The sequence below is a fragment of the Saccopteryx bilineata genome, chromosome 1 (assembly GCF_036850765.1).
Source record: "Saccopteryx bilineata isolate mSacBil1 chromosome 1, mSacBil1_pri_phased_curated, whole genome shotgun sequence".
NCBI classification, from domain to species: domain Eukaryota; kingdom Metazoa; phylum Chordata; class Mammalia; order Chiroptera; family Emballonuridae; genus Saccopteryx; species Saccopteryx bilineata.
Window position 1 is genome coordinate 275,782,663 of NC_089490.1, and position 71,584 is coordinate 275,854,246.

Genomic DNA, 71,584 nt, shown 5'->3' on the forward strand with positions numbered 1-71,584 from the left:
AGTGGAATGAAGACGGGGATGGCTGCTGGGTTTTGGCTGTTTCTTGCAGGTGGAGCCAAAACGAGGTGTTCGTTATGGAGACGGGAGCCCGGTAAGACTGCAAGGATTTTGGCCTGACTCACCAGAAACAGATTTCTAGAATAACGACTAACTTTTGTGTGATTTTCCATTGTTTATTTAATGCACATATTCTAATCCTCGTCATAATTTCCACGTGTACAATACACAAGTACTGAAAAATATACGAACCCAAATATTAATTTTTTACATTAACACCATTTGCCAAAAAGACTTAGTATGCAACGCACGATCTTCCATGTTAGCACAATTTTTGAAGTGTTAAGCTCTTAGTAATTTGTACTCATCCATGGGATAGACGAGGAAGAGCGCATTTAAAATATAACGCCGTTAAAGACTTTGCTCAAGTTATGTTTAAAAGCAATGGTGCCCCTGCGCTGCGGGAGCAAGACAAACAGCTTCAGGGTCCTGGCTCGGTTCCTAAAAGTTGCCTGCCAGGAAGTGCATTCATTGGGCTCAGACCAGGAGGGGCAGGGGTCCCTCTGGGGTGGTGTCCTGTCATGCCCTCTGGGCTTACATGGCACGTGCAGGTTTATACAACACCCTGGCGTTTGCTTTGGATTTCACAGAACGTGTGGTTAGCCTTACATTCCAAACAATACCATTGTCAAACCGGCTCACAGCATCATCTGGACACCGAGAACTCAAACAGCAGACAGCTGGACGATTCTCTAATGAAGTCCAGACAACACTGTGCCAGCTTGAATAATCAAAGGCAGGAGGCCCCAACCCAAGTACACGGCCTCTTTCCCTGATGGGCAGTACTGCCAAGTTTGCCTCCGGAAACCGCACCAGTGAGCTGACTTGGAAGTCTGAACTTCGTTTTCTGCACACAAAATCATTAAAAAAAGGAAACAGAAAGGGTAAGGTGACCCGCAGAAATTACTGCCAGGCCACCCCCGGGTCCTGCTCTGGCGCAGCGCCGCCTGGGTCACAGGGTGTGGAGACGTCTCCTCTGGACAGACGCCGGCGAGCACGTGGGAAGGCGCGGACATGAGTGGCTGTAACGCAACCAGCTGCACACAAGGAGCACTGTGAGGCATTTTTGTCTTTTCATCCGAGCAGCGGGAGCTGCGCTGCGAAGCTGGCCCGGCCCTTACGTAAGACGGCGGGTGGAGGACATGGACTGAGGTGGCGTCTGAGGCCCCCCATCCCGCAGCGTGGAAACTTCCACCCAGCAGACGAGGCGGCCTTTTGCCCCTGCGCACGCGCAGCGCGGCCCAGCGACTGACAGGACCTTCAGCCTTAGTGCGCATGTCTCCACTCCTGGGCTTGCGTTTAGCGGCGGGAATGGGACCCGCGGACGCAGCCGGGCCAAGGGCGGCGCACTAGACTCTTCACTTTCTCTCTTACTGCAGCCAAGTCTAGGCTAGAAGGACCCAAGTCTAGGCTAGAAGGACCCACGCCTCCGCCGCCACCCATTCTACCCCTCCCAGTCGCGTATCCTTCCGACCCGCTGCTCTCCCCACCCGCGCCGAGGAGCACGCCAGTGCGCAGGCGCGGTAACCAAGGCGGCGATGTCTAGTGAGCATTTGAAATTAGCAACGCATGCGCACTGGCATCCCGGCCGGGCCAGGGAGGCCGTGCTTCCTCCGCCCCCGCCCCGCCCCCGCCCCGCTCCCTCTCCGCCCCTCATTGGAGCGGAGGCGGCGGCGCCCCCTCCTTCCCCTGCGCCCTGTCGCTGCCGAGAGTGTCTTTTCGCCGCCGCCACAGGAGCACGGTGCCAGCGGCGCGAGCTTGACTGAGGGCCCGGCGCACGGCGGCGGCCCTCCCTCGGGTCCTGAGCCGCGCGGCGCCTGGGCCCGCCCCCTCGGCCCGGCTGCCCGCCCCTCTCCCATGGCCTCTCCCCGCGGCCCGTGTGGAACGCCGCCGCCGCGGCCCCCGTGTCCGCTCCACGCCGCCTGAAGGAGCCTGACAGGCCCAAGCCAAAGCGCGGCCTGCTCGGGCCGACCCAAGCAACTCCGGGACCGTAGGAACTGCCGCCGCGAGCCGGCCGGAACCGCAGCGCAGGCCCGTCCGCCCGCCCGTCTGTCCACCCGCAACCCGTCTGTCGGTCCGTGCACGGCGCGGCAGGGCTCAGGGCGCGGCGGGGGCGGGGCCGCGGCGGGGCGGGCGGGCGCGCGGGCCCGCGGGGCGGCGCGTGGATGGATCCGCGCGTGGCCTGGATCCAGCCGGAACAGAAGGGGCCGGCCAATGCCCTGTGGATGCAGATCTGGGAGACCTCGCAGGGCGTGGGCCGCGGCGGCTCTGGCTTCGCGTCCTACTTCTGCCTCAACTCGCCGGCGCTGGACACGGCGGCCGCGGCGGGGGCTGCTGGGCTGGGCGGCGGCGGCGGCGGCCTGGCCGGGCCGGTGCTGCCCGCCGCGTCTCCCCCGCCGCCCGCGCCTGGCCCTGCCACGCTGCCCCCGGCGCTGCTGACGGCGCTGGGGCCCACGGCAGAGGGTGCTCGGCGCCTGCACAAGTCGCCGTCGCTGTCGTCCTCGTCCTCGTCCTCGTCCAACGCCGAGTCGGGCACCGAGAGCCCTGGCTGCTCGTCGTCCTCCTCGAGCAGCGCCTCGCTCGGAAGGGCGGGCGGCGGCCGCGGCGGTGCCTTCTTCCACTTCGCCGACGGCCCGCCCAGCACCCCGGGCGCGGCCAACGGGCACTCCGGGCCGCGCGGCCCGGCGCCCGCCAGCTCCCCGTCGCAGCACCAGTTCCACCCCGGCCGCCGGAAACGCGAGAACAAGGCCAGCACGTACGGCCTCAACTACCTGCTGTCAGGCAGCCGCGCGGCCGCGCTGAGCGGAGGGGGCGGCCCCGGGCCCCAGGCACCGCGGCCCGGCACTCCGTGGAAGAGCCGAGCATACAGCCCAGGCATCCAGGGGTGAGTGCACGCGGGCGGCGGCGGGGATGGGGCGGGAGGAGGGATGGGCAGGGGGCCGAGGGGACAGGGAGGGGGACCCGGGCCGGGCGCGTGTGCGATCCTGCGGTGGGTGCTGCGGGCGCTCCGACATCCCCGTATGGGCTCCCGTTTTATTTCAGGAATAGATTGTTGGAGGCTAAGGTCCGATTCTGCTTTAAGGTTTTCATTTTGGAAAGTATTAATGTTCAGACTGTGGGTATTGCCTTCTTGTAATTTTATATTGCAAATCTTAAGATTCTTGACACTAAATCTTTATCACTTATTTCTGAAGAAATATTAAACTTTTTAACGAGTGGTCAGTTTCACTTGTGCAGATGTTTGCCTTTTTTGCCTGTTTAGACTGGAAAGGGGGTTGGATATTTTCCTTCTTTTTTTCCCCCACAAGACATGCTAGGGACCCTTGTGTCAAAGTAGGGTGCAGATCGGTGTGGCATTTTATTTAAGTTGCAGACGATTTAGTATTGCTAGGAACGTGAATCAAATTGTTTAAATTTTTTTCTTTTTGGCAAAGCCCTTTTAAAAGGTGATTTTTTATTTTTGTATGACACAATTAAACTAACACAGGTAAACAATTTAGAAATGACTTGTGGAGGGGTTTTATATGTTATTTTGTTTTGTGCTAAAATTAACATAAAAAGCATCAACTGCAGGTTTTTGTTTTGGTTTGTTTTTTTAAACAGCATTCAAAGAAAAACATTTGTTGCACATACTTATTTTTTGGAAGATGCCACCTTTGTTTTAAATGTTTTCACACCAGACTAGAGGGACGTAGAAGTTACAGGTAAGTTTAGTGCAGCTACAGATGGCCAGTACTGGTAAAAACAGGGTTGGATGGAGCTGTCCTAGGTGGGGCGGCTCAGGTGCGAATGTTACTTACCCATTCTCTATCCCTTCCTGTGCTTTTCTCCTCATCTAAGAATGAATATTTGTGCATAAGCTTTATTTCAGTATTTCAAGATTTAAATTATAAACTTGCCTTGCACAATTGCATGCTCATTTAAAAGGCACCTAAGCATTTCCCAGGGTATCAAAGTTGTCAAAAAGTTAGAATTCTATTAATTTCACAATTGTTAAGGTATTGGGAATACTTCTTAAAGGAACACTCTTATAGGTCTATTTATTCTCATTGGAAGTGTATTGAAAAACCAATTACTCTTACTTCAAAGCATGTTTGATACACATTAAAGCTGCATGTTTGCAACTTGTTTCACCTGGTTTGGGTTAGAAGTGTTACTTTCTTAATTTTCTGAAGCCTGAGCATGTACTTCAGACCCGAGTAGGAGCCCAGTTTTCTCTTCCTCTCCTTCAAGTTGTTACTTGTAAAACTTGCTGAAAGAGGTGGTGGGAGCAGTTTCTTGATGTATGAACATTATACCTAAGAGTTCTTTGGGGTAACTTCAGGTTTCCAAGCCTGTCATCTAACTGGAATTGGCTCTGTGTCTCGGTACTAGGAAACAGGAAGATAACGTGGTTTTCAGTGTAGAGCATTTTGAGGCTCGGGCAGCCAGGAGTCCTGCTTCTTCCCTTCACGAGCTTCTAGCAGGGGAGCACCATGCTCTTGTGCAAATCACTCGGGTTCTGGACGCTGTTTCCTCATCTGTAGGTTTATATCTAGTAAGCCTCAGTAGGTACCTTGCTGTTGCTTTTCTTAATGAATGAGCCCACTTAATGCCAGGTTCTTTGATAGGATGAGAGACTGGCGCTGGGGTTGGCATGAGAGACACAATCTCATGATCCTGACTCTGAAACCTAGTCCTCCTTTGTGAGTGCCCCTGCCTGGCACAGATGAGCTCTGTCTAGGTGTGTAGATCTCTCGTCTGTTACTCTCTCTTGTGTCTGGTGTTTCATCACTGTCCAGTTTGTGTCTCATCCTCCTCAACCTTAAGCAGACTGTTGTCACTTCTAGTGGAGATTGCTCATGTAGCTCCAGGTGATCATTTTGCTTGCACATGTGAGCCCCTCTGGGCCTTTCCCAGCACTGCCTATGGGGTGATCTGCCAGCCCGTTTGATCAAGTTCCACCCTCTTGGGACCCTGTGATGGCACTTCCTTAAGTTAAACACTAAAGCAGGGCACTGCTGCCCTGGGCACTGCCTGGGGGCCTGTTCCCCTTCTCTCCTAGGATCCATCTCATCCTGCCATCCCCTGCCTGCCTCTTAGAACTCAGTTCAGAGGCCATATGGTATAGAGTGGACACTCAAGTATCCAGGAGGTCTGCATTTTAATCCACCTATTAGGGGCCTTTGCAGTGATGCTTAATGTTAGTACTCTTTTTTTCTTCTTTTGCTGGTCCCCTTGCCTCTCCTGCTTTTGTGGGGTTTGTACCATGCCCACTACTAATGTCCGTGTATCCCTTCCTACTATCTCTGCCTACTAGCATTGCCCACCATGTGCATGGAAGGGCGGGGTGCCCTCCGCATCCTTGCTTGGTTTGCTACTCTCGATCCTTCTATCAAACTGCCCTTTCAGAGGAGACAGGGAGAGGGATTAAACCAGAGTAGCAGTTGAGCTGTGCCTATGACGAAAGAAGTAAGATGACTCTGATGATCATTAATATGGGACCCACTGGCTTTAAAGGAACTAACCTTTTGATGTCAAGATACAGTTTTATTTGGAACTTGCCCCTGGCTGATAGCTTACCCAAAGTGATAGGGAAGCCACCAAAAACACTTTCACTTGGGGTTTAGAATGGGAAAGAGCTGAAATCAGGGGATCCCCTGTCTTGGCCAATAGAAAAGGACCTTGATGAGAATTGCTCAGATTTACAGTATTGCCCCAGGACAGGCATTTTGGGAAAGACAGTGTCTGCAGTCCTCAAGAGAGGTTAAGCAGTTGTTCCCTGGTGCAGTGGGAGTTTGGGTTGCATCAACTAAACCCAATTGAGCATTTGCCTGATGGCACAATGTAGCAACCTGCATTGAAGAGTAGATGTCTGCCCTTGGAAACTTTCCCTGGTGACCTGGCTTTGTGGGTTTGCCATTTTGCTTTCATCTTTGAGTAAGATAGAAAGTAGATGAGAGGATAGGAATTAGTGCGAGAACTTTGGGAGTAATAAAGGTGAAATGCTTCTTTTGGAGATGCCTTTGGCTCTATTTCTTACTCCATCTTTTGTTGAACTCTCTCACTTTTGAGAACACTGTGGACAATGTGATATTTGCTTTCCACCTAGGCTTCTGACATAGCGATATGTACAGGTGTGTGGACAGGCTCATGGGCCTATGCATCCTGGCCTCTGGCTGCTGCCAGTTTCATGTGCCCTCACTTCCTGACTTTTCACCTTCTGACCCAGCAGTGTTTTGTTACTTTGCTCTCAGTAGCTTTAGAAACCTCATCAGTTTAAAGCAGGGGTCGGGAACCTATGGCTCGCGAGCCAGATGTGGCTCTTTTGATGGCTGCATGTGGCTCGCAGACAAATCTTTAATAAAAACAATAACATTAAAAATATAAAACATTCTCATGTATTACAATCCATTCATTTCCTACTGCTCATGTTCATGGTTGTGGGTGGCTGGAGCCAATCACAGCTGTCCTCTGGGACAACACCAAATTTTTATTGGATAATGCATAAGGTACACAGGTTGTTGTATGGCTCTCATGGAATTACATTTTAAAATATGTGGTGTTCATGGCTGTCTCAGCCAAAAAGGTTCCCGACCCCTGGTTTAAAGATAGAGTACTACATAAGTGGGTGTGGGAGTGTGGACCTCAGATACTTTGCCACATCCTTACTGGTGCCCTGTGAAGTCAGGAAGAATATAATGAAACAAGGAGAGTCCCCCAGCTCCTTGACAGACCCCTGTAGTCCTGGGCTCTGACTAGGCTTCAGTTGGGGGTTAGCCTTTCGAAGAGTGTCCTCTCAGGCATGCTGCAGTGTGCAACAGTCATATATAGTATTCTCTCTGCAGGTCCCTTCATGATGTTTAATTTTTGACACATTCTCTTCCAAAGAAAATTATGTTCTTCTTGTGAAGTTTGTGAGAAACTGGTAGATGCCATTCATAGATCGTGGTCAGCTGCACTGCTCAGGGCCCTGGGTATGGGTTCTTTCTAATTCCATGTGTGTTCTCTTTCCTTAGTTCTGAGGAAGTCAAAGCTTAGAGGAGCAGCCAGGATCCCTGCTCTCTGGGTGGCTCCAGCCTGACTTGGCACTACCAAGTAGAGCCAGTGTGACCTTCTCAGCACATCCTTGAGGGACCAAATGGGAAGGCACAGGTGAAAGCCCAGCAGGGCCCACCTCAGACTAGAGCCATCATCACTCTAGTTGCCTTTTTCTCACTTTGATCTCTTCCAAAAAACATCACGGGATGTAGGGGAAAGGTTATTGCAAGATTTGCCTCAAAACGTGGTGGTGGCTCATGTGGGCCTTGTTTTCTGAATGTTTAGTTCATCCTCTGAGACCCCAAAAGTATAAGGTAGAGGGAAACGAGAATGATTGCACTTTGCACGTGTTTATGATAGAGCTCAAACACTCCTCCCTACCTAGTAATAGCATCACTCATTCCTGCCCATTGTACCATGGCCAATCTCTCTCAAAGTGAAATAGAAAACCTAGTGCAAAAGGCTGGCTGTGATGAAATTGAAGGAAGTTTGGTCACTGATAAAGGAGACTGGACAAAGTTAGAACAGCCAATACTCAGGGAACCGGCTGCTGATGAGAAGAGAATGGTGATGGCAGAACAGACACTCCAGAAAAGGGGATTGGAATATCAAGCAGGTTCTTTGGGAAAATGGAGCTTTGAATATTTCTGCACAAAATAGCCACCTTCCTGCTGAAGCTCTAGAAATCGGAGTGGGGTAAAGTGGAGCCTGTCTTGCTGCCATAGCATTTGCTTCCTAGGAAAAAACACATGATTGTGATTTAATGCTTTTGTAAGTAATTTTTAAAGTAAATATTTTAAGTTAAATTAATTGTAATAAATTTCAAGGTAAAGTTTCAGGCCTTCTTTTGGTCACTAATATGACATTTTGGTCCTCATTTCAAATGAACTCCTATAAGTGGCTTATGGGAGGAGAGGGACCAGTTATCCCTGGAAAATGAGGACCTTCTGTGCATTAGGTGCTTACAGTTCAGGATCTGTTGTTTTGTTTTAGTTGTGAAGTAAAAGAGGGTTGTAGTAAAAAAAAAAATACCACAAAAGAGCCATGTAATATTCAAGTTCAGAAATTCAATTTTGATGATACAGCCAGAATTAGGCTGACAGGAGAGGGGTGACTGAATCATACTAACCAGATTCACAGGAGATTGTGTAAGCCACAGCATCACCTAGAAATTGCCACTGGCTAGTGTGACCCGAGAAGTCTATCTAGAAGGCTCTGGTCAGCTTGTCAGTGGTCTTGCCTCTCAGAAGTCTGCTGAGAGAGCATGGCACCTGAGGGTAGATAGTTGATCATGGTGATGGAGACAGATACTAGGACACCAGCCTCCAGTGTGAATGGGCCTTCCAAGTGAGGTGGTCAAAGGTGCATCACCCCTGACAGTTTGGGGTTTGCATTACAAATTAAATGTCTTACTCTAAGATTTCCATGCTGTGCTAGTTTTCTGTGGCTGTGCAACAAATGGCCACAAATTCAGCACCTTAAATCAACACTCATTAATTGTCCCACAGTTTGCATAGGTCAGAAGTTGGGGATGGCTGGGTTGAAGTCAAGGTTTTGGCTGCTTTATTCTTGGCTGGAGCTCAGGGTCCTTTTGCAGGCTCATTCCTGTTTTCAGGAGAATTCAGTTCCTTGCAGTCGTAGGACTGAGATCCCTCATTCCATGCTGGCTGCCACCTGCATTCCTTGGCCGGAGTCCCTCCATCTTCAAAGTGTCAACAGCTCCCTGAATTTCTCTGACCATGTCTTCGCCTCTGCTTTACATGCTCATGTTATTAGGTTAGGCCCACCCAGATACCCTCTATCTTAAAGGCCTGTCACACGAGTGATGACAATCTCATCACAGTCACAGGTTCCAGGGATTAAGGTGTAGAATTTTCTGGGGCTGCCTGACATATGCAGGTGTTCTCCTTTAGGTAGACCTCCCCTAACATGGGAAAATGGATGATGAGTAGGTGTTGGTTTTCTTTTCTAATACTTTTGCCCCTTGACTGGACTTCAGCTCATCAGGATGACTCTTACAGATTGCTAGTTTTGTCTTCTGGCTTGGTTCTCATCACTGAACTCAGGCACCCAGAGTGACCACTGCTGTGAGTGCTTTTCTGTGCCTCTCTCATGTGAACTGTTCTTAAAATATGTTATCTAAGAAATATTTTCATGAAAGCCGTGTAAAGGAGTATGAAAATTACAGTAATTGATAAGTTCTGTTCATAAGGTGTTCTGCATTGCCCAGACTAGGAAAGGTGTCATTCCTATGCTGGGAGAAAGGGTGGTTGGTGGCTCACCCAGGTCATCTCTGGAATTCAGCTCTAAGTACATAGCAGTTATCTTTGCAGACCATACCACTTATTCTGCAGCCTAGGGTTAATGGGAGTGGGGTATTTCCCAGAGTCCCTCTTCAGAACCCAGTGCTTCCTTCAACAGGAGGAGAAAGAAGACTCCCATATGGTTCTCCCATAGTCTCTTCCTGTGGAATTAATGCTGTTCTTATAAAACTGACCACTGCTTCCCTGTATCCCCTCAAGAAAGGAGGGCTGTGTCTTAGCTTACATTTTCAGAGCCAAGTACATGTTAACTGCTATCTCTGAATGTGGATGGAAGGATGGATGGAAAGATGAATAGATGGATGGATGGATGGATGATGGAAGGAAGGAAGGAAAGGAAGGAAGGAAAGAAAAAGAAGAAAGGATCTGCCAGTTTAGGTGAGCAAGTGAGGGGTGGCAAGTCTACATAGTTTAAATAAACCAAATTGTTGTTTGTCTTAGAATTTCTAAAGATTTGAGTGTCATTTCTGAAGTTATTTTAAGTGCAGAATATTTAGACCTATTGCAGTTTATCTGCCTGTCTTCCTGAAGGATGTGGTTAAAGCAGTTTTATCCCTTGCAATATTGAATACAAACCAGGAACATTAAAAAAGTTATGCTGTATTTGTAAGGTGTCCCCATTTAACTTTAATTGATTTACTTTTCTTAACTATAAAAGTAATACCTAGCATGAAAAGTTAAAAATGCTGTCCACTTAGTAAGTGTCCTGTGGTCAGTTCACACTTGTCCTGGACTTGAGAGGTGTGTTCCTCCTGCTGGCATTGAGAAGGAAGGCTGTGGGCTGAACCTGGTCATGGGTCAGGTGGGTCTCTATGCAGAGGTTTATCCATCTCCCACTGACAGGTGGACTAGATGGGAGCAGTGCTGAGGTTCTCATTGGCAAGGAACGCCTTTGATTAGTAGCAACATGCCTTTTTACTGTGGGTTTCTGCTCTTCTTAATTACCAGATCTGCTGCTTTGCAGAAACACTTAGGCTCTTTTGTGGGTTAAGATTGGAGTTAATTTCCTAAGTGATAATATGTGAGTATAGGTAGTTTGTTATCTTTCTATGTTTGAAAGAGATTTCAGACTATTGTAATGTTTCTGGCATCCTGGGGATCAGAGGGAATGGCTAGGAGGCAGGGTTTGAAAGGCAATGAAAAATCAAATTATTTATTTATTCTATTTTTTTGCTTTGAGCCCTTTGGCTGGCATTTATTTCCCAGCACTGGAAAGCATGCACGTGACCTTGATTGAGGTCACTTGGTTAGCCGGCATTGTGCACTCTCATTGACTGGATAACAGGTCTGCTTTTGGCTAGGTTCATCCTGCGTTCTGACTTCTGAGCCTCAGTCTCCCCATCAGTGAAGCAGGGCGTAGGACATCTCTCTTACAGGCTTATTAAATTTAAGAGACTTGGAAGTGCTGTGTGACTTGTCCCTTGAGGGATTAAAAAGGCTTCTGCTTTCCTTTTCTTCTCTCCTCTGAGGAAATTGAAATCCAAAGTTAGGTGTTGGTGCCAACTGGATAGAAAAAAGTCTTTTGCTTGGTTTTTGAAAATATGGACAACTTTCCCTTTCAGGTCAGAAGTTTTCTCTTGGAGAAACTGTTAAAAGACTGAAGGTAGGAGTCTAGGGAAAGCTGTGGACACAACTGGAGACCAACAGGAAGCTTTGGAAATACTTTCTCCCTTTGAATAAAGATATACTTAAAAAAAAATTTAAACAATGCGGCCCTGGCTGGGTGGGTCAGTGGATAGACTGTCATCCTATGGTCTCGGGTTCAGTCCCTGGTTGGAGAACATATAAGAAGCAACCAGTGAGTGCCCAACTAAATGGAACAACTAAGTGGAAGCAAGTTGATATGTGTGTGTGTCTCTCTCTTTCTCTCCCTCCCTCCTCCCTCCTCCCTCCCCCCTTCTTTTCTTTCTTCCCCTGTCTTTCCTCTCTCTCAAATAAGTGGAAAAATTAAGAAAAAAATTTTAAACCATGCTCAAGTAAATGTGTTTCCTGGTTTTAACTAAGACTCTTAGCTTCCCAGAGCTTGTTTAAGTGCAATCCCAAAGTATCTTACCAGGTGTATGTGCTGCAGTATGTGATTTATTTAAGAATTGTTCAGGAGTGGTTTTGCTGTTCTGTGCACATTTTCTCTTAGGTCTTTGCAGCTTCCAATATGTTCTATGTACAGTGGGCTAAACAAAAGTGAGGGACAGAGAATTTAAAGCTAGAGCAGCACTGTCCAGTGGACAGCCTGTGAAGATGGCAGAGTTCTAGTTTTATATGGCCCAGTACTGTAGCACTTGAAGTATGACCAGTGCAACCGAGGAACTGATTTTTAATTGCAGTTAATTTAAATTAAAATTTAAACAGCAATATGTTTGGACAGGGAACCGGAGTAACTTTAGACTCTTTTTTTGAAACAGTGTTTTATTCAGTAACTGTTGCCTAAATAAATTCAAGCTCAAACAAGAGCAAAAGCTGTGCTACCCAGCAAGTCACCACTAGAAAGCTCTAGAAATTGTATTCTGAATTTCTAGAATAAATCCTTTCAAAGGTCTGCTGTTTGAATAACACATGAAGCATAAAAATAGGTTCACAGCAGAATACAACCAGGCACAACTTTTACATTTTGGAGTGCTTTGTCCAAAGATGCAGGCAATAATAGGTCTTGGCACTTTTGCACTCTGGGTTAACAACATCATGTGACAGTCTCTACCTGGTTCTCAGTTCTGCAGCAGTAGCAGTTCATAGCACATGGGGCATAGCTCTGTCCAATTGTCCTCAGTTCTCTGAGCAGGCTCATGAAATGAGTACTGTTACTCCTATCTTCAGACAGAAAACCAAAGCCTATACAGGCTAATGTGATTTCCCAAAAGATGCTGCACTTGTAAATGTCAGTCCATCTGACATCGGGGAGTTCCAAGCAGTATTAAATGGAGACATCCCCAAGATGTGGGGATAGAAGCTAGCAACTAATGCGTCCTGCAAACCTGGTTTAAAGTGTCTGTAGAGACCAGATTTGAGGGGGATAGGGACTACCTACCTCCTTTTGTAAGGACTCTGGCCATCACGTGAAGAATGAAGATGGGGGAGCATAAGAGGATTCCAGCAACAGGAAGCCACTCCTGCACTGCCTGCTTTCTGAGGCATTCCAAAATGGGTCTGGAGGGAAGTTGGGGTGGAGGGAGCAGGACTCTTACCATCTGGATTATTCTTGGAAATTGCATTATACCAAAAAAGGAGCATTTGCTGAGTTGCTGCTTTATCTGAAGACAATCTAAAGACCAAAAGCAGGGCCAGTGAGCTTTTGCCGACTACCTCATTGGTGTCAGATGCTGCATTGGTGCAGAACCTGCTTTCTCCACATTCTTTTTCACAGCATCTCATTTTAACACGTTGTTGAATGCTCACAAGTTAACTTGTGTATGCACTAGCATTAGCTATTTCAATTTTTGAAACTCAGGGTAATATAGGATTATTGAATTTGTGACTCTTCACCCTGAAGGTCAAAGTTCAAATAAGAGCACACCATTCTATATTCTCATGCGGACTCCTTTCCTTCCCACTCCTCCAGGCGTGAGACCGCAAAATCGAAGGTATGGTAAACAAAAACAATCACAGTGTTGAGCCATCTAAACTTGGACTGTCTTCTAACTGCTTGCAGTTTAAACTTATATATCAAGGATATTGTAAAATCTTTCTTTGTCGTGTTCAATCCAACTAGAACGTGTAAAGCAGGCTTCCCCAAACTACGGCCCGTGGGCCACACGTGGCCCCCTGAGGCCATTTATCCGGTCCCCCACCACACTTCCAGAAGGGGCACCTCTTTCATTGGTGGTCAGTGAGAGGAGCACTGTATGTGGCGGCCCTCCAATGGTCTGAGGGACAGTGAACTGGTCCCCTGTGTAAAAAGTTTGGGGACCCCTGGTGTAAAGTGTGTGTTTCAAAAGGAAAGTGCAGTGAAACCAGATATATTTACAAAACATGTTGCATACTATTACATGTAGGTGATTGCTATGCAGTATACCACACCAAAAAAAACACACTAAAATATATAATATGTATAAAATATAATATATAGCAGATATGTACAAAGTTATTTAAATTTATTATGTATAAATAAAATATACTGAAGTTTATTTTTAGATTGTTTCACTTTCATACTCAATTACGAAAAAATAGCCGGTGACGTGAGATAACTTCTGCGTAAAATTGCCGGTCAACAGTGTGTTACAAATTAAGCCTCAGTAGATTTAAGCATCAAAGAACTGGGCTGAGAGGAATGGAGGTCTTGATGAGAAAGCTTATGGACTCTACCACTGCCTCCCCAGGGAGGAAATTGGTGCATTTGAATTTAAGAGCAAGAAATAAGAACCTGATGAATGGCAAAGTTAGAAGCCATTGTGCAGTGTGTTAAAGAGTATTTTGGTTATGGTAATATTTAAATTTAAGCAAACAGATTTTTAAGAATTGAAGGACAACTCTGAAATGATGGTTAGCCTGGGAAATGTAGAGAAATACAGAGTATTGTTAGAAGTTATGGGAAAAAAGCAGAAGGTGAATCTGACTAAACAGTTTGTGGCTTTATCAAGGACCGACTCACAAGAGACTGATGTACAAACCTGAGTACAGGCATGAAGGATAAAAATAAGAATATAGAAGCAAGACCAAATTCCAAAGAATAGGAACTTTGAAAATTGTCACAGGATAAGGCCTGGAATGAACTATAGCTTGCAAAACTGCTAGGAGTAAAAATGGCCTTTTTGGATGGTTTTAGAGTAAGACCAGAGTAAGTAAAAGGTCTGCAGATGAGGAAGAAGACTCACTGTACTCAGAGCCTTCCTTTGCTTGTGGGTGCTTCAACTTTTTCTTTGCTCCAAATAAGTAAGTGGTCTTCAGCACTGGTCACAGTAATAATCATCACTGGCTCTACTGAGCCCTCACTACTATGGGTGGCATCTGCTGCAACCCTTCTAGGACAGGGAGAAGCTCTTGTCCTTTCACTTAGCAGAAGATGAAGTGAAGGCCTGTCCAGACACACATGCCTGGTATGTGGAGAGCCCGTGTTAGAGCACAGGTGGTCTCATCCACAGCCCATCTTTTTGACCACTGGACCTGTAGAGCAAAAAGGGACTTTTCCAAAGAGGTACAATAGCAGGAAGGAAACAATTACATTGATTTCTAGTTCTCTAAGCTGGTCTATGGATGGACACATGGATTGATCAATAGAAATACTTCCATTACAATTCATGTTCTTTTTAAATACCGTTTAGACTAAGAACATAAAAAAGATGATGAAAACAGTTAAGTCTAGATAGATACAAAAAAAACCAAACAATACAGTGGTTTCCTTGCTGTTGTGTAGGATTGAGATGTTAGCCCTTGCTATGGACTGAATTGTATCCCCCCAAATTCATATGTTGAAGCCCCAAACCCCCTTGTAATGGGCCTTTGGGAGATGATTAGGTTTAGATGAGGTCATGGGGGCGGGGCCTCATCATGGGCTTAGTGTCCCTATAAGGAGAGACCCGAGAGCTCACTAATACTGTCTTTCCACATGTGAGGACACAGCAAGAAGGCAGTTGTCCGCAAGCCACAAGAGGCCCTCACTATAACCTGACCCTGATCTTGGACTGCTAACTTCCAGAACTGTGAGAAATAAGTGTCTTTTTTATTTTTCTGAAGTGAGAAGGGGGGGCAGACAGACTCCCACATGTGCCTCTCCAGGATCCACCTGGCGTGCCCACTAGGGGGCAATGCTCTGCCCATCTGGAGCGTTGCTCCACTGCAATTGGAGCCATTCTAGTACCTGAAGCAGAGGCCATGGAGCCATCCTCAGTGTCTGTGCCAGCTTTTCTCCAATGAAGCCTTGGCTGCGAGAGGGGAAGAGAGAGATAGAGAGAAAGGAGAGGGGGAAGGCTGGAGAAGCATGTGGGCGCTTCTCCTGTGTGCCCTGGCCAGGAATTGAACCTGGGACTTCCACAGGCCGGGCTGATGCTCTACCACTGAGCCAACAGGCCAGGGCCTAAATGTCTTTTGTTTAAGCTGCCCAGTCTGTGGTATCCTATTATAGCAGCCCAATCGGACTACAGCCCTTTTATATATCTTCTCACCTTGTGATTTGCATTATCTTGTATGTCACCATGAGTTAAGCATTTGTATTTTGTTCTGTAATTATAATCACTATGATTATAATTCTAAGTACTTTGTCTAGACTCATTAAATCCTCATGACAATATCATGTGGGGGATACCATCGGCATTTTCATGTTTCACAGGAGGAAAAGGAGGCACAGAGCAGCTGAGGATCCTGCAAGTCTTATAACTGGAAAGCAGCAGGCTGACCTGGCCCCAGGCAGTCTGGGTTCTGACTGATTCTGCAATCCTGCCTCAGCACAGGAAACCAGAGTTTGCAATCGACGAGTCTTGGTTTTTTGTTTATATAAACTTCATGCTCCCTACCAGGACTTTTAGTGGGACTCCTTTAGATCTCGAAGTTCTTTGTGTGGTCCCCGTTCCTGGTGGGCTTCATTGAGGGTATATCTTGCTTGGCAGGGCTCACCAGGTGCTGGGCTGTCTTTGTTGCCTTCGTGTGCTATATCTGTTTGCAGGCTCTTGCAAGGTTGTTACCTCCCTTACACTCGGCAGACAGTCCTCTGGCTCTGAACCTGCACCTGCTTCACTTTGACCAGGTGCTGAGGTCCTTACACTGAGACCCTCTGAGCTGCCTGAGGCACAGGCAGCCATCTGGCTCCAGCCCTTTCACTTATCAGTATCTTTCTGTTGTATGTGTTGATTGGCCAACTTTCTAAAGAGGAACTAACTGGTGCCGTATTTTTTAAGCTTGCTGTGTGCTTGAGTATCAGGCTTCTCTGTCTCAGAGCCTCTCTCTGTCCTGTTGTCTCTGGTTTTGAATGTTGTGGAGAAGTCTGAAGCAAGTCTGGTTCCCCATTGGGAATGCCCCATGTGTACACATCCACAGACATATGGAACTGGACATGGTCAGGCTCTACCAAGTGCTTTTCAGTCCAGGTAATGCGGAAGGTGATGATCAGGTCCTTCATCAGGTGTGTTCCATGCTGGGTTTTCCTGCTCTGTGGGGCTTTGGGACCACTTGTCATATCAGGACAGCAGCACCGGCACTGCTAAGAGGCTGTGAAAGTCCGGTGTTGCTAAAATGGTCAAGGCCAGGCAAGTAGCTGGTAGGGAAGAAGCAGCTTAATGTGGTGGAGGTAGAGTGAGACTTCTTAGATCCCAGAAGTCTGCAAGAAGTAGGTAGGGAGGCTCCAGGGAGTGCTTTGAGCAGCAGAGAGATGTGTGCTATAGAGGTACTGTCCTGCTCTAACCTCTGAGCCATCTGTAAACGGTCAGTAATGCTGGTTATCGGGCTCACACTCGTGAAGTGTGTCAAGCTGTGCCTAGACAGAGTAAGCAGGTGGTAAATCCCAGCTAATAATAGGAATATTGATATGATAGTATCACTATTGAATTTTAGGTTTGCTTCTAAGTCTGAATGCAGCCTCACAATTCTGCTCAGCTCAGCCATCTGGCAGCAGTGCCTTTAATGAGAGCTGGCACAGGAAAGCCTGTTCGTTGTACTTGGTGTGGCACGGCCAGAGAGGTATGGTATTGGAGAGAATCCCTCACCCACACCCTCACTCACACATGTCTTCTTTGGGTTTGGTCTTCCACATCTGCAGAGGTGTTTTTTTGGATTGTGGGATAGCTTATTCAGGAGCCCTGTCATTTTTGGGTGGGAGTATGTGCTTCACTGATGGATAGCTTCCTGCACTAGTGACTGAGGGTGGCACTAGAACCAGAATTTTAGCTTGGAAGGGGCCTGTTAACCTCCTGGCCCAAGAGCTGAACAGTCACAGGAGTAGTTCCTGGGACTTCCAAGACACCGGGCATTGCTCACTGTGGGCTGTGACAGAGCCAGAATGGAAAGCCCTCTCTGGTTTGTTTGGCTATACTCGAAAGACTGAAGGAGGCCAGATTCTTAAAGAAGACTTAAGATAAGCAGGAACACAGATGTGTGTCTGCAAGGAGCAGTGAGAGCTGAAGGGCAGACTGAGAGCAGGTCGATGGGAGCCCTGGCCTGACAGCTGTACCACTACAACATACAAGAAGACTCTAGAAACAGAGGAGGTCTCTAGTTTGCAGTTTTAGTTAATTTCCTTCCACTTTTGAGCTTAGACTGAAAGGAAATAACCTTTGAAGACCTGATGCTAGGTTTTCTAAGTAATTGGAGCAGATATTGTCTTATAATATAATTAAAAATAAAGATATTTAATTAGCTCATTAACTGTATTAATAAACAGGTACTTTAAAGAGGCTGGCCCACCCCTCACAATAGAAGTTATTCAGCGATACAGTCCCTCGTGGATGCTTACACTTGCCATTTGCTTAACAGCCCACTCTTTCTAATTAGTGAAGAGAGTGCTAACTCAGACCCTGTCTATGCAGTGGAGTGGACTCTGCATCTGTCCTCTTGTGCGTCGACAGTGTTTTAAAATCTATAAAACTTCAGCAGGTAACTTCAGATATTTTAACTAAGTCATGTTTTGGCAAAAAAAGCATACAATTTGTGGTCATGAGGGGAGGGAGCTCCAGTTTCTGAGAAATCACTGGAAAAACCTTTTGAAGTTTTTAAGACGACTTGGAGAGTCAGTAACAGTTGAAGGCGGTTTCTAGTACAGTACTTTGTCTTGCATTTTATGTCATAATGGAAAAGCCTGGTTTTCCTCAAGCTTTGGAATTGGCCAGGTTAATGCAGGATGTTAAAGGTAAACTGCCACACCTGGTTAACAGGATGACACATGGCTAACAGTGGGGACAGGGACTGTAGGGACCAGTGTTGAGAGTTCTAAGTTCAGTGAGGTGGGAAAGTTGGATGTGTTAACACAGAGCACAGCTCCTATTTAGTGGATTCAGGTGCTGAAATTTCTTGTAAGCACACCAAAGGAGGTATCTTCATTCATCTGGCTTCTCTCTTTCCTCAAAAAAACGATGAATAAATTCTGAACTTTGGCCATGGCTTTGCTCAGAAGTAGCCACAGGACTTACAGCCAAGGAGAGCGGGCCAGCCCACCTGTGCCTCTCCCTCCCAGAGCAGACCAGCATCCCTAGATGATTGGAGTGTTTCCTTCATCCCTTTTGTTTCCACAGTTTTGTTTTAAACACTTGTTGTTCTCCTTGGTCAAGTACCAATAGATCAGCTTTAACCAACTTACAGATTGCGGTGGCAGCTCTGCCTGGGGCTGGATATCAAGTCTCCTGGGTGGGGGAACCAGCCAGGTCTCCCTTGCTTTGAGTCAAATTTAGACACAATTCGGAACCATGGACCCTGCCCAGCTGGGCTTCTAATATCAAAAATCATCCCCTGAAATGATCATGTTTTCATCATAGCTTCATTAGCTGTGAAATTTAAATAGTTTGGTCCTTTAACCGAGTAATGTCTTATGCTCTTTAAAACAGCTCCCTGAAGCGGGTTTTATAAATATTTGCTGCAACAATATACCAGATACTAAGATAGATACTAAAATATTGCTGATCTTATATTTGGTACTGAACACAGAAATTAATTTAGGAAATAGACTAAAAATTGAGAAGTCAGGCCCTGGCTGGTTAGCTCAGTTGTTTAGAGCATTGTCCGAAAACGCGAAGATTTTGGGTTCAATCCCTGGCCAGGGTACATATGGGAAGCAGCCAGTGAATGCACATTTAAGTGGAACAACAAATGAATGCTTCCATGTCTCTCTCCATTCTCCTGTCTCTAAAATCAAGCAATAATAATAGTAAAAAAGTCATTACCTTTTGATTGGGTCTGTACTCTTATAAGAGAACTGTTGTAGATAAGAAATGTCTACTTTAAAAGTACCCTAGAAAATAATGCTTCAGAAGTCTGTTCTCCAGTACAGTAGTTTCATGATTAAGTGAAAACTTGTTCTGACCTGTGGTGGCGCAGTGGGATAAAGCATTGACCTGGAACACTGAGGTTGCCAATTCAAAACCCTGGGCTTGCCTGGTCAAGGCACATATGGGAATTGACGCTTCCTTGCTCCTCCCTCCTCTCTCTCTCTCTCTCTCTCTCTCTCTCTCATTCTCTCTCTCCTCTCTAAAGATGAATAAGTAAAATCTTAAAAAAATAAAATTCACTGAAAATTCTGAATAACCAGAAAATGAATTATTCAACTTTTCTCCATTAAGATGTGTCAATTTCACAATTACATCAGTTACTTTGCAAAATACCCTAATCTGGTACCATTCATTGTTACTAACATCTTGTTAAGCTGTTAAACCATAGTTTCATAATTGTAGCAGTATGTGTTTAAATTGCATTAAGAACTATAATGCTTAATTTTGACAGACATTGCTCTTATTTTTCCATATTTAGCCCTAAGATTTTAAATGTTTATTTTAGAAGATCAAGTTTGGAGAAAGTGTCTGTAGACTTACTAAATAGTATTTTATCACTTGACTTGGTCTACCCTAGAGGGTGTGCAGGTGGTAGAGGGTGCTCAAGTCAGGCCTGGCGCCCTCTGGGGAGAGCCACCTTTTATTTCCTTGGCTTCTGTGCCTTCAAGAAGGAAAGGAAGGAGTGAGGATCTGGGAGAGGAAATGGAGGCTGTTTGTCCAGTTTGGAAAAACCTCAAGAAATGTGTTCTAGTGGGGCTGCCTACATCAGCTTTCTATTGAGTTTAGTGTTGCTCAGCTGTCTCAGGTTAAATTAAGGAAGAAACAGCCAGAACTGCACTGTCCTAGATGTTTGCTACTGGCCACTTACGACTTTTTAGATAAGGAAATGAAAGATTGAGGTCCTTACCTGTCACAAGTGCTCCATAGCCGCACTTACCGAACATTTACCTCGTGCAAGAAGTCTTCTCTGCAGCATCTTGCTAGATTCTCATGGATCATGTCTCTCTTTTTCCTATGACATCTGCTCATGGTAGTGCTGGGGCCTGGCCTCCATAACCCACACTCGTTAGACTGCAAGTAGTCCATAAGCACACTGCTTTTTATGAGCTGGAATGGGAAGTGGCCTTGGGGATTGGAAGTCTGAATGACTTAATATTCTTTTTTTTTTTTTCAATTAAAGACTGTATGTTCATTGTTAAAATTAGAAAATGCACACACAAAAATAAATAAATAAAATCACAGGTAATCTTGTGATATTGAAATATAGTTGACTTGTGTTATATTTAACATTTTGCTGTTTCCAAAAGTCACATATAAGCAGTGATATAATGAACATCCTTATGGGTGAATTTTTGTGTACAGCCTTTATTGTTTTTCTTCTAAAAAGAATAATTTTTTTTCCTTTTTATTTTTGAATTTATGTATGTGATGAGTACATTTGTGTAAAAACAATTCAGGCAGTGCTAAGGTATCTGGAACAGCTCATCCCAGTCTCCTGGGTAGGACACCCTCTTGGCAAGTAGCCTTTTAGACCTTTGGTGTGTTCACATGTATGTGCAGCTGAACATTCATCTGTAAGGGCCATGTCTTTCTTTTGTCTTTGCATGGACAGTCTGTCATGAGGTCTTTCCATATCAATACACACATCTTCCTTGTTTCTAGTGAGTGCATGGCATCTGATCATGTGGGACCATGTCCTTAGGACCAGCAGCCCTGCAGTGAGCATGCCTTACTGATTCTTGTGCATGTGTGTTAATGTTTTGTAGCACTGGGTTCCAGAAGTGGAATTGCTCAGAGACAAATCAGTGGCCAACTTCTAGAGTATGCCAGGTCTAGGTCCCTGTATACTTCTAAGAGGCCTGTTCTTTTTGCAGTCGCATTCTTCCTATTTTTGCCATGTGTAGTTGTCATTTGCTTTTGAATTTGTTTATAGTACATATTTTCTGATAGAATTTTTTTTCTTTTTTTTTTTTTTGTGACAGAGAGAGGGACAGAAAGGGACAGAGACAGGAGGGGAGAGAGATGAGAAACATTAATTCGTCATTGCGGCTTCTTAGTTGTTCATTGATTGCTTTCTCATAAGTGCTTTGACCAGGGGCTACAACAGAGCGAGTGACCCCTTGCTCGAGCCCATGCTCAAGCTGGTGAGCCTGCTCTCAAGCTGGATGAGCCCACGTTCAAGCCAGCGACCTCAGAGTTTCAAACTTGGGCCCTCTGTGTCCCAGTCTGATACTCTATCCATTGCGCTACCACCTGGTCAGGCCTGATAGAATTTTTTGTAATTATTTGAATCTGTCAGTTTTTGCATTGTGATTGTTGTTTTTGAATTGGAGTCTGGAAAATCTTCTTTCAAGTTTAAGATACCTGAATGTACCTTGTGGTTCTTTTTTTTTTTTCTGATTTTTTTTTTCAGGAAAAATTTTAACTCTGCATCTGTAACGTATTTTCAAATGTAGAACAAGGTGGAAATCTAACTTTGTTGTTTTTAGGCTACTCTGTCAGGGCTGGTTTTGGCTTCAAAGAACAAAAATAGTGGAGTAATGGTGATCTAATCCCATCGGGATCTGGCCTGCCTTCTGGCTGCACACCTGCTTGCTGTTCTCAGAGCCACATGGGGATTGTGGTTCTGGAGCCTGGCCACAGGTCAGTGCCCCAGGACTGAGGGAAGGGGAAGACAAAGGGTTGTGGGAACTACCCTCTCAAGAAATCTGAGAAAGTGGGCTGGTAGCTTCTTCCAGGAGCTGCTGTGGACGATGTTCCACGTGGCTTCTTAGCACACTGGGTGGGCCGCCAGCAGCCTCTGCTATTGAAGCAGAGTTGGAACAGTGCCCCAAGGCCTCCTGAGAAGTGATTGAAGTTTCTTCCACCTATATCAGGGGTTGGGAACCTATGGCTCATGAGCCAGATATGGCTCTTTTGATGGCTGCATCTGGCTTGCAGACAAACCTTTAATAAAAAAAAATAACGTTAAAAATATAAAACATTCTCGTATTACAATCCATTCATTTTCTACCATTCATGTTCATGGTTACGGGTGGCTGGAGCCAATCACAGCTGTCCTTCGGGACAACACCAAATTTTTATTGGATAATGCGTAACATACACGGGCCGTTGTATGGCTCTCACGGAATTACATTTTAAAATATGTGGCGTTCATGGCTCTCTCAGCCAAAAAGGTTCCTGACCCCTGACCTATGTGATCATTTTAGAGATTTTGCTATAATTTTTCTGGGAAGATCTGGAGATTAAACGCTGGTGGACTGACATTGAGCTGTAAGAGATAACAATGACTGATTGCAGGTAGGGAGACTTAGTGTGGTTTTATGTAGATATCTTGTCAGCTGTGAGATTCCTTCAAGGTTTTGATATGTGAGAGAAGTTAAACTTTCTCATTTTCATTTTGAGGAGAAATGATCAAAACTTTCCATGGACGTAAATAGTTCTGTGAAACTGGAGAATTGAGCATGCAGGTATATTCAGTATGAGAAGTAATAGATTAATAAAACCACTTGTGTTGTATCTGATGCTGGCAGCTGGACACGTGGCTGATAGCACCTAATTGTGGAAGTGTATTATTGTTCTTACCCAAATATGCAGTTTCTTAAATGATGAAAACTGTTTGTAATGTTAGTATTAAATAAAGTAATCCAGACTTCTTTTTAGTGCTGTTTACATTTCTAAAAGGACAGTTGGCCATTTAAATGGGTTCTGCTAACAAATCAAGTTAGCCACTACAGGGTTAAAGTATTATTTTCTTGGAATTTTATGTTTTGATGTCATTTTGTAGGGAATATACCATATTTCCCCATGTATAAGACACACTTTTTTCCTAAAAATTTGGGGTCTAAAAACTGGCTGTGTCTTATACAGTGGTTGTAGATTTTTTTGCTTGCATTTCCCGCTTTTTCGCGCTTGTTTTTTGCACTTGTTGAAGACAGTGATTCGTCATCAGGCACAGATGAGGACAAGCTAATGGATGAGAGTTTTGACAGTGATGAGGAGTTTAGTGAATTTTATGATGAATAAAACTTGAGTTCAATAACTTTATGTAATACATTTTTTTTTTCAAAATTTGGTCCCCAGACTTAAAGTGTGTCTTATACATGACAATGTCTTATACATGGGGAAGTATGGTAGGTTTCAAATTGACAGGGTCATAACAGAATATTTATCGAAACTTGATTGATTCATCCACACACATTGATTGAATGCTTGCCATGAGCAGACTGTGCCCTGGTGCTGGAGATCAGGCAGTGCGCAGTTGAGCCCTCTTCTGGAGGAGACCAGCCTGCAGTCCATTACCTTGTGCCCTGAAGAGTTTAGGGGTGGGGGACAGTGCTGGGCTTGGCCAGGGAGCGGGCACTCCTGTCTCCCTGATCCTCTTCCCTCACACTTTCGGTGCTTCTTCTCTTCTTTGAGGGTTCCACCTGGAGCCCTAGCAGAAAGTGACAGCCACAGTAGCTTTTGGAGTCAGAGGTCATGGTGGTTGTGAGACCTTCTTGTGTCTTTCTGGGCTAACGGTGTCATCACAGTCCAGAGTAATACAGTCCTCTGGTCATTCCAGGAGTTACACAGTGCCTTCATGGTCCTTGCTTGCTTCAAGGAAGGGCCAGCGGGGCTCTGGTCCAGCCAGTTCACCAGCAGTATCCCTTCTATTCCCAGAAGGCAAAGCCAAAATAGTCTTACTCTGTAATGTTTGCTAGAGCATTTGCTAACTTTGAGATACAAGTCAATATGTATTTTAGATATTATCAATGTGTCTTATTAGTGGGTCATGCCACTGAAATCAGGAGGCCTGTTGTCCCACCTGGCATCTTCCTGCTCTGGAATGTGGGCATGCTGCAACCCCATCAACAATCTCTCCTACAATGTGGGGAGGGCGAGTGCTAGAGGACCCATCTTATGTCATGAGTCAGTCAACAGACAGAAAACTGATACTGTCACACAAATCAGGTAGTATATGTGTAGGTGCTGAGGGCAGGGGTCCTGGGAAGCTGACAAGGGACTATCCTTATTGTTATTTCAGATGTGTACAACTTTAGAAAATGTTGACAAGATATTCTAGGTCTGCAAGTACAGACTTGCAGTGACATTTAGCAAATTGGAATACCCTCTTGACAAGGTGATTGAATGTATTTGTGGGATGTGGATAGAAGTTTAGCCCATCGGCTTTGGTATTCTTCTTCCATGACTTTGGGCCAATTGTTGAGTTATTCTAGGCCCATATCTTTATTTTTGTTTCTAAATTTCTCTACTGTTGTTATCAGAACAGAACTAAGAGGTGCAGGAGCGCAAGTACCCTTACGCTTCAGTTGCTCTAACCTCACCAAGGTGATGGCTGGTCCTGCAGCGCAAGCTGTTCTCACAAAGAGCCCAATGCTCCTCCCAGCCAGCTCTCCATAGTGGTGCCCTGTGTTCTGCTACAGGGAAGGTGCCACCTGCGTCTCCTCGCTGTGTAGGCACTACCTGCTAACCAGACACATCTGGTCCTTCAACAACTTTCCAAGTGGTAGGGAATTTCAGACTTTAACGTATCTGCTGAACTCCTGGGAGAGACAGTTAAATGCTTAGTATGTAGTTGGTGCTCAGTAGCGTGAATTAATAGTCACTTTACCCTCACTATCTTGGAGTTTGATAGATATTTTGGAAACTTACTACATTTTAGTGTTGCATGACTTTCTACCTTTTTGGATTTATTAAAAAACTGGATCCTGACTGGCATGCTTGGGTGAGGTTTTCTTTTTTTTGATTAAAAAAAAATTAAACATGGTGAACAAAATTATAATAGTTCTAAATGATTGCCTAATTGAGATTGCAGATATTCCGGGAACAAGGGTGTTGAGGACTTACTTCCTACTGGAGTCCCCTCCTTGCTTTCGGTGGCCTCGAGTAGCCTTCAGGGCTGCTGCTGTTAGGAATGATCACGTCAAATGAAATTTGGGGAGGGGGAGGCAGTACTTCAGGGGGAGAAAGTTGAAATTGGCCTTAAACAAGAGCCTATGTAACAGTGGTCCCCAACCCCTGGTCCGCGGACCAGTACTGGTCTGTGGGCCATTTGGTACTGGTCCGCAGAGAAAGAATAAATAACTCACATTATTTTTGTTTTATTTATATTTAAGTCTGAACGATGTTTTATTTTTAAAAAATGACCAGATTCCCTCTATTACATCCATCTAAGACTCACTCTTTTTTTTTTTTTTTCTGAAGCTGGAAACGGGGAGAGACAGTCAGACAGACTCCCGCATGCGCCCGACCAGGATCTACCCGGCACGCCCACCAGGGGCAATGCTCTGCCCACCAGGGGGCGATGCTCTGCCCCTCCGGGGCGTCGCTCTGCTGCGACCAGAGCCACTCTAGCGCCTGGGGCAGAGGCCAAGGAGCCATCCCCAGTGCCCGGGCCATCTTTGCTCCAATGGAGCCTTGGCTGCGGGAGGGGAAGAGAGAGACAGAGAGGAAGGGGGGGGGGGTGGAGAAGCAAATGGGCACTTCTCCTATGTGCCCTGGCTGGGAATTGAACCCGGGTCCCCTGCACGCCAGGCCGACGCTCTACCGCTGAGCCAACCGGCCAGGACCTAAGACTCACTCTTGATGCTTGTCTCAGTCACATGATACATTTATCCGTCCCACCCTAAAGGCTGGTCCATGAAAATATTTTCTGACATTAAACTGGTCCGTGGCCCAAAAAAGGTTGGGGACCACTGCTATATAAGATTACACGTAAGATAATCTGATGCTCTTTACATTTGTAATTTGGCATTAAGCAGTATTGCCTGTTGTTATGTGGGCTATTTTACTAACTATTGAACTAACATTATTAAATTATTATTGAGCTAATTTATTTTGTCTTTTATTTGCTTTCTAAACAAACTTGAAACAGAAGCAGGTGAATTTGATCTGTTATAGTTTCTAGGATTGGATCATTTGAAACCCGCCCCCCCCCCCCCCAATTTCTAAAAGGAGTGAAGTATGAACGTTTTTCCTTCCTTCAGAAGGATTCTGTGGAACAGGTCCTTACCCTGAAACTTAACTCCAAAAGCTGTTGCCACCTCCAAAGGACTAGCTTTTTGCTCATGAGGCTGACAGTGACAGAAGTGACTTATGAGGCAGAGGTGAGGTATAGGGTGGCTTTTGGAGCTCACTCCTCTCTCCTGCAGACCTTTGTTAGGAAAAGAAAGGAGGCCATATTTCTGCCCTCACGCATTTGGTCATTGACTTCCTTGTCTCTGAGTTGCAAGGAGAGAACACTTCAATGTTGAGTTAAATGGGACTTTTCTGCCCCAAGGGACGTTTCTGTGTAACAGGTTTGGGAAGCACTGGACACTGGATCCAGCATGTTGTCAGTGGGTAGGCAGGCTGGCCTGTCTCAGACCCTCCATGCTTAGTATGGCCATGGGATTCAGAGCTCATCAGAGGTGGGGTGACATGCCTGGGGAGACTGTGTTTATTGTGACACATAAACTGAAATTGTCTTCTATCTTTCATGGATGGAATTCTGTTTCTTAATGTAAAGTCACTGAAATGATTCTGTTGGGTAAGTCTTAAAATGCCAATCAAAAGTTTTTGTTTGTGTTATTAGTAAAATTCTTGTTAATGTGTGATGCTAAATATATGTGTAATTGTTCTATCACAGAGTGTTCGTTATGTACTTCTAGAGGAGAAAAGAAACTGGATTATAAGTGGCCAGAAATATATTGTCGTGTCATGATGACCTAATAACAGAGTGAAAAGTGTGGCTAAGTTTAATTGTAACTCTAGTATGTTTTCTCTTTTGTCCATTAGACTTCATGAGGAAATAATTGACTTTTATAACTTCATGTCCCCTTGTCCTGAAGAAGCAGCCATGAGAAGAGAGGTGGTAAAACGGATTGAAACTGTGGTTAAAGATCTTTGGCCAACAGCTGATGTGGGTATAGCCTTTGTACTTCCTTGTCACATACAAGTTAACGTGAACACCCAAGATTGTAACATGTCTGTGCAGACCTGTGCCCAAGTCAGGTTTTCTCTAGGTGTGGTCCTGGGCCAGGCAGCAGTGTATCCCCTGAGAGCTGATTGGAAATGTACCTGCTGAGTCAGACACCTTGGGGTGGGGCAGGGATCTTAATTTAACTTGCTTTCTTTGTGGTTCTGATGCATTCAAGTGAGGACCACTGGCCTAACAGAAGGTTTTTGGGGATGGTGTGATTATTTCTCTTTAAAATGTCTAATTGAAAGTTAGACATTTTACCCCTTCTCCTGCCACTCGTGGTGTGTTTATTTTTGTGAAAATTTAAAGTATTTTCTCAAACACCACTTTTACAGCAAATGAAATAGTGTCCATTGATATGAGAGCCACTGGCATTTCTGGTGCTTAATGCAAGCAACATGAACATGTCCTCTGACCAAGTTATGATGGTCTGCATGCAGGCTTCTGTCCTTATCGGTCAGCCTCCCCTGCCAGTGACCAGTGACTGTGACTGGTGACCCACCAGTGATGGAGATGCGCTAGGCTGCTAAAGGACACATGTGCTCCCAGTGAGCTGGGCAGCACCTCAATTCCTCTCCTCTCTTCAAGTGACTTACAGTATCCTTGGCTTTAAACTTTAGTGCTCTGGCACGGTGTTTCACCTCTGTGTCCTAACTATGGGCTTGAAAATTATTGGAGGGCTTGAACCAGTCTCCAAAAAGTTCTTAGCTTTGGCAGGTGTGGATGAGGCCAATAATTATTTTGTCTCTTAATTTTGAGTTTTTAAAAATTCCTCTTTGGGCCTGACCAGTGGTGGTGCAGTGGATAGAGCGTCAATCTGGGACATTGAGGTTCCAGGTTTGAAACCCCCAGGTCTCCAGCTTGAGCACAGGTTTATCAGTTTGAGCGTGGAGTCACGGCTTGAGCATAGGATTTTCGACCTGATCTCGTGGTTACTGGCTTGAGCCCATAAATTGCTGGCTTGAAGCCCAAGGTCACTAGTTTGAGCCCAAGGTTTCTGGCTTGAGTAGGGGGTTATAGGCTCAACTGGAGTCCCCTGGTCAAGGCACATATGAAAAGGAATCAGTGAACAACTAAAGTGCCTCAACTATGAGTTGATGCTTCTCATCTTTCTCCCAGTCTCTCTCTCTCGGAAAATAAAAATAAATTCCTCTTTGGGCAAGTCTTTAGCTTACAGATTAAGTAGATTTTGTTGGATCATTTCTGTGTCTTTCCAACATGCAGGGCAGGGGAGATACAGAGACAGACTCCCACATGTGCCCTTACTGGGATCTACCCGTCAACCCCCATCAGGGGCTGATGCTCTGCCCATCTGGGGCCATGCTCACAACTGAGCTATTTTTAGTGCCTGAGGCAGAGGCTCCACAGAGCCATCCTCAGCGCCCAGGACCAACACGCTCGAACCAATTGAGCCATGGCTGCAGGAAGGGAAGAGAGAAAGAGAAAGAGAGATAAGGAGGAGGGGGAGGGGTGAAGAAGCAAATGGTCGCTTCTCCCATGTGCTCTGACCAGGAATCAAACCCAGGACATACACATGCCGGGTCAATGCTATATCTGTGGTCAACTGGCCAGGACCGTATTTATTTTTAAGTGAGAGAAAGAGAGATAGAGAGACAGACTCCTGCATACAGCCTAACTGGGATCCACCTGGCAGCCCCCGCCTGGAGCCGATGTTCGAATCAACTGAGCTCCTTCAGCGTCTAAGGCTGACACTCAGACCAGTTGAGCTATGTTCAGTGCCTGGGGTGGATGAGCCACTGCCAGCCAGAGGGGAAGAGAGAGAAGTGGGAGAGGAAGGGGAAGAGGAGATGGTTGCTTCTCATGTGTGACCTGATCAGGGATTGAACTTCATATGTCTTCACACAGGCTAATGCTCTATCCACTGAGCTAACTGTCCAGGGCTTGCAGGACTGTTTTAATTTCACTCAGGAGTAGGAATGAGGCCTATCTTTGACTGAGAAGTGATGGAAGGATGACTGAATTGTCACCTATTTTAAGACAATTATTTTTTTCTTTCAGGTACAGATATTTGGCAGCTTCAGTACCGGTCTCTATCTTCCAACTAGGTGAGTGCCGGGTTAGTGTTTATGTTTATTTGGGAAGAGGAGATGGTGGTATCTCTGTTGTAGTCAGGGCTTAGTAAAGTCCTTGTATTCAAGATTAAGGCTAGAAATAGTAGCTAAAGGAAAAGACTGGAGCAGAGAGAGAAAATTGCAGGACATAAAATTTAATTTACTATTATGATAATTGATTGCTTTGTATTTTACCTGTTGTGCTTAATTTGATGGGGTACAAAATTGCTGGACACTAGAAACATATGGAGATGTGTGACAGGGCCAGGGGAAGAAAATGCAATAGAAAACATTTTGCTGATATTTTTGGATATACTTTGAAAATTTGATCTTATGTTTTACTGAACATTTTAGCATAATTCTAATTAAACAATACTGTTAGGATTTTTATTTGATAGAAAAATGTTAAGTTTGCATTCTAAAGTCCATCAAGGACTTTAAATATCCAAATCAATTTTATATATATAGTTTCATTAAAAGTTTATTTTTTGTTAACTTGCTGTTAACTTTGGATACTCGGGAGGCTATAATCTCAGGGTTTGGAGTCGGTGTTGGCAGGGCCAGTGGGTAATTGAACAGGATTGGGGGTCAAGGAGTCCGGGTCAGCAAGAGAGTGATCCAGTATAGACGGCACTGGAGTAAGGACCCAGAAACCTTAGAGGGCAGGCGGTTTATTTCAGTCCCTTATTACCTAGTGGTGTTGGAGACTGTGTCACCCTTTTTGCTTTCAGTCTTTGTGTTACAGATACATCATTAGCTGCATTTTCTCACTACATAACCCTGAGAGGGATATACGTAATGGCGTTTATATACAGCCCTTGAAGGAGATGAGAATGTGTGTGCCTGTGTTACTGCATAGTGAGGTGAGCAGCGATTCATGGCCACTTTTTTTTTTTGTCCAGTGACATCGACTTAGTGGTCTTTGGAAAATGGGAGCGTCCACCTCTCCAGCTATTGGAGCAGGCCCTAAGGAAGCACAACGTGGCTGAGCCGGGCTCCATCAAAGTCTTAGACAAAGCTACAGTAAGTGTGGGCCTGTCCTGATGCCTGTGTGATTCACTGAGGTTGTCTGCAGCAGGTGTTGGTTGCTGAAGACTTCTCTACTTGTGATATAAATGTGCTTCCGAGTTGTTTTCTTATAGTTAGGATCAGCTGAGAATGTGTTCAGTCTGACCTACAAGTTGTGAGAATATCCAGCTGTTCTTGGCACTAGAGTACCTGTCAGCCTCTGTTAGGGTATGCAAGGAAGGATGCGAGTCTCTGAAACGAGACATGTTTGGGAGCTGCCCTTTTTGGAATGTGTAACTGAATAATTAAACCATGGCTTTTATAGCCCTGGCTGGTTGGTTCAGTGGTAGAGCATCCGCCTGGAGTGTGGATGTCTTGGGTTTGATTTCTGGTCAGGCCACATAAGAGAAGCGCCCATCAGCTTCTCCACTTTTCTCTCTCTCTCTCTCTTTCTCTCTCCCTCCCTTCCTTCCTCCCTCCCTCCCTCCCTCCCTCCCTCCCTCCCTCCCTCCCTCCCTCCCTCCCTTCCTTCTTCTCTCTCTCTCTCTTTCTCTCTTTCTCTCTTCTCCTCTTGCAGCCATGGCTTGATTGGAGACAGCTGGCCCTAGGCACTGAGGATGGCTCCATGGCCTCTGCCTCACTCAGGTGCTAAGAAGAGCTCAGTTGCTGAGCAATGGAGCCACACCCCATATGGGTAGAGCATTGCCCCCTAGTGGTCTTACTGGGTGGATCCCAGTCAGCGCACATGTGGGAGTCTGTCTCTGTCTTCCATCCTCTCTGAATAAAACCAAAAAACAAAAAACAAAACAAAACTTGGTTTTTATTACGTAGAAAAAGATCATCATTTGGCAATTATACTTCAGAAAGAAAACACCTTGTCAGTTCCTTTTATTCTAAAAATATACACTTATGAAAAATTTTTTATTTTGGGAAGCAGTTGGAAGGTGAGACTGATTTTGAAGTGTACTTGTCGAAGTTTCTCTAAGTCCAAGATTAGAAAGCAGTGCAGAAACTGTAAGTTACTTGCTTGTTGCGTGATGGTTATTAGCTCATCTGTACTACAGGTTAAATTTTAATTTTTAAGTTATGTTTCATCCTATATGAAACTGGATTAAATCCTTTTAGTTTTAAGATTGTCAGAAATTAAGGTGGGGGCTTTGTCTTGCTCATGTAGTGGAACCATTTGCTCAGCTGCCTTCTGCCCAATGAGTTAGTTTTGGCTATTTTTAAACCACTTACAGGCATTATCTCAGTTAATCCTCCAAGCCACTCTCATGGGCAGAAACTGTTATTTTTCACATTTTACAGGTGAGGAAACTGAGGCACAGAGAGGCTAGGTAATTGGTCCAGGGGGGTTCAACAACCACGCCATTTCCTCTGCTGCCATAGGTCACTCTCCCGTGGGTGTCCGTGGCAGTTGGCTCCAGGTGAGCATTTAGAGCAGGTTGTATACTAAAAAGCATGTTCCTATATTGACTTCTAGATGTTTTAAACCTTTAACTAGACCTCAGTTGTTTTGTTGAAGGGAACAGCCTTTTTATTCCTTAGATGCTGAGTAAACAAAGCATTGCCTTTTCTTCTGGAAAAACACAATGGGGGTGTAAATCTGAATGGTTGCTTGGTCATCTTTTATGAGGCCAGTTTTTAGTGCCTTTTGGTGATAATTTCTGTTGATGGGTATTTCCAAAATGACTTTTTTTATTAGAGAATAATTTTTTTTTAGTTTGTTTTAAAGAAAGATTGAAACCCAAAGTAGAATTGTTTGGAGAAACATCATTAGTACAAATTATAATTTTAAAAATGGCTTTGAGATTGCTTTGAATGTTTTCAGAAATTCTAGCAAGCATAATTTGGGGACCAGGAGTTTTTCCCCATTACCGGGCCCTCATGGTAGAACCGAGACTTAGCTGGCTTCTTCTCCTGGTAGGCAGGCATATAGTCTGGGCCTCCCACCCCTCTTTCTCCTTCTCTCAGGCACCTGTTCCCCTTTGCCCTCACCCCCTTGGCAGAAGTGGATAGTGGCCATGATTGACGCTAGGTCACTGGCAAGGTGCTGAGTCATGTCAGCAGGGCTGGGCAGAGGTGTTGGCGGGGCTGGGGAAGTGGCAAGACTTTGGATCTAGGGACGAATGAGATTAACCCTGGCAAAATCCCTTTTCTTCTCATCTTTAAAATCTTGGGTTCATGATCTCTAAATTTGTGAATAATTTTTAAAAAGCCTTTCTGTATAACTTTGGAAACATTTTGATGCCTGACCTTGAAGAATTTTGCATATTGAAGCATAAATTTTCAAATTAAATTTTCGCAGGTACCAATAATAAAACTCACAGACCAGGAGACTGAGGTTAAAGTTGACATCAGCTTCAACATGGAGACTGGGGTCCGGGCAGCGGAGTTCATCAAGAATTATATGAAGGTACTGCCATCAGCAAGTTAGCACAATAAAAATCAGGGACTTAAAATGTTATGTTGGGTATTGTTTCTCTTATAAATGTTAAAAACTTTAAACTGACTATAATAATAGAGACTATACAAGAATAATTTAGCCTATAAGTATTATTTCTGAAGAAATAATATTTTTGAAGAAATAATATTGATTAATAACTTTGAAACTACATAGCTGTTTTTCAGATTTACTTTCCTTGGCTAGTCATTTCATAAAGTTGAATGTTGTTTTAGAGAGTTTTGTGAAATGTTCTTCCTGGTTATTACAAAATGACCATGCCTGTAGCTCTTTGGGCTTGGTTTGCAAGTGAATCCAGGAGCCCATTGGAGACTGAATGCATCGTGATGCACTCTAGATTCATGTACTTGGTCTCTTGCCTGAAGATAGAAGAGCAAACTTGTTTACGAAGGGGACATAATTTGAACTCTGACCAGGTGTCTGGTCCAGTTAAACAGATGGTCTTTCCTCCTGTTATAGTGGAAGTGGTGACATCCTTGTTAGAGGCCACCTAGCACCTGTAGTCTGGGTACTGCCTCCTCCCACAGTTCCAGGGACCTTCCATTTCCCTTTTCCTTTCCCTTTCCCTTTCCCTTTTTCTCTCCATCATGTCTTGTCTGAAGGCTCCTTTCTGTTCCTGCATACATAAAAACAACCGAAGTTTCTGCTGTCCCCCACCCCTTCCTCATACTCTGCATTTCTTTGTTACCTTCACCCTGCTCATCCCTTGGGAAGACTGGCTGCTCATCCTGCTGTTGTCCCCCTGCCTCATGAGCTGTCCCCTCAACGCCTCTGGCTTTTCTCTGGGTGCCTTTGAGTGTTAAAGGTTCTTGTATTGGTTCTAGGACCCTTCCTTGTGCACTGTTGCCTCCCTCCCTTCACCAGCACAGCCCTCCACCCAGCATGCAGCACGCTGTGGGATGGATTTGAAGAAATGTATTCATTCGTCCCATTTCTCTTTGTGCAGGGTTTCCCCCCTCATAACCTGAGGAGGGGCTCCCCAATGGAATGGGAATGAGCCCACATAATTCACTCTCGGACTCTGGTTTGAAGATGATTAGCCTAGGCCTTGGTCGGCAAACTGCGGCTCGTGAGCCACATGCAGCTCTATGGCCCCTTGAGTGTGGCTCTTCCACAAAATACCACGTGTGGGCGCTACCTACCTGTGTAGTTTAAGTTTAAATATTTTGGCTCTCAAAAGAAATTTCAATCGTTGTATTGTTGATATTTGGCTCTGTTGGCTAATGAGTTTGCCGACCACTGGAGAGCTTTCCAAAGGGCAGGAGGATAGAGGAAGCTTTCTTTACTACCACGTAGAATTTGCTGTGTGAGGTCTTCAAAGGTACATTAACTAACCAGTAAATATTTTTCTTTTGGAATTACAGAAATATTCGTTGCTGCCTTACTTGATTTTAGTATTGAAACAGTTCCTCCTGCAGAGGGACCTGAATGAAGTTTTTACCGGTGGAATTAGCTCATACAGCCTAATTTTAATGGCCATTAGCTTTCTACAGGTGAGTTTGCTTTTCTCTCGAGAAACACTGATACTGAGGCTCACGTGGGTTCCCTTCGCTGCTCGGTTTTGGTTTAGGAGAGTCTGACGTCATAACAAAATCCTACTTTGATGAATACTTCTCTCCTATTATTTTTTTTTTTTTTTTTTTTTTTTTTTTTTCATCTGAAGCTGGAAACGGGGAGAGACAGTCAGACAGACTCCCGCATGCGCCCGACCGGGATCCACCCAGCACGCCCACCAGGGGCGATGCTCTGCCCACCAGGGGGCGATGCTCTGCCCCTCTGGGGCGTCGCTCTGCCGCGACCAGAGCCACTCTAGCGCCTGGGGCAGAGGCCAAGGAGCCATCCCCAGCGCCCGGGCCATCCTTGCTCCAATGGAGCCTCGGCTGCGGGAGGGGAAGAGAGAGACCGAGAGGAAGGGGGGTGGGGGGTGGAGAAGCAAATGGGCGCTTCTCCTATGTGCCCTGGCCGGGAATCGAACCCCGGTCCCCCGCACGCCAGGCCGACGCTCTACCGCTGAGCCAACCGGCCAGGGCCCTATTATTTTTTTATAGCTTGTTTTGTAGCTGATTTAACTGTTAGAGGCGGGAGAGCTTATCTGGTTGTCAGTTATGTGTATGTCAGTCCAAACTCGAAGAAACTCCTTTATATTTAGAAACTTTCATACCTTGAAAGAATAAAAAAACAACAACAACCATTTTTCTTGGTGCTTAACTATGATGTATACTGAAAAAAAATCTTATCTCAGAAAAACGTTTGGTACCATATATGGTAAAAATTGAAGAGTCTTTTTTTCAGATTAACAAAACTTTAGTATTTTCTCTTGAAGTACCATGGGGAAATCTGTCAGTAGAGAACTGACAATTCAATGCTGTGCTGTACTGCTAAACTATAGTCAAAATATTCTTATTGATATTTTCTTAAATGAAGGTTTCTGTTTTTTACAAGATCTTGCCAATGTATGCTAGCTGCACAGCACTTTTCCTCCAGGTTTATTACTAGTTTTGTACTTGTGATTGTGCTTAGTTAGGGCTTTATGTTCAGAATCTGGTCAATTTCTCATCAGGAATACTGCTAGTGGTCGGTACACTTCCTGGTCACACTGCCTTCAGTTGTTTTGACTTCCTCGGACTACTTTGCAGAAATGCTTTAATAGTGAAAAAGGAATTCCATGCATTTGCTTACAGTTTTAATTCCTTGCCTTGTCTTCCACCCTAACCTCTGATGTTGCCCTTCCTACCATCCTTCCCTAGTTTTCAGACATGAGTTTGATAAACACAATCTTCTCTTAGATTGCTTCCTCAGGTATTCCTGATATGAACTATTTTAGTAGCCTTGTAATAATGACTACTTCCTTTTATTGCACTGGGCTCAGTGCCCCCTGTCAAATTACCCCATGGGATCCTCGCAGCGCTCCTGTGACCCAAGAGCCTCACCCAGCACAGGTGCGATTGCCTGTGTCACCTCCACATCCCTTAGTGCCTTGCCCTTCCTGCCTCAAAGCTGTGACTGTTATAGCATCTGAGTTCATTTCATGGCTGATTGAGGTAAGAAAGCCCAGCATTGCCTTGGGTAGTTCTGAGGTGTTTGATTTTGACTAGGAAGGGAGTAAGGGAAGGCGAAAATATAGTAAGATTGCTTGCTACACATGTGCCTTTGGAACACGCAAATCCCTAGAAGTCAAAGATCTGAACCCTAAAAATACTTTCACTATTTTCCCTTGGAGATAAATTGTGCTTTTGCCACAGATGCCTGCTGAGCACTTGCAAGGAGGCTAGTGAGAATGAAAAATGGAATTTTTAATTTGTCTTAATTTATTTAAATATAAGCCACCAATGTGGCTTGTAGCTATCATGAGCATAGCGGGTCTGCATTGCTTAGATTTGAGAATCTCTTAAATCATTGACTCAGGAGAGTGTCAGTAGGTTCAGAAGTCCATTACCTGCTTAAAGAAATTGTGGCACTGAATTGAGGCTGACACTAATCTCTCTGACAAGCAGGGACATGAGTTTGCTATAAATACGATACAATACTAATTACTTATAAATAGTTAAAATCCTTTCATGTTCTGTTTTTCTGTGATGTTGTTCAGTCTAATACTGCCCCCTGTCGGTTGTATTTTGGAACAATGGAATTAAGATTATAACTAGAAAATTCCACCATCTTCTATCTAGATGACTAAATTGTACACAATATGGCCCACCTACAATGTGGCCCAACTACAAGTTGGGAACTTGTAGTTAATCAAATGTATGTTTTGTAGGAAGTTGCAGTATGGATTACCAATTTCAAAGAATTACGGTATAGTAAAAACATTTAGGTAGAAGGTTTTATTTCTTTTGAACTCGTTTTATTGAGAAAGGTTCTCCAGGCTTCCTTAGAGCCTCCTCGCAGCCGCTTTGAGCACTCCAGTGGTAGTAGTGCATGAGCGACTGCCGTGCGGGTGGTTCCTAGAAGAGATCTCTAGGTAACAAACTTTAATACATGCCATCTTCTTTAGAAGTGAGTCGAATCTGTTGCCTTTGCAGTTGCATCCAAGAATTGATGCCCGGAGAGCTGATGAAAACCTTGGAATGCTTCTCGTAGAATTTTTTGAACTCTATGGAAGAAATTTTAATTACTTGAAAACTGGTATTAGGATAAAAGAAGGAGGTGCCTATATTGCCAAAGAAGAGATCATGAAAGCCATGACCAGCGGGTACAGACCATCGATGCTTTGCATTGAGGACCCCTTACTGCCTGGTAAGGGTACTTTCCTCTGCACTCGGGTGGGGCATTCCTTCCCTGGTGTACCCATGTGGTGTGGTGGTGTGGTGGCGTGTGTCCTCAGGCCCTGCAAGCCAAGGGCAGTTCATTGGATCTGATGTAAACTACTTTTCTAACAGTAAGGAGTGACAATTTACAAGTCCTTGTTTAATGCTTCTAATTACTTACTGTAGAGTTGCAATTTTGTTTACATTCTGGAGTCAATCAGAAAAATGTGGAAGGTGAGAATTAAGAAAAAAAATGTATTTTTTTGTTATAAAATTATTTTTATAACAAATAATTATCAAAAACCATTTTTCTATATTTATCATAAACCATTTTTCCCCCTAAAAGTAAGTGACAGAGAAAAGTGAAGTGTTCTATCCATAATAATCCCCTCCCATTTTGGCCTGTATGTCTCTCATTTTTTTCCTACATGGATATTAACACTCTTTATTGCAGCTTTATTAATTAAATGGTGTCAGATAAAACAAACATATTTGTAACTTGATTTGTAACTTGTTCTTTACTTAAAAGCATATCTGAGACCCCAACCCCCTTTTTTATGTGTCTAGAGTCTGTTCTGTCACGACGGTTACCACCTTGAAGAACCTGAAACAGGCCTCTAGTTTTTCTATTTTATTTCTTTTAGAGTATTTAAGGGTGCTCATAATTCCAAACTCTGATGACAGTCTTTGAAGTCTTTGCCAATCTGATAAAACCATGCAATATAAATTTTCATATAATTTACATATCTTTAATGACAGTGAGGTAAAACACATTGTTACTTGTCACATTGTTATTTGTCAATTACCCAAATGTTTATTGAGCATCTGTTAAGTGAGATACTGCTCTTACTATTGGTGATAAAGTCAGTGACCGACAGGTGACAGAAAAGGTGGTAGAAATGTCAGTTCCTGGTATGCTGCCCCTTTGTATTTCTTTCTGTGTGAGTGTGTGTGCTTTGTCTATTTGTCAGACTGTTCCCTTACTGATTTTGTGAGACTCATGTATTGTTAGGGAAGCCTTTCTTTGTTGTACATACTGTACTTTCCTTTTCACCCACTTTATTTGCATCTGAATTTGGTATTCTTTTATTGTTTAGCATATTTAATATCCTCATTTAATGATTTTTGTTTTATGGTTTTTGGGGTATAAAATTTCTTAAATTTCTTTTTTTCAAAAAAACATACTATTTTTTTCTGTTATTTATAAATGACCTGATTTATGCCCTGCCTTTTCAGTAGTGATTTCCTGGCAGCACAGTGTGACAGGTTTTCATCATCTGTTTATGTTAGTAAGTTAAATGGAGATATTTCCATTGTCTTCAGTGTTTGCTCAAATGTACATGAAAAACAAAAACACCACCCTAATGCTAGGTTATAGTATATATACTTAAATATGGAAAAGATAGTATTCCAATACTTAGAATACAGCTTCTAATTTTTTTTCTTACTTACCTGGCTTGTGAAGATGTTTCATGTAAATAAAATAAAAAAGTTAAGCTCCTTCTCTGTTGTTTGCTTGGAGACTTCATTGGCAGCTTCATTTAATTTGCTACCCAACACCCAGAGTTCAGACCTGGAACATTCTATCCTCCTATCCTAGAGGATTTGCTTTGCAGGTCCCATTGGTATTGACTGAACTGAGATGTGGTCAGGTTAACTGCCTGCCACAGTGGGCTCTCAGTCAACGAGACAGCAGCCTCATTCTGGTTGCCGCTTTGCTGTGTTTTTGCTAGCTGGGAAGTTATTTGACTTGTAGACTGTCACTCCATCTCTGAGTGACATCTGTGTTCGTGGAGGTAAACCCTGAGTTGATGATTCAGATTGGGCCCCTGAGCCTGTGAAACACTGTGAGATACACACATGGCGATTAATGCATGTTTGCAGGTGCCTGATTCAGCTTTGTTCTTGGGGTCTAGACAAGTTTGAGTGGTAGGGGCCTGCTTCAGAATAACTTATGTGAGAAGATCAAAAACATCTGGATAATGGCTCAAATGTTTGGTAGAGTTTTAAGCTGCTTTTCTATTTCAGGAAATGACGTTGGCCGAAGCTCCTATGGGGCCATGCAGGTGAAGCAGGTATTTGACTACGCCTACATTGTTCTCAGTCATGCCGTGTCACCACTTGCGAGGTCCTATCCAAACAGAGATTCTGAAAGGTAACAGAAGTCAGTTGTCACCTTTGTTGGGCTCTTAGCTCCAGGAGCACAGTAGTCACACCCTCATTAGCCTCTGCAAAGCTGGTAGCCCTTGCCTCTGTGATTTGTTTCCACAAAGTTTACTGGTGGATGTGCTGTCAGAATTTAGTAACACTTGAAAATATCAGTAAAGGAAGACCTTTTAGGAATTCAGGATGGCTGTATTTGATTCATCCAAAGTTAAGAGTTGAAAATTTCTTATTTGAGGAGTTAAATCTTTTTCTTTTCAGAATATTTTGTTTTGGGAAGATGACTTTGCTGGCTTTTAAAACTTTGGAACATGATGCTTTTTCTTGAGGCAGTCTTCAAATGTGGATCGTTAGCTCTATGTGAATGTGTATCTGGGTCTGCAAGCCCCACCCCTTCTCTTAGGCACAGTCTCATTTTCCATTCTGGAACACTTGCAGTGCACATGGTCATTGGTAGTGAGAAATATTTATTTCTCGCTTCAGATTATGTTGTGACGGAGGTAGTGGGATTTGGGTGCAAAGCAGGAGGTGAGAGTACAGTGAAGAAGGAAGATAGCACAGTTGTCTCAAGTGGTAGTTGAAAGAGTGCCATTGCCCCTGTTTCTTGGGAAGGTTATGGAATAGATAGGTTTGGAGGCTTGGCACTGGTGGTGGTAGAATTGCCATGGGTTTTGTGGCTTGTGACCAAGTCTTTCCAGGCAGCATTTGGGCCCCATGATGGGTTCAGACTCTCTTTGTTCTCACCGTGCACTAGGAAGTAGGAATGTCAGACTTTCATGATTATGGTGGGTGGGGCAGGTAGACTTCTTACTTAGGCACTGGATTTAAACATTCTTTGTTAGATCATTTTAGGTTCAAGGACTTCTACCTCTGTGTATTTTGTAAAATGATTTTAGCTTTTCCCTATATTTCACTTAGCAAAGCAATATATTGTTAAGAAGATAAAGTAGCTACTGGAAGGGTTTCATGGGCTTCACAGTGCTGTTGTGCTATGCTGATTTTCCTCCTTGTTCTTTGCAGTACTTTAGGAAGGATCGTCAAAGTAACTCAGGAAGTGATTGACTACCGGAGGTGGATCAAGGAGAAGTGGGGCAGCAAGGTCCACCCAGCGCCTGACCTTGGTGAGAGCATAATTCAGTCAGGTTACCCTTCAACTTCTGGCCACTCACAGGGAGTATCTCTTTGTCCCTCCACGGGAAACTGTTCAAACTAAGAAGAATACCTAGTTTTTCTGTAAGAGTTTAATTTAAACCTACAAGACTTAGGCCAGTGTGCCCTGGCCGGTTGGCTCAGTGGTAGAGTGTGGGCCCTGTGTGTGGAAGTCCCGGTTTCAATTCCTGGCCAGGGCACACAGTAGGAGCGCCCATCTGCTTCTCCACCCTTCCGCCTCTCATTTCTCTCTATCTTTCTCTTCCCCTCCCACAGCCAAGGCTCCATTGGAGCAGAGTTGGCCTGGGCACTGAGGATGGCTCCATGGCCTCCACCTCAGGAGCTAGAATGGCTCTGGTTGCAATGGAGCAATGTCCCAGATGGGCAGAGCATCGCCCCCTAGTGGGCATGCCAGGTGGATTCCGGTTGGGCACACACAGGAGTCTGTCTCTCTACCTTCCTGCTTCTCACTTCAGAAAAATACAAAAAACAAACAAAACAAAAAACAAAAAAATCTTAGGTCAGTGCTATCCAATAAAAATACAATGTATGCCACATGGAATTTTAAAGTTTCTAGTAACTGGCTTAAAAATGTGAAGAGAAACAGGTGAAATTAATTTTGATAATACAGTTTATTCAATTTGGTATTCAAAATATTAACATTTGTAGATATAATCAATATAAAAATTTTTTGAGATATTTTGCAGCCTTCTTTTTGTACAGGTTTAAATCTGGTATGTATTCATACTTGCAGCACTTTGCAATTAGGATGCTAAATTTCCACCAGAAATATTTGATCTGTATTTAGATTTCATAGAATGTACAAGTTGAAAACTATTTACATATGCAAGTTGTTTCAAATATATTTAAATATTTTCTAATAACTGAAATAAATATAATTTTAAAAAATAATTGAAATTCAATACAATTAGAAATTCACCCTGCTCCCCAAACTTTTTACACAGGGGGCCAGTTCACTGTCTCTCAGACTGTTGGAGGGCCGGACTATAAAAAAAACTATGAACAAATCCCTATGCACACTGCACATATTTTAAAGTAAAAAACCAAAACGAGAACAAATACAATATTTAAAATAAAGAACAAATAAATTTAAATCAACAAACTGACCAATATTTCAATGGGAACTATGGGCCTGCTTTTGGCTAATGAGATGGTCAATGTCCGGTTCCATATTTGTCACTGCTAGCCATAACAAGTGATATGACGTACTTCTGGAGCCCTGACACATACATCACGCATCACCGGAAGTAGTACTTCACATTAGTGACACCACTCTTTGTGGCGCTACCACATACAGTGCTCCAGGATGCATCCTGTGCTCCTCTCACTGACCACCAATGAAAGAGGTGCCCCTTCCGGAAGTGCAGCGGGGGCTGGATAAATGACCTCAGGGGGCTGCATGTGGCCCGCGGGCCATAGTTTGGGGAACCCCTGATTTAGAGACTCAGTCATAACTGTGGCTGGTGGCTGTCCCATTGGGACTGCATGTCTGCACTCCTAGAACGTGACTCACCCAGGCTGTGTTTTTCCTCCATAGAAAATAGAATTAAGATTAAAGAGCGAATAAGCGCTGGTGACGGAGAGCAGCCCCAGCACCTAGACCCGGAGCCGCCCTATGGCCAGCGCCTGACTTTGTCTCTGCCCAGCCCCCAGCTCCTCTCCTCGGGCTCCTCTGCATCTTCTGTGTCTTCACTTTCTGGAAGTGACATTGTGAGTGTCTGCTGGGTGGTCTGTGTTTGTGGAAAATGTCAATAGCAGGGAGTGTTCATCATTCTCTTTATGTGGGTGGGAGACCACCCCGAGTCTGCAGTGAGTGGTCCTCACTCTGCTATGAGCCCCAGTCTCAGTGACCCAAGTGGCCCCTTCTGAATAGTAATGCCCCGATGGTAGAATTACAGTGGACTTCCTTGAATAGTTTTTAAAAAACTTATTTGGGAATAAAGCAGTTAAATCGCGGTATCCCTTCTGCATTTCCTTTACATTTCCTGTCAGTTGTGAGGTGGAGGCTGTGTGAGCAGCTTTTATGTGGCCTATTGAGCAGCAGTAGTGGGCAGATTCTAGCAGCCTCACATGGCCAGCATGGCAGGTGTTTCTTCTGTGACTTCAGGAGCTGTGTGCCTCTGTTTACAGTCCTCCCTGTTCTTCCTGCCCACAGGATTCTGACACACCGCCCTGCACAACACCCAGCGTTTACCAGTTCAGTCTGCAAGCGCCCACTCCTCTGCTGACCAGTTTGCCCACCGCCTTGCCCATGCCAAGTGGCAAACCTCAGTCCACTACTTCCAGAACATTGATCATGACAACTAACACTCAGGTACATGGCCGCTGGTGCCATCCTGTAATGGGCCCTTGGGAACCATGTAGGAGTGGCTGACTCTTTGATTTAGGAAAAGAACTTTAAGAGTCTTTGAAAGGTACATTTCTTCCTCGAAGGAAATTCTCATCTTTTGAGGATCTGATAGAATGTAATTCTTGTCATTCTTTTAAAGACAGTGCTATCGCAGCCCACCATGCAGTGTTTGCAGTGAGGGGACTCAGTTCTTAAACACTGATGTGGCTTTGAACAAGGCCCAAATTGACAGTCGTTCTGCATACTACATTGAGACCCAGTGTGAGACCACTGTCCTGGGTTGTGTCAGAGAGAGGCACTCTGATGCTGTCCTGGGGTAGAAGCAGACATTTGTCTGTGCTTCCTCTCAGGAACACAATGTTTACACTTTTACAAAGTTTAATATAAACTTTGACTTTTTTGCATAGCCAGTTGTTATAAGGCTTTTTCTGTTAAAATATGTCCTCTTTTAAATGGGATAGAGACTTTCTGTGGGGATGGGGGGCATGATGTGGATGGTAGAGGGTATTTTATTGATTGGGACACTTGAAACCATTTCAACACAAGAAATTAAAACTTAAAATTAAAAAAGAAAATGTCATCTTTTTTTTAATTGAGGCAAAAATAGAAGTCTGAGGACAGTTTCAAAACTAATAAATTTTGTATCTACCTCCCAATTATACATCAGTTGAATGTGTATAGGTATAGAACCCATCATGTTAATTTACTTTAAAAGTAAAGCCAGTCTCTAGAAGGTGGTTATAATTCAAGTGTAAAGCAGCATAGATATGGGCAAGGAGGGCCACAGTCATTCTCCAGAGTCTGTGGGGCACAGGACTGGAAGGTGTGAGTGGTGCACTTTACAGAAGTCTGAGGAGGGGTTCATACCAGCACCCTGTGCCGTGATGGGATGGTGATCGGGTGCAGGAGTTGGGGCAGTTCACAGAGTGCCAAGGAGGGGCAAGGGCCACCCCACCTCAGCGCCCATCTACAGGCTGTCGCTGCTCTGGGCTCTTTCCAGATATTCGAGTGACAGTTACTGTGATGACTGTATTTCTTTATTTTCAATTGTTGTTTAGGCCTACTGAATACTGAGACTTTCTGACTTGGGTTACTGGGCATACTTCATGTTGTGCTTGCTGTTTCCAAACATAAAAATGTTTCTGATTCAGAAGAAATCCTGTGAGGTCATAGTCAAACACAAACTGGATTCATGAGCCTTTTTGCAAATGGCAGCCTTCTTGGTGGCTCATCCCTGGAACTGGGGCGGTTGACCTGTCAGGTCCATGCCTTATGGATGTTTCTTATGTTTCTGTCTCCAGACCAGGTTTACTATACCTCCGCCGACTCTGGGGGTAGCCCCCGTTCCTTGCAGACAAGTTGGTGTTGAAGGAACTCCAGCACTGAAGGCCGTGCACCACATGTCGTCCCCGGCCATTCCGTCCGCGTCTCCCAACCCGCTCTCCAGCCCTCACCTGTACCATAAGGTAGGTCTCTGTTTGGTCCAGGCCTCCAGCACCCACAAAGCAGGTTCATGATAGGCAGTGTTTAATGCTCCCTCCACCAAAGAGAGAATTCCACAGTGACTTTTTCAACAGAATTTGTTTCTTGCTCATTCAGCTTCATGTTTGCTTTTCCATATAACAAACAAAACTTTAAAAATGTTAAGAAATTATTTTAAAATTTAATATAGTTTAATTCCTCTCCACATTTATTTCTTTTAATTTTTCTGTTGCAAACTGATATTTGAAATAAGGTATGAAGCAAAGAATATTTTGTTTTCCCATTTATCTATTAACTTATTGCTAAAAATTTTGGTTTTAAGAAGCAAACAATAGAATCAAGAACAAATATTGATGCGCCCCCCTCCCCTCCCCCCCCTTGCAGCATTGTCACCTCCCCAGTGTTTGGCCTGGGTACTCCTGCAGAGAGCGAGATGGGCTGGCAGCACCTGAAGTTCATTTGCTTTCTGGGTCCTGGGGCCCCTGTGAATGCGTTTCTCCATTTCCCTATGCCTAATCTAAGTCCAGATCCCACATGCTAGAAACTGTTGTGTAAGAAGAAAACAGGCCATATAAAGTTCCAGTGCTCTTGAAGTGCTCAGGTGTGACTGGCAGCTTCCGGTGGGAGCAAGGTGCAATGTCTAAGGCTGATGTTCCCCTGGGCCATGTTGGGATGTATTTGCTACACTTACCACTGTCCATCTCCATCACTGTAGTCAGTTCCTCTGTCACTTATCTAACCATATCTGCCAGCAAATTTCATTGCATTATGAGGCGTTTCTGTTAGAAATATTCAGATGAACCCATAACTTTGCAAAAAGGAAAAGCAACCTTTATTAATAGGATTTAAGCTTTCCTTCTCAACCCCTTTCTGCTGCCTGTTTTGCTCTGAAACCTTCCTGAAAATGGCTGTTTTCTCCTGGTCTACTTTGCATGGGACTTTGTGGTGTAGGAGCAACCTCATCACATGCTGCTGTGTGTGAAGTGGCATAGCGCTGGGACATGGGACTGGTGCATGTGTTTCCAGGATTTCATGGTCAAAGTTGGGGGCAAGAAAAAGAGAGGCCCTCTTGTTTCTGTGGATAAATAGAACCAGTTAGAAGTGAGATTGTAGATATATTTGGATATGAATGTGTATAGTTTGATGCAGGTCCACAGTTCCTTCCTTGAATGTGTCACTGAATAGGAATAGTATTTTTTGTCTCAGATGTCATACTTACTAGGGAATGTAAAAGTTTGGATCTTTCTCAGAGTCTTTATGTGTATTATCATGTGTACACTTAGCATGTGCAGTGGTGACAAGATGCATGTCAGTGTGTGCAGCATTTGCACATTTTCACTGCTTTTCCACCTTTTCTCCAGTAGAGGGGGTCACAGTCACAGTCATGGAGGCTCACTGCCCCAAGACAGCTCGCAGGAGCTGGGGTGTGAGGGTCTCCATGGCAGCAGTGTCTGCTCTCCCCAAGCCGCCCTTCATTGTTGCTGTTCCTCTTTATCTCTTCAGCAGCACAGTGGCATGAAGCTGGCCATGAAAGGGTCTCACAACCACAGCCAAGGAGGCAGCTACAGCTCCGTGGGCAGTGGAGGTGTGCGGCCCCCCGTGGGCAACCGGGGACACCACCAGTATAACCGTACTGGCTGGAGGAGAAAAAAACACACGCACACGAGGGACAGCCTGCCTGTCAGTCTCAGCAGATAATAGCTCCTGGCAGTACCTCCTGGCCCCCACCCTTCCAAGACTGACCCGGGTGGCCTTGGCTCCCGGTGGGAACTGAGACCAGCATCCAGCACCTCAGCCGGGCCCCTCCAACGCCTGCCGCTGATCACTCTGCATGTTCCTTGTGTGGTGGTCACGTCCATCTTAAAGAACAGCTCCTTGTACTCATCTGTGAAGCCTTATTCAACGTGGACGCTGTTTTCTGACTTCCCAGGATCCTTCCAGAAGCAAGTCTGGACCTGGAGCTGCAGGGGGTGAAGTCGGCTTTGGCGTTTGTTTCTCAGTAGCCGTGTCTGTTCTTTGAGGTGGGGTATTTTCATTCTACATTTGTCGGAGCCACAGAGGTCAACCCATACTCTATTCTTCCTCGGTGGATAGGATGGGAGGTCGCCATTGTTTTACTGCCCTCACATTTTGTTTCAAATTTCAGAACAGTTTTTCTATGTAAATATTGAAAACTTATGATTTGTGCAATAACAGATTTTTTTATTTAATTTCATATTTTCACATAAGTTATATTTAAGGGAGTAGGGAATTTTTTTAAACAAACTTAGAACCTTTCCCGAGTTGTATTTTCTAAGTTGGGTTCATCAAGTCGGCTGGTTGTCTGATGAGCACCATTGTGAACACCATGAGTGAGGGGCTTGAGTGTATTTTTATGTTTATTCTTCGGGTCAGAGGGGAGACCTCTTTGTTCGTGATGAAGGAGCTGAGTTGTCCCCCATGTTTTCTGAAGGGTTTTGGCCCCCAAGTCTACTGACCAGTTGCCTGCCGGCCCTGCCGTCTGGCCTGTCTGTTGTCTTGCTCTGACCATGGAGTTTTAATGTTTGCTTTTTGGTTCTTTTAAACTAGACAACAAATCCAGCATTTAAAGTGCCAGAAGTATAACTTTCTAAGATGAAAAAAGGTTGTCACATTATAAAATCTTTAAAAAAAAATGTGAACTTCTACCTGCTTCAGTTTTAGTAACATAACCTGTAATGATGGGTCTGGTGAATATCATTACGGACAATGGTGCCCAGTTTTAGGAATGTGGAGAAAGGAATTATGTTGATTCCGTTGAGGAATCTGTGTAGCAGTATGCATTAGTTCTGTTAAGAGCAAATATATGAGAAGTACTTCAGCTGCTCAGTGCGCCATGGAGAGTATTCCTAAAGTATTGCGGGAGAGCACAGCCCAGTGTTGGGGCCGGGACGTGGCTGGTGCCCGACTGGATAAGCATACAGGTATACTATGCAAGTGTATTCTGCCATGACAACCACTGTCTTTGTTACCTTTTTTTGAACAAGAATATATTCATCCTGCCTGACCCCGAGTTTTTCGAGCACCACAGTTGTCCTGGGAGTTAGCTGCGTTGCACAGGTCATCTGACTTCCCATTTCTAATGTGGGGCTGTTGTCCTTGCTGAACACTACAGGGAGGTTGGCCTTTGAAGTCCACTAGTGGAGAATGTTGAGACAAGAAACTTATTACCATGACAGCTGATTGATACACAAAGTGATATCTGAATGTGATGGACACCCAACAAGGACAAGCTTTAAAATGTCTTATGTCTATGGTGTTGTTTTTTTTTGTTTTTGTTTTTTTTTAAGCAGGACTGGCCCACATTATCACTGAGGTCTGCCAGCTGAGACTGCAGATTCTCTAGGAGGCATTCCAGAATAGAGTAGCACATTTTGTCTGCAGTTCTTAATGATTGAAAGCTATCAAAAATATTTAAAGATATTTAAATTGTGAACCTATTGATAAAGAAATATTTATAAAAACTGATATGTAGGCCTGTACTAATCTCTACGCATTAGCAATATTGACTGTAACACTACATTAAGGACACCACTGCGGGGACAGCAGCAAGTGTCCCGTGGGTGCCCATTTTAAAGCTCGATTCACAGGCACAGGTGCCATGCTCCACCCTCGTCATGGTGAACCGAATGAATTGGCCTGGCTACCACTGTGGTCACACACTACAGGTCTAACAAAAAGATATCATGTTTTGATTTTTTTTGTGTATGGACAACAATGTGGAAGCTAAAATTGACATATTTTTATGTAAAGTTTTTCTATTCTTTGATTTTTAATAAACTTTGAAAACCAGATAGTGATTGAGTATGAGCTTTCCTCTTAAGGAGAGGGATGGTTTTTACAGTTTCATAATCTCAAATTTTCTAAATTAAGACAATGAAAATGATTTCATCCATTGGTTCAGTAAGCGCAGTGCCTGGCCGGGACCCCAGGCCTGGGGGCGGTCAGCGCTCGTGCTGTGTGACCGCCGAGCCAACCCTGGGTGCTGTGTCCCTGGACTGCCCGTGAAGCGTTTCTTCTATGTCACTCATAGGTCAGTGTTTCTGTCACGTAAAAAAGACACATTTTAAATGTCAAGTAATCATATTGTATCTTGAAATGTAACTTACATGTAGACCTTATATGGAACTTGATAAAAATTCTCATAAACCAGTGAGTGACAGAGCTACTTGTGTCAGGCCACACGGCCCCTCAGAGTGTGTGTTCCAGACCAATCAACAGCATTGTGAAGGTGGGTGTCGAGTGCACCCCAGTCAGTCAGTCCTTCCACAGAAGGTTTCCCTGGCGGCTCTGAGCAGGTGCTACTGGAGATGGCTGGGACCCAGCCCCCATGGCACCACGCTTCTGTGAGGTGGCCAGAAGGATGCCGGCCCGCATCACGGACTGGGGTTCTGTGGGCAGTGTTTATAGGATGCCGGCCCGCATCATGGTGGTCCTGGGAAGGTGTGCTGGTGTGGTTGTAAACACGCACTAACCTCAGCAGCTAGTTTCAGTTCCTCCTCACTCAGCCGCTCATGGCTGTTGGGCCTCCTGTTCCATCCTCTCTGTTCCTGCTACCTCCTCGTGCAGCTGTCTGGCCCATGCCTCACATACTGCAGCCCCCTTGTGGTCAAGTCCCTCAACCCCCTGTCTCTCAGTTGGTTCCCCAAGCAAAGCAGCTCTGGGTTCTCGCCCCTGCTGGCCCCCTCAGTGCTGTGTGCAGCATAAGGCGTACTGGGGATGTTAGCCAAACCCTGTAGGTGGCGCCACTAAGATGAGGCTGACATTGGTAAGTGCTTAGTGGGTGCCTGGCCCTGAGGCAGCGGTATTTGTTCCTGTCTCTAGCTGAATAAACTGAGGCACAGGGAGGTTAAGTAACTGGGTCAAGGTTATTTGTCAACTGGCGTAGTTGAGATGGGACACATTACCCCAGTGACTGCTTTTAATCCCCACTTAGTCTACAAATTCCCCCAACCCTGTTCCTTTTACTCCCTTTGGCCATTGGCCTTGCCTCCCGTCAGGACGCGCCTCTGTGCCACTGCCTCTGGCCAGCTCCTAAATCTTTGAACTCCACCTCATGAATGAGGCCTATGAGTCCCTCCTCTTCCGCACAGCCCTGGGCTTGTTCCAGCCGTCTGTCTCATCTCTCCAGAATAGGGTGGCACTGGCTGGGGTGGGGATGTGGCCTTCACCAAGCCCAGTCTGCACCTTCAGTCCCTGGGCAGCTGTGCCTGGGTCACAGTGATCAGTGGTGGCTCCCTGCAGGTGGGCCATATATCCCTTCTGAGGAGAAGGCCATGGTTTCTGTTGTCCAGTGTCCTATGAATGCTTGCCTCTCAGATGGTCTCTACCAAAGGACTTATTTTTTAATATCCTGTTGGTCATGTACCAAAAGTCGTGTAAAACTGGTTTTCAGCGTTTTTACACTTGTGGACCGTGAAAGCAGGAATTAAAACCATTATTAATATTTAGCCCATTATCTTTTAATTATAATAACTATATAGAAAATGAAAATTCTTTAAAATAACTAGATGAACATTAAAAACATTTTTAATAGAATACAACTGAAATTTCTAGAGAGCAATATTTAATTACATTAAAGCTAGTATGAAATCTGTTGCTTCTGTGCAAGAGCACTTGATAACTGAGGCTGCAGCTTTGTTTCTGAGATGAAGCGCCACATTGATACCCATTGGTTTCTCTGATTTTTATCAGTGGTAGGGCTGAAAAAGTCTGCTCAAACGGGTAGGTAGTAGAAAACGCAGTTGAAAATTAAATAGCTTTGTAACTACGAGATGGATATTTTTTCAGTGATACCCAAAATTGTGACAATGATTGCATTTTATGTTTGGACACCAGAGTGACATCAGCTTATCAGATTAAAGCCCACATTGTTATGGAGTTGAACAGGCCCACGTCCCTGGTGGCCATGGCTAGGGCTCTAGGGCCTACCTGGCCCATGCTCTGGGCAGCAGCTCCCACACGCTCAGGCCTCTCCAGCCCTCCCTCCTCAGAAGCGTTTCTCCTACTACCTTGGAACTAATGATCATTGGCCTAACCACCACACTATTTGTGCTGATTCCTTCCTGTGGGTGGTTAGTGGGAACTCACACTGTGCTATTGTTCTTCACAAAGTAATTCTAAGGACTGTGTGCTCATCTCCAGGTAAGTATGGCTGTTGGGGTGCCCCCTCCAGAGATGTGAATTCCTTGATGTAGACAGAGCTGCACCTGGAAAATTTGAAGTCCTGGTCGTTTTCCCTGGTGGCCAGGGAAAGCACCATTTTTCATATTTCTGTGATGCTTCATCAAGTGGGCTACATTTTCTTTGCCACCATGTGCATATAACTGTGCTACTCTTATATATAGCATCTAGTCTGTTCTATTTCATGAAACAACTAAATGCTGAGGAGAGGGAACAGGGAGAGCTGCCTCAGATGAGAGACCTTAGAGATGGGGCAGTTTGCTTCCTCCCTCTGGGGTGTCCCAGTATCCTCTGCTGCTTTTCAAGAGACATTCTGATGGGTAGGGTCCATGGTGCTTGGCCCTTTGATGGGGAACATCTCTCTGGCTGGTGGTGACACCCCATGATCAGGTCTAAATGTTGCTGCACTCTGTCCTGAGTGCAGAACAAAGGGCAAATGCAACGTGTTCTGGCTGGTCTCCCTCTCCATGCCCGAAATTTCCAGCTCATTGCCAAGTTGAGAAGCCCAGGGGGCAGTTCTGGTACAGGGAAGGGGGTCCTGCCAAAGTGTGGGGGGTTCTGACAACCCTGGTTTCTGCCTGTGTGACCCCTAGTCCCCTTGGGGAAGAGGGTGACAGGGATTGAGGGTAACCTCTTCCCTGTCCACTTTTTGGGGGGCCAGCTCCTTTGTCCACATCCATTGGGTCTGTCCTCCTCTCTGAGCCGCCTGGAGGGGTATAGATGGTGGTTTTTTCTCTTTTCCGGTGTTGGGCCTGTAAAATCAGTGGCCAAATAATAATTATATTTTTTGACAATCACTGTATCATAGTAAAGTAGTATTTCTTCTGTGTTATTATTTAACTTTTCATATTTATCTTCTTTATAGAATAGACTATCAGCTTTCTGAGGTGTGTATGTATTTGTGTGTGTGTGTGTGCATGTCTGTGGGTCCCTCCCAGGCTCAGCACCATGGTGGGCACCCAGAGGTTGCTGGACGCAAGGTTTATGGGAGGTACCCCACTTCCCTTGCTCCTGTTATTACATGCCAGATAAAGTCTGAAGCAAAATGAACTGCGAAATTTCAGTGAATATAAGACAAAAGTTCTGTAGAGAAATGCAGCAGGAAATTGAGTCAAGAATCCAGATTCATTTTTTAAGGAAAATTGGAATCTAGATCTGTACTAAATTTTTTTTTAAGTGTTTTGTCCTTTTAGCTGAAATGTAGCGCATTCGAGTGTTCTCCATCCTGGAAGGTTTTGTTTGTTGTTTTTGACAAAGTGCCTGCTAGTCAATCAGCATAGGAGGAAGAAAAGTTGGAGCCACAAAGAAGCCAGATAATTGTCAATATTTTGTTTTGTTCTTTTGCTTTGTTTCATTTAATTTCATCCAATTTCATCTCAAGTTCCTGAATGGGTGTGGCTACTGGTGAGTCTGTCCCCCTGGCAGGTCTACCAGGCCTCCATCCTTCCTGCTGCTGACTGCTCAGAGGACCTCTGCAAGAGCACCCAGGGTCTCTGTGGGCTGAGGGCTCCCTGACTGGTCCAGCCCTCCTTTGCAGGCCCTTCAGGAAGCGCGGGCTGCTTCGAGTCTCACCGAGAGAAGACAGGGGGCGCTCTCACCTCACGAGCAGATTTTCTTACCCTGAGAACCTCCAGGCTGGGGGGTCCTTCCCTCCCGCAGGGATCCCAGATCTGCACATCACAGAAGGGACACCTTCCTCGTGAGAGGGTGGCCCCCTGAGGTAGGCTGCAAATTACATTGGTATTTGAAAAACCTTGTGATTGGGTTAAAAAATAATACGGGGGGGGGGGGGGGGAGGCTGCATTTTTTTCTTCTATTGAAGAAAAAATCTGTAAAATCCCAATAGTGAAAACAAGGGTGAGGCTGAATGGCTGAGGTCTGGGCCATCCCTGCTGCCCCAAGGGGTGCTTGTCAGCTCCAACAGGGGACTGCCTGAATTGCTGAAATCAGACTTCCACCTTCCCTGCAGAGCCTGCAGATGGGCTCTGTCACTGGGGTCCCATGTGCTGGGAGGGAACCCAAGCTTGATGGTGGAGGGGCTTGTGCCCCTGGGGCCTGCACAACCTGCCCCCACGATGCCCCTTTTCCAAGGAAGAAGTCAGGAACAGGAACAGGAGCTGCTGTGGCTTGAGGATTGTGCCCTGCTCCATCTCCCTCCCTTATTGGCCATGTGAGCAAGCGCCCACAGGGCAAGTGACCCTGTCTGAGCCCCTCTACCTGTTGACAGGGTGGCTGACACCCACCCTGGAACTGTGGGAGAGCCATGTGCCTACCTGCAAGAGCTCTGCCAACTGCCAGCTGCCCTGCCAACGCCGCTCATGGAGGCTTTCGGGCACAAGCTCCCCGCCCTGCACTTCCTTCTCTAACCCCCTGCCCTCCTTGGGGCTCTCTGCCCAGCCCTCGCCTCAGCACTGACTCCCTAGACAGGCTTCTGCTTCTGGGAACTGCACATGCGTCTTTATTTACCAGCACACACACAAGGAAACGTCAGACTTAGCTGAGATCCTGTCAAACAGTCACCCTGGGGGCTTGCGATGGGGCCTGTTGATTTCATCTTATAATTACATTTCCCCCTGAAACCATTTTCAGTTAGAATTCTGTTTGGCAAGGTACCTAGTGAAACCCATCCAACCTAGGAAATGACAGGAACACTTTTAATTCTTCCAACTTAACCTTTTCATCCTGACTTAACCTTTCCAGTCTGACATGAAGGAAGAGATGAGGGCTCCTGCCTGTTATGATTTGCTGAGATTTGAGGCCTGGGTGGGGGAATGTAGGAGAGTTGAGCTCCTCTTGGCAGCTGAATGAAGATGCCCCTTGTGTTTGAGGGCTCGGACCTCTGAGGAGAGGCTGTTCAGCTGAACGTGCAGCCTTGGTCTTGGCCCCGTGGGGACCACACTGACTTGACAACACTGGCTTGACCTCCTCCTGACCTCTGTTAGGACCAGGCAAACCTGTGCCGCCCACTACATGTCAGGACCCATTCTGAGCACTTGGCATGTTGGTGGTATTATTAGGGTGACCCTGGGACACTAGTACAATCTCAGTGAATGACACTGTGGGATGGCCTCGTTCATCAGGGCTATTCAGTCACCCAGTCTTCAAGCTGAATGGGGGCACCCTTCCCCCACTAGTGGCTGTGCTGAAGGAGCAGGACAGGACATTTCAGAAGGTCACAAAGAGCAGGGAGCAGGGGCCTGGGCAGCTGACCTGGAACCCCACGCCGCCCCTGCTAGTGAGGGTCTCGGGGAATTCCTGCACATCTGCCTCCTGTCTTTGCCTACCTCTGCTGGTAATACCAGGGCCCCTCTTCTGGGATCGTGGGGGCATTAAATAAACCGACAATCCTTAATAGTGCTATGTGCACTGGAAGTCGTAGAGAGGAGAAAGAGGAAACACGTTACAGTTTGCCTTATTTTTTTATTCTTACTGAGTTTGTAGTGTAAGAAATAGACATATTTTCTTTGACTTCTGCACTGCCAATGAGATAAGGAAGTCATTTGAGGAGAATGTATTGGAAAAAAGAATTTCATTCACTCCCTCGAGAAAAATCACCGTGTGTGTGAGTATTTGAGCATGCGCCCAAGTGCCTGCACAGATTAAGGACAAGAAGTCAAGTTAATAAAAACCTTTCTGTTGGAGCCTCCAACAAACCTGTAATAACCATTTAATTTCAGGCTCCTTGTAAACAGTGTTTGGTTTCACCAGGATCTTTCTCTCCTGTGGGGAGTAAACCTCAATCAATAGAGCTGATCAAAGCATTGGCCACTAACAACTGACACGACCTTAAATTCTTTTTCTGATTATCAATATGATGTGCACATTCATATTAGCACACTTGGAAAACACAGAACAATATCAGAACCACCTAGAATTCCAACAGGCATAGATAACCACTGTGCTCCATGGATATATTTTTAGGCATGGTCTATTAAACAATGACCCATTGGTCAAATCTAGCCTGCTGCCTGGTTTTATAAGTTCTCTGAAGTTTTATGAGAATGTGCCCACGTTTACTTGTTTACATGTTGTCTAGGACCATTTCCAGTTTCAGTGGTGGAGTTGAGTCATGACAGATACTGCATGGCTTGCAAAGCTTAAGATACTTACTATTTGGCCCTTTATATGTGTAACCAGTGTGGCAACCCCTCCTTTGGGTGATTTCTATCATGCAGCACACCTGAGTTGTTAGATCAGTGTGTCTTAGCAAGGGCATTCTAAGAAAAACCAGTTTCAAAGTTTCTGGGAGCATACTGAGCTTACTTGGCCATGGTGAGTGTGAGGTAGGAGCCTGGGAGAGAGAGCAGGGGTGGGTGGGGGGGACTGAGGAGGGTGGTCTGGATGGAGTGACATCTTGGTACCTTGGATGCTATGACCATGAGTGACAACTAAAGTTCAGTGTGAAAGAAAAGACCAACGGGCTGTGGAGAATGTGATGTGATGAGCTGTTCTTGTGCGGGAGGAGGAGGGCTAGAGTGAAAGAAGACGAGGGTCCCATGATCCAGGAGGAGAGGGTCACTAGCAGTGACAAATGCCGCAGTGAAAGCGACTGAGCTAAGGAGTGTGAAGGGGCCCCTGGATGGGAAAGCTGGCGTGTGGCTGGCTAGTGAGCTGTGTGAGCCCACATGCTACAGAGAAACCCAGACGAGGGGCGGGAGAGGGGCGCACAGATGGAGAAATGGGAGGGGGAGCCCCATGTTCTGAAAGAAAATAGGTGTTTCCTACAATAAAAGATGCCCTGACAATTTTGTACATATAGGCAAAATAAGTTAGTGGAAAGTTCTTTTTTACCCATTATTTTATATTTTAATGGAGACCGAAGTAAAGTCTTGTCTGTGATTTATCTTTTTGAATAAAGATGGTGCTTCATATATGTAAGAAATCTTAATATGGTATTATTCATTAATTTATGTATACATTATGTTGCCTCAGTGTGCATATAAATAAAATTTATATATTTTAATTGCCATACTGAATCACCAACCCTAGGGAGAAAAAGTATAATATGAATCATTTTACAAAGTCAATAATCGCAACCCAGTTTTATGTGAATCTGTACCTTAGCATGTCGGTTGGCTTGAAGAGATGCAAATATTAAGCATCTTAAAGTTTAGGTAGTAAATGCTTACTTTTTAAAAGGTATAGAAAATAACTCAGTTTAGAATTGAATGAAAATCCCCCCTCCATTTAAAATAAAGTAATATGCCAGTCCAGTATTTTGGATATCTTGTAATTTAGGGTCACCCGGTCAGGTAGTTGTGTGATTTTTAACTGTCCCATCATTTTTTTTAGGTCACATGTTCCAGGAGCTGTAGCTTTTTATTAACCATACCCAACCCCACCCAGTCACATAGGCTGGTCTCAGGGGTGACGCTGAGAGAAGAGGGATATGTGTGGGGTGAGGAATATGCTGAAAGAACTCTGTGGGGGATGGGAGGGGGAGTGCGGGAGCGGGGAGGGAAGTGGCCAGGGGTGGGAGATGGGGGACGTGTTGAAGAAGATCCTAGAGGAGATAAATATTCGTAAGAGCTTTTTTTTTTTTTTTTTTTTTTTTGTATTTTTCTGAAGCTGGAAACGGGGAGAGACAGTCAGACAGACTCCCGCATGCGCCGACCGGGATCCACCCGGCACGCCCACCAGGGGCGACGCTCTGCCCCTCCGGGGTGTCGCTCTGCCGTGACCAGAGCCACTCTAGTGCCTGGGGCAGAGGCCAAGGTGCCATCCCCAGCGCCCGGGCCATCTTTGCTCCAATGGAGCCTTGGCTGCGGGAGGGGAAGAGGGAGACAGAGAGGAAGGAGGTGGGGGGCGGGGGTGGAGAAGCAAATGGGCGCTTCTCCTATGTGCCCTAGCCGGGAATCGAACCCGGGTGCCCCGCACGCCAGGCCGACGCTCTACCGCTGAGCCAACCGGCCAGGGCCAAGAGCTCATTTTTTTTTTCTTTTTTTTTTTTCCTGTTCATTGTACAGTCAATAGGCCCTGATTTTTCTAATTGACCCCCACATGGGTTAGGGTTTGCTGAGTGTGGAAAAAATGGGGCCACATACTACACTCGATGAGTTCAGGGGATATCTCTAAGGTGACCTTACAAACCAGAGACTTAAAGTAACCGCACAGGATGGGCTGAAATGAAAGCTTCCTCACTATAAGCAAATCATGGTGGGCAGTCGTGTCCTAGGCCAATATCTTCCTTGAGAAATATTGACATCAACTGAGACTCTACTGTCTTTTTGCACCTACAGTAACTTAACCTTTGGAATGTCAAGAGTCATCACTTATTCCCAGACCCCACAGGGCACAGCCTCCCACCAGAACACGAGGGCACAGGAGCCCTCGTCGTTATCTTGTTCCCCGCACACCATCTCTCCGGGCTGTAAATGTTAACTACTGACTATCCTATAGCTCCAATGTAAAAGAAGTGTCTATCCATTTTACCTTTTATCCAATCTCAGAGATTTCCCTGCTTTGGTCCCTCCCACCTTTTTAATCTATCACCAATGGATTTTGTGTAGCCCCCTTACGTCTTCGTGGTAAAAGTGCCATTTTGGGGAACATTTCCTCAATCTGTTGAGATTTTGCTTTCCAGCAATTGTCATCAATTTGGCTCAAATACACTCATAAAAGTTCTAGACAGGTTTGGACATTTCTTACATCAACAAGGGGCAGGGCTGGTAGAACCATCCCAGGCTTCCTTTCCTGATGTCCTCAAGGAGGCAGGTTGGTGAGCCCTTTGTCCATCACACACAGAGAAGCCAGATTCTGAGGCAACAGGTGTTTTGCAGAGAAAAGCAATTTTCATTCATGAGACAACCAGATGAGACCAGAGAGGAAGTGCAAATTAGCCTCTCCAATAAAGACTTGAAGCAAATTTAAAGGATAAAGTGAGGAGGGGCGACACATAATTATTTTTTTTTTATTTTAACTTACTAATTTTAAAGAGAGAGAAGAAGGGACAGAGACAGACAGATGGAAGTATCAATCTGTTCCTGTATATGCCCTGACCAGAGATCGAACCAGCAACCTTTGTCTATCAGACCAATGCTCTGACTAACCGAGCTATCCAGCCAGGGCAACACAGTAATTATTCTAATTCAGGGGGCCTGATTGGATTGTCTTGGAATGAAGCCACCTAAGGTAAGAACTGTGAAGGAAGGCAGGAAAGAAAAAAGAAATTCCAATCTGGCTGAGCGGTCAGTTTGGAACGTGTCCATACTGGGGCTGGACACTGGATCTTCCTCACTGATGGCCCTCTGGCTTCTTAATGGGCTCCTGCTGGGAAAAGCAGCACCTCTGTTACTTTAATTCCATGAATCTTGGTTTGCTATGCTCTATTTTGAGTAATGTTAAGGTGACCAACTTTTTTACAATGAAAAGGACAAAAATAAATTGAAGAAAATATTGTAAATAAAAGAAACATTTTATTCATTAATATACTATAGTATAAATGCATAATAAAACATTTGTAATATTTTATATTGTAATTATGCTTACATACCTATTAATTTTTAATAATAATTTTAAGAAAAAAATACTCTTTTAGATACACAAATACATCACATCACACGCAATGGATCAACTCTGCGTCGATTGAATCGATTGAATACGAATAAACTTCCAATATCAAAAAGGAAGACATGTAGGAGTGTAGGAGGACTCTTTTTTTTTTTTTTTTTTTTTTGACAGAGTCAGAGAGAGGGATAGATAGGGACAAACAGACAGGAATGGAGAGATATGAGAAGCATCAATTCTTCAATGTGGCACTTTAGTTGTTCATTGATTGTTTTTCTCATATGTGCCTTGACCATGGGGCTACAGCAGACCGAGTAACCCCTTGCTCAAGCCAGCGACCTTGGGCTCAAGCTGGTGAGCTTTACTCAAACCAAATGAGCCTGCACTCAAGCTGGCGACCTCGGCGTCTCGAACCTGGGTCCTCCACATCCCAGTCCGACGCTCTATCCACTGCGCCACCGCCTGGTCAGGCAGAGGACACTTTTCGAGGAAGGGCGGAACTCACAAAAGAAGAACTGTCCTCCCTAAAGGAGGACAATTGGTCACCTTAGTAATGTCTATTTTGACCTTTATCACCACAGATTGGATTTGCTTGGTCTTGAACTTGACAGAGATGGTGTCACGCAAGATCCTCTCTTTTCTAACTGGGCTTGCTCAAGCCTCTGGGACCAGCTTGACCTCCTGGTCTGGTGGTCTCTTGAGCATTGTGAGGAGGCCTGGTGTTATCTCCTGAAAGACACTAAAAAAAAAAACAAAAAAAAAAACTAGAAAGAAAAAACTATCAGGTATGGTTTCAGTGTTAGGGCTGGATTTCGATGGAGAGGCAAAGACATGCTGTCCATCATCCACTCCACGCCAGGCTCTTGGGGAGTGAAGGTAAGCAGGAGGTGGCTGGGCAACTCCTTCAGGCTCTGCTCCCTCCTGGCTCCACAGATGGGCCTTGTGAAGATGTTGGGCCACCCTGCCAGGCCTGGATTCCCTGGAGCAGTAGGGGTGCTCTCGGGACCCCAGAAGAAGGGCGATGGCAGACTCCCCAATAACATTTGGGTGAGAACACTGAGTCTGCCAAGAGATGCCTCTGGTCCTGCTGGCTGGCCCCTCCCAAGTGGCTGCCCCAGAACCCAGGGACTCTCTAGAGGTAGAGGAAACCCAAAGATGGTGTCTGGTGGCCACCCTAGCCCTTCCCTGGGCCTTCCCGGGGGTGGTGGAAGTGGCCCAGACGCTGCCTAACTTATGTCTGGCTGCAGTGGGATGTTTGGGTGTGATTCTCCACCCAGGAATCACTGTGTCAGGATGCACAGCACAAGGCAGTTGGAGTCGTGCCTCTGCTGAGAGTGTGATCTCTACTAAATTTATCCTGGATTTTCTGCTGTGCCAGATCCATCTTGACTTTGAACTTTAAGAGCACAGCTCGCTGGGTTATGTAACGGCAGCACACTAGATGTGAGTTGAAGGCAGTGACAGGAAGCTGTGCACACAGGACAGTAGAGCTATCTTCCTGCTCCAGAGAGCTGATGGCCGTGCGGGTGGGGCCTGCTCTCTCCTCCAGCCCTGTGAGGCAGGCCCCACCATATGGACTGTTTCTCTTCCCACATCTCCTGCACCCCAACAAAACTTACCCCTCCTGGGACCATTGCTGCAGGTCACTGGGAAGATTGAGCCAAATAAATTTCAGTTGAGATGTCAGCAGTTTGGGAAATCTGAGTGGTCAGTGTTCCACCCTGGTTGCTCGTTACACTCACCCAGGACACTCATAAAACTATTGCTGCTGGGGCCTCATTCCCAAAGACTAGAATTTAATGGGTTGGGTCCAGCCTGGATGCCAGTGGCTTAAAGCTCTCGGCAGTTTGATGTGCGCAGCATGGCTGAGCTCCATTGATTGAAGGCATTCGTTTCCAGGTAACATTTGTCCATCCACAGAAGCCTCAGAGCCTTTGTTTATGAGTCTGTAAACCAAGGAGCTTGGTCTATGTGATCTCCTCGATCTTCTAGCCCCAATGTTTTACGGTCTTGGTGTTGGAATGGTGTGGGAATCCTAACAGTGCTCAAGGTCACAAAAGCTGTCCCAAATAGCATTATAACTTTGATTGTGTTATACACCTACATTGCCAATATGCTTACAGGGAAATTGTGTTCCTGCTGAGCTCGTTTATTAATTGTTTCTTATTTCCTTGGTGATCATGCAACCCTATGAACTTTCACATACTGAACACACCCCTGTAATTAACCATTATCCAGAGCAAGACCCAGAGCTTTGCCAGACCCTTGGAATTCCTTGACATCATGGATGGTTTTTGGAAGGGCAGTGAAACGCAGATAATGAAAGCAATTTTACCTAGGCTAACTAACTGATGACCTGCTGTATTGTTTTTAAATCCTACTTCCATTTGCCAAGAGTAATGTTTATCCTGACATTTATCCCTGTAGATTGGCTTTGTCTGGTCTTGAACTTGACATAGCTAGTGTCACACGGGAACTTCGCTTTACTATATGGCTTCTTTCACTTAACCATGACTTTGAAATTCATCCATGTTGTTACTGACATCGGCAGTTCATTCTTTTTCATCACTGTGTGCTATGGACTGAATGTTTGTGTTCCCCCAATATTCATGTGGTGAATACTAAATCTCCAATGTTGCTATCAGGTGGCAGAGCCTTTTGGAAGTGATTAAGTCAGGAAGGTGGAGCCCCCATGAATGGGATTAGTGCCCTGATAAGGAGATGAAGAGACCCGAGCTTTCTCTTTGCTCTCTGTCTTGTCGGGTCACGGTGGAGAAGTTGGCCATCTGCAAACCAGGAAGTGGGTCCTTACCAGACACCAGATCTGCTGAGCCTTGATCTTGGACTTCAAGTCTCAGAAACTATATGAAATAAATGTGTAAGCCACCTATTCTGTGTTATTCCATGATAGCAGACTGAACTAAGACACTGTTGTCACATTTTATTGTCTGAATATACCAGAATAAACTTATCTTTTCTCTTGATGTACACTGGTGTTGCTTCTAGTTTGGGAATATTTTAAAGCTGCTAGGAAGAGTTACATTTATCTCTAATTTTTAGCAAGTAGTGTTAACTCGGATTTGTTTCATCAGACCTTTGAAATGCTGGTCTGGACACTCAGGAGGAAGATTGTACAGGAAATTGGCCCACAAGAAATCTGTTTGGTTTTGATGCAATGTGAACAATGAGTCATGCTCACAGCCTTCGGATTTAGGGAAGCTGTTTGGTATTAAAGATATGCTTGGCCACTGCTGTACTACCTAAGAAATGGACAGATGGAGTTTGCCCTGGGAGGCAGTCACTGGCATTGCTGTGGTTCGTTTCCCGTCCTCCTGTCCTGGGAGATGAATGGGAAGGAGCTGAAGGTGAGGTGTAAGAGGGGTGGAAGCAGAGGATAGATTACACTGCTGAAACTCACATGCATCACGTGTATCCCACAGCACACAAGGGCAACCTCACATACTCTGAACTGTGTTTTCTGCTCACGTTTGATATTACCTTTTGAAAAAAATAACGTGTGTTTACAGATGATTTTAGAAAGCCATAGTTAAGGGTAATGACTTATATTTTGTAAAGTTTCTCTGGGTTTACGGCTGCTTTGGGACAAGTAGACTAGCCTTGACTCAATTCCTTAGTCACTTACTTAACACAGGAAATAAGTGGAGCCAAGTCTTACTATGCATCCAGCCGTCTCACTATCTTCATCACCAACCACTGGGGGCACCTGCTCCCTGGAGAGAAGAGAAAGAGGCTTCATCATGCTGGGGACTGCCATGTTCCCCGCACTGGAGGGCAGGGGTGGGAAGCCGTGGGCACCCCTGTGTGCCAAGACTGCTGTCTCCATCCCTTTGCGTGTTACTCAATTGGATGGAAATGATTTCTCTGCTTCTATGAATTACATTTGGCTTGGTACGACTGATACTTCATCTCATAATTGCCGATTATCCTAGCTGTAAGTGATTTCTCTCACTTTCTCACTCAGAAAGCACACGGCCATAACTTATGCGTCACACAAGTTGTTACCGCACTCATGGGTGACAATCTTCTCTCTCTGCTTCGTGGTGCAGCTTCAGGAGGGCAGTATGTTCTAGTTGTTATGAGAACAAGCCCTGGATGCAGATTTCCTGGGAACAAACCCCTGCATCTGTTTTCACTAGCTGTATCGAGGGAAAATCAACTTTCTCATCTGTAAAATGGACCAGGTCTTGGTAACAGAATTTTTGAATATTAAACAAGTCCTTACATGTAAATTAATATGTCCAAAGCATTTAGAGTACACTAATTATTCAATAATGCTAGCTACTACTTTTATTAGTAGTTTAATTGAATTAACACACACAGCATTTAGAATACATTATCCTCTAAATACATGTTTTTTCTTTTTTTTTGTGACAGAGACAGAGAGAGGGACAGATAGGGACAGACAGGAAGGGAGAGAGATGAGAAGCATCGATTCTTTGTTGCAGCACCTTAGTTGTTCATTGATTGCTTTCTCATATGTGCCTTGAATAGGGGGCTACAGCAGACCAAGTGACCCCTTGCTCAAGCTGGTGAGCTTGCTCAAACCAGACGAATTCATGCTCAAGCTGGCAACTTCGGGATTTCAAACCTGGGTCCTCTGTGTCCCAGTCCAATGCTCTATCCACTGCGTCATCGCCTGGCCAGGCTACATGTTATTTTTTTCATGGGAATAGAGATTGTGTCTTACCTGTGGTGAAAGGCATCACAGTGAGGTGTTAGGGAATTCACTGTGAGCATTTATAGTGGAAGAGCTCCCAGGTTCCCAGGGAAAAAGCATCCAAAGGGACTTTGTAAGTGCTGGTCAGGCCTTCAGATCCACAGGAATCTTAATCATCAACTGTGACAGCCAGATCTGAGGGTCTACAGGGATGCGTGTGCTCACCTACAGTCCTATTGTGGTTTCCTGGAGAAATGCAAGAACTTGACACCCATAAAGGGTCTCCTTGAGGAAGGAAGGGGGGACAGGGAGTGGGACACAGATGGGAACTGGACACTCAGTGCAACAGCCATGATGCCCTGTGCTTGAACTGCCCTCTGAGGCTGGTACGTGGAGGAAACCTAGCTTCCTGTTCACTTTCCATGGGATCCATCGCTAACGCTCAGAATATATTTGCTGAATAAATGAGTTCCATGCCTGAAGTGGAATGATCATCTCAGGCTGCTGGGCTCAGCCCTTCCCTGACGACGGCAAACCTGAACAAAGCTCGCCTGTTGCTTGCCCTTGATTGAGGGTGGTCTCAGGCAGAAACCTGAGGGTGGTAGCAATGCCAGGCCAGATGGCAGAGCCTGGCTATGAGTGCAACACTCACAGCTCTGCCCGGACTCAGCACCGGCCGCAGGACAGCTGTCCTTGTGCCGAGGAATTGAGTTTATACCGAGATAAACCAAGTTGTGGAGAACAGTGTGATTAGAGGAAAGCAGTCCTGTCTTGCAGTCCCAGGACATGATATACGTATGGATCAGGACTTTTTAAACAAGAAATAGAGTAATAAATTCTTAATAAAAACAAACCGGCAAATGTTTATAAAATAGTAATAGGATGCAGGACATTTTTATATGCAAGAATTTATTAAATAATATTTTGTTCTAGGAAGGGCTGTTTTGGGAACCAATAAAACTGTTCTGGAGGACTCAAAAACCAGAAGAAAGCCAAGACTTTAATTTCTGTGATATAATTATTTTTGGGGGGGCTTAGAACAAGCTATTTGTACTTTTAACTTTTGCCAACATTCCTCCCCCCATACTCACACACATTGACAGCAAGGGTGAACTTATCCAACTTAACAGGTAAAGAAAACAATTTCGGGAAGAAATCTGGCTATGATAACGGTCACTTGGTCTTTGATTATTTTTTTAATGATGTAAAACCCAGTAATTCAAACTTGTTATATTAGTGAATGAGTAAATATCCTGGTTTGTAGAACATTTATAAATGACTAGTGTTTATTTCTCTTTGTCCCATATCACATGGGATTATTGCAATTTCTGAGTTATGTACTTGATCATTGACATTGGCCAAAGGGAGCAGGACAGAGCAGAGAAGCCTGGGACAGAGGGTGATTACCAACCATCTGCAGAAGGAGCAGTGGAAGACACGGGGCTCTGCACGTGCAGAGCAGAATACTGGGTGTGGAATCATGGGCCGGTCCCCCACAGTTTGATGCCCTCACCGTCCTTCTTTGTGTTCTTCCCAGGAGGGGTTCCTGGCCAGATGGATCAGAGAATATGCATACAAGACTCAAATGGAGTGTGGTCAAAACTTCCATTTCTGTCCTGAGGTCCGTTGTCCCATAGGGTGTTGGTTATTCTGTCAGCCCAGTGTGTGGAGGAAGGCCTGACTCCATTGCACTGCCCCAGGAAGCTGAAGGCATGGGGGTGGATGCACCCTGTGGACCAGAACCTGGCACCAGAAAACAGTCACCCCCTGCCTCACAAGAACCCTCTTCTGCTTGAGACTTCACCCTTCTGGCAAAGAGGAGCGCTGGGGGAGGCACTCCTAGATTGAAATTCCCCAGCCCTGGGCAACACAGGCAAAGGGCTGCCTAAGGCTCATCCGTCTCCACTTATGTGACTCAGCAAATCGAAAGCATGGAGTGTCTGGACCTCCCAGGAGTTCCTACTGTGACTATCTGGACCAGAGATCTGAGTTGTCCCAGTTTGGGGGCCAGACACTGCCTCAAAATAATGACTAGAAGATGAAAACTGGACCCCCCCCCCCAGTTCCACTTCTATTTTTATCCTCTCAATATGCCAGGCGGCCCTGTTCCAGGCCAAGTCCACCACAGCATGAGTTTAAAACTGTCCGTACCTTCCTGTCTTGATGTTTTCGCTCCAAAGTTCTCTGGCTTAATCTTTGGCGAAGGGAGCCTAGGGTCATGCTAGTTCATCATTTGGTAGGAACCAGAAACTTACTATAGAAAGAAAAGATTAAAAAAATTCTTTAATTAGAGCAACGGTTCTCAACCTGTGGGTCGCGACCCCGGCAGAGGTCGAATGACCAAAACACAGGGGTCACCTAAAGCCATCGGAGAACCGCTGAATTAGAGCCTCGCTTGTTTGTATATAATTAAGTTGTACAAAGACTTTGTTCCCAGAGAGATAAACATAGCTGCCATCAACCCAGACACAGGCTTAATTCAAATTTTGTCATAACTTGGACAGAATTTGAGATGTTTTACAATATAGTATATCATTGAGTGTTCGTTTTTAATAAAAACAAGATGGCATTTTGGCTGTGGTTATTCTCAAGGTGATTTATATGGAAGAAAATAGAATAGGTCTTCCTTTCAGATAAAGTTAGTGGGAAAATGTCTCTCTCTAGGACTCTGACAGGTAAGCTTGTGGAAGTGACTTTGAAATGCACTTGGACAGCTTAGGTGTAGTTGTAGCTCCTGGTTGCCATGAGTTAGAGCTTAATTTTGGTCTCAAGCAAATAATTCTTGTGTCTATGAGATAATTACCTAAATGTGAACTTTGCGGAGCAAGAAGCAAGACTGTATTTTAATTTCTAAACGTCAGCCCCGAGATGCTTAACTTAAGGGAGTGATGGAGAGCATGTACCAGATGGTTCCAGAGGCTTCTGTGAGATCATTAAAGAAATCCATCACTAACTGGAGATCATAGTTTTTACATTTTGAAGAGATCTGAAAACATAAAGCACAGAGACTTCAGACGTCCACGGCTTAACAAATGTTAACACCTTGGGTACCTTTCCTCCATGCTATTGTTTTCATATTGTTTTTCACTTTTCTGTATTTAATGAGTTTTTAAAATGGAGACATAAAAAAATTACAGAAGTGACCATGATCACGCGTTCGGTGGCTATGCTTCAGCACTGCTAAGGCAGACGAAGTAAGGAAAGGCAGGGAGGCGAAAGCCAAGGATGTGTCCGTTTGTGGATGGATGTGTGTCTGTCCACTCACTCATTCTGAGACTGACTAGGTCTCAGGAACCCCCTGAGAACATACATCAGGCCACCCGGGAAGATTTGAACAGAAACTCGTACAGTCTGAGTGTGTAAAGGGCTTTTGGATTACTTAGTCTGACACCGAGGTGTCTCCCCCTGGAGAAACAAGCTCAGAGAGAAATGATGCTAATAAGGTCGTATTGTTCTAGTGACACAAACTTGTTCCCGGAAAGCCACTGCCTGGATAAATTGAAAACTATACCTATGGGTCAGGAAAAAGTTCTGAGATATGAGGACCACTGGAGAATGTGTGATAAATAGGATCTTCAAAATAATTTATTTTCTAAACAGCAACATTAAAACTGCTCATCTCTAGCCTCCCAAATGCACAAGCCAGAGACCAAACTCAGTCTCGGCCTCTTAATGTCCTCCCCATGGAACTTTCAGGGACTTCAGGTCCTAGATTATTAATAAGTGACAGCGTTGCCTCCAACGGAAAGGGGGTGGTATGGGGTCGGTAGTCACTTAGTTCCTGTCCACACTCGGTTAAGAAAGTTAATATTTTAAAGCTGTGGGACTTTCGGATTCTTTTGTATGCTGGTGTGCAGTGTTTCCCAAACCCGTTTAATCAGGATACGCTCTCAGACTGTGTTCTATAGCAGCGGTCCCCAACCTTTTTTGGGCCATGGACCAGTTTAATGTCAGAAAATATTTTCACGGACCAGCCTTTAGGGTGGGACAGATAAATGTATCACATGACCGAGACAAGCGTCAAGAGTGAGTCTTAGATGGATGTAACAGAGGGAATCTGGTCATTTTAAAAAAATAAAACATTCTTCAGACTTAAATATAAATAAAATGGAAATAATGTAAGCTATTTATTTTTTCTCTGTGGACTGGTACCAAATGGCCCATTGACTGGTACCGGTCTGCAGCCCGGGGGTTGGGGACCACTGTTCTATAGGGCAGTGTCCCACAGAATAGAGGTCAGGATGTGATGATAAGAAGATATCAGGAGCAGGAGAGCACAAGCTTTAAATGAAAATTATCAGGTTTTATATAAAATAGAACAGAACATTACATCTTTGCAACAACTCTTCCATATGGCAGATTCCAGATTAGAGATGAGGAAACTGACGCACAGAGTTCCCTTAGGGACTCACCAATGGTGGCTGCTACTAAGTGGCCGTCAGGCGCAGCTCTAGAGCCCACGCTGCTAAGTCCTGGCCTCTGCGGGTGCCATTGGCTCCCAGGCCTGCCTCTCCTTTTCTGGAGGTCAGTGTTTTCTCACCTCCTGTCTCTGCAACTTCACTGTCTGCACATTGGACACTGTCATTTCTCCAGTGACACATGGCTTCCACCTCAGGGACTTTGAACAGAGAAGCCCTTCTTCCCTTTGCTCCTGGTTAATACTTACTCAACCCTTTAGATGTCTGCTGAAAGTCACTTCCTCTAGAGGCCTTTCCTGATGCGGGAGACTAAGTCACACGCTTCTGCGCTCACTACCACCTGACTTGTCACAGGTTTTATGCCTTTCCTTCAGCTGCAGGCAGGGGGCAGGCCTGGTTTGCTGTTTGGGCATATGGAAGGTGCTAAAGACAGGGGACCAGTTAGTACAGCAAAGATGAGTCTCCCTGCCTACTGGTTAGTCTCTCAAATTTACCCTAGTGCAGAAGACTGGAAAGCGTACTTGTTGGGTAGTGATGTGCTTGCTCACTATCTTGAATAGTTAACACACAATGTTTATTACAGTTTGATTTGTGGTCTTCAAATCTCTTCAAAATGGAGAGCACTCACACAAATTTACATTTCTCTATTTTCCAATAACAAAGCTATGTCCCAACCCAAAGTATGACTTACAGCCATAGCTCTCCTTTATCTTTACAATTGGTGGTATTTTTAGATATGCAGTCTGATTATCTGGCTCTTAGTCAGAAGAAAAACAAATATCCTCCTCCTCCTACTAACACAGCTGACAAAATTTACTTCTCTTTATTTACAACTTTTAAAGGTGGCATTCTTATACATTGAAAAGGTTGCCACTTATTCTAGCTTTGTTTGTTATGCTCTCTTTCCCTAAGGATTGTCAACTTCCTATTTTACATGCTTCTCTGAGAATACAGAAATAATCATGCTGACCCCTACCGGCAGTGATTGTGAGCCATAATGAGCAAAGCTGATTGACACGCACTTTGCAGATGCCAGATGTTACATAAATGCTAAATCATCAATGGCTACTGTTCACCCTTCCCGACAGTGCACTCTCTCCACAGCAATGAAAATTTTAAGATGGGAGTTTTTCTTCATCTTAAGGGAAAAAACTCAAAATCAAAATTGAGCTTACAGATATTTTTTATATCTGCGAAGTATCTTTACAGAAGAATATGGCAAGCTGTTTTGCTTACACATCAAAACCAGAACTACAGGGTTATCAAATGCTCATGCTCTCTGCAAGCGCTGGCACTTTTGTCTGTTTGTCATTTTGCATTGATGGTCTCTCTCATTGCTAGTCACTGACCGATTCTTAGAATTTACCAGATAGTGCATAGATGTATCATGAGCATGGACTCAACATTCCTCAGTAGGAGGCTTCAAGACGAGGAAACCATCATTGACCTGGGAGAGTGGAGACGGGCATTTTATAAAACTCACCCCGGTGAAAGAAGTTACCTGTACTTTCAGACTTGACAATCCTCTCTGTGTTTTGGAGGTTGGGAAGCCTTTCCTCACTAAAAAGCAAGTGAATAATGTTTGAATCACTGACCACAGGTTTCAGCAACATCCACATTTAATCTGGACCTGTTGACACCTGCTCTTGGCTGCAGGCCAACCCCTTGCCCATGTTGTTCCTGGGTCAAGTTGATGAGATGAGGTCTTTCTGAGCCACTTCAGATGCTTCTTCCTGAGGACATGAACTCGGCATCACCTTTAGAAATATGATGACTTTTTTGGCTCGTTGATGAGTGAGGAACTTTAACAAGAGTTTCTGTTTAGTAGAAAGGTCAACTAAAGAACTTGGAATTATAAGAACTTCAGAATTGCAAGAAGTATTGGTTAGGCCTCAGCACTTCTGAAATCAGTGGGGCTCTTTCAGGTTTACAGGTATGTATCCAGGTATACACCTATGTGTATCTGTGTTTGTATATGTGCGTGACATGTGCATATATGTATATATAACCTATATCTATATAAATGACCCTATTGAAAATTTATAGATAGAACACCTAAATACTGAAAATATAAAATTAGCAATTTATTAAATTTGGAATGTTTCAAGTTTATTTTAACTGTTTAAGTAAAAGAAGTTCTATGATTTCACTCTGACTTTCTAGGTCTTGATTAAAGTCTTGATCAGAAATTGTCACTTCTGTGACCCGGCTCTCGCTAGTGAGTTCACCAGAGCACCACGACCATCTGCCCAACTCCACACTCAGCAACAGCAAGTCTGGCTTGAAATCAGCTGTGATAACAGTATTTATACCATGGCCATCAGCAGAGACTACAGACTAGGTCCTTTCCGTCCCCAGGAGAGCTCATTGTTAAACATTAACCAGCACATCACTGCTTCTAACTTCCAGTATTTGGAAAAGCCCAAATTTAGTATGGAAATTATAACTTGTAAAAAAATAAAACACCCTGGAAATCTCCTTGAGAATGTGGTCATGATCATTAAGTGGTATTAGGAGCACCTGCAGCCATATGGCCCATTCTAACCCATGGGACACCTTGTCAGAGAGCCAGGGGAGGCTGTTGTCATAAGCTCTTCTTGTTTTGCAGTTCCAGCACTATCGTGCCAGTCCCAGTGACATTTATAACACATAAATATGTTACCTTGTATTTTCCAGCTCCTCTTCAGAGCCCAAATGACAATGTCAAAGCACACATGCTTTAGCACCTGATGAGAAGAGAGGTTTGCAGATAGGCTCACTGATAACCCAATGTGCTCTCTGAGCGTCACAGGGGACGTGACATATAACCTTCCACCTCACTCTGCTGAGCTGCCAGCACAGGTACACGTTGTGCTCTAGATGCACACATGTCGGATGCAGGTCATCTTGGGAGTGGGTTTATCAATATGTATATAGACACTTCCACTTTCCTCTGACACCAGAATTTAGTAATACAAAAGAGAGTTAATTTGTTTAAAGAAAAACTCGCTAATGAGTCTTAAAAGCATTTTATAATGCACCCTTGACTGCATAACCACTATTTGCAGAGTTTCTTTTTACAGCTTTATTGAATTGCAACTTATGTAACATATACTTCATTACTATAAGTATGTAAGTTCATGATTTTTAAATAATATATAGTTGTGCAACCATCACCGCAATATTCACTTTACAGCTTTTCACCGCCCCCAAGAATTCCTTCCTGTGCACTTACAGTGAACCCTGCTTCCACTCCTAGCCATAGGCAACTATTGAACTTTTTTTGTCTTTTCTAGAAATTTTCACATAAATAAAATTTTATAATGGTTTGAGATTCGTCTGTGTTGCTGCCTGTATCATCTTCTGTTTCTTTTAGCTGCTGAATAGAATTCCATTGCAGATAATACCACATTTTGCTAATTTGCCTATCTTTTTTTATACCCTCCATCACCGTTCATTTGGTTTTCTTTATGCCCCTCCCCACATCCCCTCCCTCTCCTCTGTTCCCCTCCTCTTGGTAAGCACTGCACTCTTCTCTATGTCCATGAGTCTCAATTTTGTGTCCCACCTATGTATGGAATCATACAGTTCTTAGTTTTTTCTGATTTATTTATTTCACTCAGTATAATGTTATCAATGTCTACCCATGTTGTCATAAATGATCCGATGTCATCATTTCTTATGCTAAGCAGTATTCCATAGTGTATATGTACCACATCTTCTTTATCCAGTCATCTATGGAAGGGCTTTTTGGTTGTTTCCATGTCTTGGCCACTGTGAACAATGCTGCCATGAACATGGGGCTGCATGTGTCTTTACGTACCAGCGTGTTTGAGTTTTGGGGGTATATACCCAGTAGAGGGATTGCTGAATCATATAGTAGTTCTATTTTTAATTTTTTAAGGAACCACCATACTTTCTTCCATAGTGGTTGTACTACTTTACATTCCCACCAACAGTGGATGAGGGTTCCTTTTTCTCCACAGCCTCTCCAACACTTGCTATTACCTGTCTTGTTGATAATAGCTAATCTAACAGGTGTGAGGTGGTATCTCATTGTAGTTTTTTGTTTGTTTGTTTGTTTTGTATTTTTCTGAAGTTGGAAATGGGGAGGCAGTCAGACAGACTCCCACATGCGCTTTACCAGGATCCAACCGGCATGCCCACCAGGGGGCGATGCTCTGCCCATCTGGGGTGTTTCTCTGTTGCAACCACAGCCATTCTAGTGCCTGAGGCAGAGGCCATGGAGCCATCCTCAGCGCCCGGGCCAACTTTACTCCAATGGAGCCTTGGCTGCGGGAGGGGAAGAGAGACAGAGAGGAAGAAGAGGGGGAGGGGTGGAGAAGCAGATGGGCACTTCTCCTGTGTGCCCTGGCCGGGAATCGAACCTGGGACTCCTGCACGCCAGGCCGATGCTCTACCACTGAGCCAACCAGCCAGGGCCTCATTGTAGTTTTGATTTGTATTTCTTGAATAGCTAGTGAAGATGAGCATCTTCTCATATATCTGTTGGCCATTTGTATTCCTGGGAGAAGTGTCTGTTCATGTCCTCTTCCCATTTTTTTTATTAAATTGTTTGCTTGTTTGTT

At 44.8% G+C, this 71,584-nt stretch overlaps 1 protein-coding gene across 2 annotated transcripts; it reads left to right on the forward strand.

Annotated features, from left to right (window-relative positions):
* The first annotated feature begins 2,112 nt into the window (after window positions 1-2,112).
* Window positions 2,113-48,025, forward strand: TENT4A (terminal nucleotidyltransferase 4A). 2 transcript variants are annotated; one of them, XM_066243460.1, is made up of 13 exons: window positions 2,113-2,941; window positions 27,074-27,197; window positions 29,277-29,323; window positions 30,232-30,352; window positions 32,646-32,753; window positions 34,166-34,294; window positions 36,824-37,037; window positions 39,077-39,203; window positions 40,232-40,332; window positions 41,919-42,091; window positions 42,537-42,695; window positions 44,033-44,197; window positions 45,720-48,025. In XM_066243460.1, the coding sequence occupies exons 1-13, from the start codon at window positions 2,223-2,225 to the stop codon at window positions 45,909-45,911; spliced, it is 2,379 nt and encodes a 792-aa protein (XP_066099557.1). In that variant the 5' UTR covers window positions 2,113-2,222; the 3' UTR covers window positions 45,912-48,025. The 2 variants fall into 2 exon arrangements, with proteins under 2 accessions (XP_066099557.1, XP_066099548.1); XM_066243451.1 differs by having other exon boundaries at window positions 2,114-2,941; window positions 45,717-48,025.
* The last annotated feature ends 23,559 nt before the right edge of the window (window positions 48,026-71,584 follow it).

Bases quoted from the DNA above. Each gene is read 5' to 3' on its own strand.
- TENT4A (XM_066243451.1), top strand. From the start codon at position 2,223: ATGGATCCGCGCGTGGCCTGGATCCAGCCGGAACAGAAGGGGCCGGCC. The intron at 32,754-34,165 runs GTACTGCCATCA...TTGGAATTACAG, and splicing joins TCATCAAGAATTATATGAAG to AAATATTCGTTGCTGCCTTA. The intron at 34,295-36,823 runs GTGAGTTTGCTT...TTGCCTTTGCAG, and splicing joins TGGCCATTAGCTTTCTACAG to TTGCATCCAAGAATTGATGC.